This window comes from Triticum aestivum, chromosome 7A (assembly GCF_018294505.1).
Source record: "Triticum aestivum cultivar Chinese Spring chromosome 7A, IWGSC CS RefSeq v2.1, whole genome shotgun sequence".
In the NCBI taxonomy this organism is placed as follows: domain Eukaryota; kingdom Viridiplantae; phylum Streptophyta; class Magnoliopsida; order Poales; family Poaceae; genus Triticum; species Triticum aestivum.
In genome coordinates, this window is record NC_057812.1 from 723,258,851 (window position 1) to 723,330,939 (window position 72,089).

The window sequence follows — 72,089 nt, forward strand, 5'->3', positions numbered from 1 at the left end:
TGAATCTCACCCTAATCTCTACTTGTTAAATGTGAACTATTGTCTCTTAAATTTGGTCTTCCAAATTGCAAGTTAGACTGAAACTCAACCGATGTCGCCATACCTAACATCGTGTCTGCTAGCCTTCCGCTAGCTCTCACCTACCGTACGCGGTTACCTTTCCCTGGCTGGACATGTCAGCCATCACATGCATCACCGTAGCCTAATCACCGTGTTAATTGTCAATTATAGTCTGCTTAGCCGTCTTCATTTATATATATGCTACTCTGGCTGATCGAGTCACAGCCAGCTGGTACACGGGTCCGGTCTCATGTTGTTAAATGTGAAGTCTTGTCTGTTTCATCTTTTTAAGTATGTCTGAATTTGGACTTGTTCACCTAATATTTCTAACACGCAACTACAAAGGATATTTTAAATTCTCGCTATATTTTAGCGCTCACCTACTGTGGTTCTTTGGCTCGACCTGTGAGAAGTGCATGCATCATCCTTATCTCAATTAGTTAAATCTGTGGCCATGTTTGTTTAGTCTTTAATTGACATCTAATTTGTCCTTGGTTACCCACCTGATATCACCCGTACTTAATGCCTCTTTTGCCTCTATATCTCCATTCCTATGCAACCCCAAGCAGCTGCTGGTAGGTGGATCCAGTCTCATCTTCTTGTGCCTCTCCTATGTTTCTTGAGTATAGCTGAATCCCCGCAGATTGATCTTCCAGGTTAGTGCTTTTGGTTCTTACTTGTCAAATTCTTTTGATAACAACCAACTGGCCTTAATTCTTGCACGCCTTCTTCCGAATTCCACCTTTGACACTTCCAGATCTGAAAAACAGATGAAATACGACCTTTTTCTCTGCGGGGAGATGAAATGAAACACGACTTGTTAACTAGCTAGTTAATTATGGATCAAATATGTACTTGCATACTAACATGTAGACATATTCTGCTACAGTAATGCTATTAACATGGGACTCCCTTTTGGCTCTTGGGCTCAGATGAGCCCGGGGTGGAACAGGAAATCTGTTAAAATAGTAAACATGTTCAAAAAATTCTGAACTTTTTTGTGGTGAAAGATGCTTGAGTGTGTGATGTCCGTGCCAAATTTCAGCGCATTTGAACATCTATTTTATCTTTCTCCTTCTATTCCCGAGTCTAATTTTCATTTTATTTTCTTAAAATGCACTAAAATTTAAAATATTTTACTTATTTTTATGAACAGTACAAGGCAACAACTTTTTATTTTGCATGCATTACTAATGCTAACATCATATTTTTTGTTGTGTTCTTGGGAATAGATTTCTAGAAGATTTTGGGCCTTGGCTTTTTATAGTATTTTTCCCAGGACCTGCAACGCTCTTGTTTGCAGGTGTATAAGCTTTAACATGATGCACATAAAATAATCTTTTAGAATTCTTAAAATGCATAAGTTGATAGTGCATAGTGTGAAATTGATTGCACATCAGATACATCATACATGGATCGTGAGGTCCTGGAGCGTATACTTGATGGAAGAGAGAATCCGAGAAATCTATCACTCGCACTTTTGAAGGATGTCACAGAAAATTTCTCGGAGGATCGAGAAATCGGCCACGGTGGATTTGCAACTGTTTATAAGGTAACATTATTGTTTACCATAAATTAGGCATATGTCATATAGAGATCACTCTTGGAATTGGTATATTGACTTGAGCAGTGTTTGAGGTAGCACTGGTAGAAAAAGGGCATATAGTCCCGGTTCGTAAGGGCCTTTAGTACCAGTTCCTGAACCGGGACTAAAGGGTCGGTACTAATGCCCCGACCCTTTAGTCCCGGTTCAATCCAGAACCGGGACTGATGGGCCTCCACGTGGGCAGTGCGCAGAGCCCAGGCAGGAGACCCTTTGGTCCCGGTTGGTGGCACCAACCGGGACCAATAGGCATCCACGCGTCAGCATTTCTGTGACTGGGGTTTTTGTTTTTTTTGAAGGGGAGGGGTTGGGGGGTTTTGGGGGGTTAATTTAGGTGTTTCATATATTGTGTTAGCTAGCTATAATAAATAAAGAGAAGTGTCCTCTCTTATGTCCGTGCTTGGTCGACGCTACGTACTATACATACGTATAGAGAGGACTAGACACGCTAGCTAGCTAGTAAGCAATCGAAGGAAACAGAAGATCGTCATGAACATATATGCATACAGAGAGAAGTGATATCGACCACCTCTCCTTCTCCGAGAGATTGGTCGAACAACAAGTTCTCGTATATCTATCCGACACTACCGGCTACATATATACAATAATTATCTCTTACAAATATAATCATACGGACTCATGGTTCACATAGTATTCTCCGTCTTCAGCGATCACGTGGTCAAGAAAGAATGCCGCCAATTCCTCTTGAATTGCTCGCATGCGAGCTGGTGCTAGGAGTTCATCCCGCTTTCGAAACATCTAATTTGAAGAAGGGGGTCAATACATATATATATATATATAAATGAATGAAACTCAACACAAATGATGGTAATAAAATAAAATTGTGAATGTTGTTATTTACGTACTTCATATTGTTCGTCAGAGTACCCGCCCCGCTCACAGGTCGTGTGGCGGATGGACTCGCAGACGTAGTATCCACAAAAATCATTCCCTTGTTCCTGCCACAACCACTTTACAAGAAATAGAGGTCAATCAAACTGATAAGCAAGAATGCTAAATGGTATTGATGAAACTAGCGCTTGAATCACTAGCTAGGAGATGCGCGGAACATGCTACTATAGTACTTACTTTTAGGAGTCTAAATTCCAGCTCCTTCGGCAGTCCCGGAACTTTTCTGGTGAATTTTCTCCAAACCCTGCCGGACAAAGAAAACAATTACTTGATATCAGGAAATGGTGGATAATGATCGATTTAACATACTTCTTGAGGATTTCAGTCATGTCCGCATACTCCTGGGGATCTTTTCGTTTAGAGTCCAGGACAGTTAGTACTCCCCGCTCAAGCCTAATCTCTAGGAGAATATAATGATACCTGTGCACGCATGCATAACTCATCAATTACATTACTATAACCTGGACTAATATATAAGGGAAACCAAATATGCACAAGACAGTAACACTCACTTGAAGTTGCAAGGAAAGAGTATTATATCTTTGTTTTCATTTTTTTGAATGATCGTAGCAAGTTGTCCTCGGTATCTTCAGGACGATGTTGAACCTCAGTTGCATCTATGAGATATGTGTTAACGAACCCAATATCACCGATTTGTCTTTTCTTCAATTCGGCGATCTTCAATCTGCATAATATAGTGAGGATAATTATAAATACATGCAATGAAAGAGATGAGCTATATAGAGAGACTTAATGACAGAAGTAGTAGTACTTACAGACAGTAGCAGGTGACCGTTGTTTTATCGAGGGCCAATTGATTGAAAAACTGATAGAACTCCTCAAATGGAATAGGCAACAGTTCAATTCCAACGAGGTCATGCTCCGGTTTAACTCTCACATACAAAGTATTCCTCCCCTCAGACTCTCTGCAGATTTTCAAGTACCAATCATGTAATCTTCGCATCATCATTGTTAAAGATTTTTCATCTTTGACGAGAGGCTTCCCGTACTCGTATCTGTGTATCTGCACCTCCATGGGATCATAATGTACATCGTCGGGCAGGTAATCATCAACATTGCAATAACCGGGCACCATCCTCGGATCGACGATGTCGCTAGGCACCTTGAGCGGGGGGCACGATTGCTTCGCTTGTTCGCCGAGCTGGGCAATTTGTTTCCCAGCTGCTCGTCATTCTTTCAGCCTTTGATCACTGACTGTACTTCCCGACCGCTCCGCTTCGGCCCATGTCTTTGCAATAATGCGCTCATAGTTGCCTTTCGGCGGAGACTTGGATGGTTTTGCCAGGGCAGCCAGAGTGCGCTTCACTTTCACCGGATCTACCTTCTCCTCCGGAGGTGGATGTCTCTTTGCTTTCAACCCTTGAAACCAGTCATCCACTTCGGTTCGCGCGATCTTCGTGTTCTCCTCCGGGGTCCTCTCGTATGGTAACTTCTCTGGAGTCTTTAGAGAAGGACCGAATTTGTAAGTCCTCCCGCCTCTAGTTGTACTGCTAGACACCGACCGAGCAGACGGAGCGGTTGTCTTCTTTACTTGCTTAAGAGGCGGAGGAGAAGGACTACGATGCGCCGAAGCAGCTGGAGCGGCGGCAGGTCTCTTCCGCCCTTGCTGACGAGGCGGAGAAGGAGGAGGCTGGCTGCTCGGGCATGTCGGCGCAGGCGGAGAAGGAGGCGGAGTGCCGCCACGCGCCGGAGAAGGAGCCGGCCGAGGGCCCTGATCGTCACTCGCCGGAGGAGGAGGCGGTGGAGGAGGCGGAGTGCCCTGACTTGCCGGAGGAGGAGGAGGAGGTGGAGGCGTCCAGTTCGAAAGGTTGATGAGCTCCTTCCGCCATAGGCATGTACTCTTCAGAGCAGACCCCAGCCGAGTCTCCCCTTCACCGGTAGGGTGGTCAAGCTGGAGGTCCTCAAATCCCTCCGTTATTTCATCCACCATCACCCTAGCATATCCTTCTGGAATCGGCCGGCAGTGAAAAGTTCATCCACCATCACCCTAGCATAAGAAGAAGAAGAAGAAGAAGAAGAAGAAGAAGAAGAAGAAGAAGAAGAAGAAGAAGAAGAAGAAGAAGAAGAAGAAGAAGAATTCTTCTTCTCCTCTATTCCTTTCTTCTTCTCCTCTTCCTTTTCTTCCTCTCCTCTTCTTCTCCTTTTTCCTCTTCTTACTTTCCTTTTTCCTCTCCTAAATATATAAAACTTTTCTAAAAATGAAAGTAACCTAAAATGTACTAAATCAGAGAACATATATAGATAATCCTTTTCTAAATATTTAAACCTAACTTTTGCATATATGAACATATATACACAGAGAACATAAAAACATATATACATTTTTATACAAAAGAAAAATACAAAATACAAACATATATATAAATTTTTTTTTGAAAAGAAGCAATATACACAATACATATATGCATAATATACACAAAGAGGCAATATACACAAGCATATATAATATATAAAAAAACAGGGGAGGGGCGCCGGCCGGACCAACGGGCAGGGCGACGGCGACGGTGACGGGCGGGCTGCGGCGACGGTGACGGGTGGGGCGGGGCAACGGCGACGGGCGGGGCGAGGCGACGACGACGGGCGGGGCAGGGGCGACGACGACAGGTGGGGCAGGGGCGACGGTGCGGGAGACGCCGGCGACGCGGCGCGGGGCGATGGGGAGGGTGCCGGAGATGGCGCACGCAGCGACGAGGAGGAGGCCGGAAACGGCGCTAGCAGCGACGGGAACAAGGCCTGCGGCGGCACGGGGCGACGGCGACGGGGAGGGTGTCGGTTGGTGCCACGAACCGTGACCAATGCCCCCTTTAGTCCCGGTTGGTGCCACCAACCGGGACCAATGGCCTTGTGCTGCCCCGCGCCCAAAAGTTTAGTCCCACATCGCTAGCTGAAGGGCGCCGACACTTGTTTGTAAGCGCTGGTGTGCCTCCCCATTTGATCTCCTCTCTAATCACTAGTAGAAAACAGGGCTATGGTCCAGGCCGGCTTAGCCCATTAGTCCCGGTTCAGTGTAGAACCGGGAGCAATGTGGGCATTGGTCCCGGTTCGTGAGCCCAGGGGGCCGGCCGGGCCACGTGGGCCATCGGTCCCGGTTCGTTTGGACCTTTTGGTCCCGGTTGGTGGGACGAACCGGGACCAATGTGCCTCGCTCCTGGCCCACCACCATTGGTCCCGGTTGGTGGCTTGAACCGGGACCAAAGGCTTCCCTTTAGTCCCGGTTCATGTCATCAGCCGGGACCAATGAGGTGCCTATATATACCCCCTCGCGCAAGAGCAGAGCACAGTGCTCTGTTTTTTCTGGCCGAGGGGGAGAGGGCTTTGTGGTGCTCTAGCTCACCTCCTATGCACATGAGGTGTTCGATGGAATGCCCGAGCCACACTACTTAAGCTTTCTCCTCTCGAAGCTCGACCTCCAAGCTCCATTTTCCTCGAGATTTGTCTAGATTTAGCGGTCCGTCACGCCCCGTCCCCGTCTTCACCGCCATCGATCACCCGCGCCGATCTCATCACCGACACCACCGTGGTGAGCCTCTTGTTCTTATCTTCTTTCTGAAAGAAAAAATATTCTTACTTGTATGTTTAGATAGATACTTGTATCATTTTCTTACATTTATTATTTGCATCTTATATAGTGCGATGGTTTTGGTATCCGCCCCCGTCGGCCCTCGTCCTGTCTATGATTCGGATTTGGTATGTATATTATCTTTATAACTATTGGTTCATTTATTGTTTATGAAAATTATGCCGACCAACGTGACATAGATTTTATTTATCTAGGATGTATGTGAATCGGAAATGCCAACCGACCCTATTGTCGAGAGGTTAAATTTAGTTGAAGAAGAAAACAATTTGTTGAAGGAAAAAATATAAAAAATTGAGGAGGAGAAGATGATATTGGAGGTGCATGTTGCGGATGACGTCGATGATCACAAGATCAAGATGGATGCAATGCGCTTGAGGATTAGAAAGATTAGAAAATATGTCATTCATACCGAGGCTTGGTATCATTATGCCGTTGGATCAATTGTTACCTTGGTTGCGATTATGATCGCATTTGTTTTCGCATTGAAATGTTTTACATAGTTTCAATGTATGGTTTAATTAATTAGATGCTCTGGAGAGCTATATGTTGTTAGATGAGAACTATGTATGCACTTTGGTTTTAATGTGATGATGAACTTCTATTAATTTGGACACTTAATTATATATAATGCACGCAGATGAACCGGCAATGGATGTACGGTGACAGACACACCCCCGAGTACATTAAGGGCGTGCATGAGTTTCTCGATGCGGCTGAGGCAAACAAGCAGAATGGTTTTATGTGTTGTCCATGCACTGAATGTGGGAATACGAGGTCTTACTCTAACCGGAAAATCCTTCACTCCCACCTGCTTTACAAGGGTTTCATGCTACACTATAATGTTTGGACGAGGCATGGAGAAATAGGGGTTATGATGGAAGACGGCGAAGAAGAAGAGTACGATGACAACTATGTGCCCCCTGAATACGATGATGCTGCAACGGGGGGAGCTGGTGAAGATCAAGAGGAACCAGACGATGTGCCCAATGATGCTGCCACGGGTGAAGCTGCTGAAGATCAAGAGGAACCAGACGATGTGCCCGATGATGATGATCTCCGCCGGGTCATTGTCGATGCAAGGACGCAATGCATTAGTCAAAAGGAGAAGCTGAAGTTCGATCGCATGTTAGAGGATCACCAAAAAGGGTTATACCCCAATTGCGAAGATGGCAACACAAAGCTCGGTACCGTACTGGAATTGCTGCAGTGGAAGGCAGAGAATGCTGTGGCTGACAAAGGATTTGAGAAGCTACTGAAAATATTGAAGAAGAAGCTTCCAAAGGATAATGAATTGCCCGACAGTACATACGCAGCAAAAAAGGTCGTATGCCCTCTAGGATTGGAGGTGGAGAAGATACATGCATGCCCTAATGACTACATCCTCTACCGCGGTGCATACAACGATCTGAACACATGCCCGGTATGCGGTGCGTTGCGGTATAAGATCAGACGAGATGACCCTGGTGATGTTGACGGCGAGCCCCTCAGGAAGAGGGTTCCTGCGAAGGTGATGTGGTATGCTCCTATAATACCACGGTTCAAACGTCTGTTCAGAAACGAAGAGCATGCCAAGTTGATGCGATGGTACAGTGAGAACCGAATGAAAGATGGGAAGTTGAGAGCACCCGCTGACCGGTCGCAGTGGAGAAATATCGAGAGAAAGTACTGGGATGAGTTTGCAAAGGACCCAAGGAATGTATGGTTTGCTTTAAGCGCGGATGGCATTAATCCTTTCGGGGAGCAGAGCAGCAATCACAGCACCTGGCCCGTGACTCTATGTATGTATAACCTTCCTCCTTGGATGTGCATGAAGCGGAAGTTCATTATGATGCCAGTTCTCATCCAAGGCCCTAAGCAACTCGGCAACGAAATTGATGTGTACCTAAGGCCATTAGTTGAAGAACTTTTACAGCTGTGGAATGGAAACGGTGTACGTACGTGGGATGAGCACAGACAGGAGGAATTTAACCTTAAGGCGTTGCTGTTCGTGACCATCAACGATTGGCCCGCTCTCAGTAACCTTTCAGGACAGACAAACAAAGGATACCACGCATGCACGCATTGTTTAGATGACACTGAAAGTATATACCTGGACAAATGCAGGAAGAATGTGTACCTGGGCCATCGTCGATTTCTTCCGACCAACCATCAATGTCGAAAGAAAGGCAAGCATTTCAAAGGTGAGGCAGATCACCGGAAGAAGCCCGTCATGCGCACCGGTGATCACGTGCTTGCTATGGTCAATGATTTACACTACGTAATCTTTGGAAAGGGTCCCGGTGGACTAGCTGTTCCGAATGACGCTGAGGGACACGCACCCATGTGGAAGAAGAAATCTATATTTTGGGACCTACCCTACTGGAAAGACCTAGATGTCCGCTCCTCAATCGACGTGATGCACGTGACGAAGAACCTTTGCGTGAACCTGCTAGGCTTCTTGGGCGTGTATGAGAAGACAAAAGATACACCTGAGGCACGAGAGGACCTGCAACGTTTGCACGAAAAAGACGGCATGCCTCCGAAGCAGTATAAAGGTCCTGCCAGCTACGCTCTTACGAAAGAAGAGAAAGAAATCTTCTTTGAATGCCTGCTCAGTATGAAGGTCACGACTGGCTTCTCGTCGAATATAAAGGGAATAATAAATATGCCAGAGAAAAAGTTTTAGAACCTAAAGTCTCATGACTGCCACGTGATTATGACACAACTGCTTCCGGTTGCATTGAGGGGGCTTCTACCGGAAAACGTTCGATTAGCCATTGTGAAGCTATGTGCATTCCTCAATGCAATCTCTTAGAAGGTGATCGATCCAGAAATCGTACCAAGGCTAAGGAGTGATGTGGCGCAATGTCTTGTCAGTTTCGAGCTAGTGTTCCCACCATCCTTCTTCAATATCATGACGCACGTCCTAGTTTATCTAGTCGACAAGATTGTCATCCTGGGGCCCGTATTTCTACACAATATGTTCCCCTTTGAGAGGTTCATGGGAGTCCTAAAGAAATATGTCCGTAAACGCGCTAGGCTAGAAGGAAGCATCTTCATGGGCCATCAAATAGAGGATGTTATCTGGTTTTGTGTTGACTTCATTCCTGGCCTTAACAAGATAGGTCTCCCTAAATCACGGTATGAGGGGAGACTGACTGGAAAAGGCACTCTTGGAAGAGACTCAATAATATGCAAGGACGGATATTCTTGGTCTCAAGCACACTACACAGTTCTACAGAACTCTACCTTGGTGACCCCGTATGTCAATGAACACAAGAACAGTCTGCGCTCCAAACACCCGGAGCAGTGCGACGACTGGATTACATGTGAACACATCAGGACTTTCAGCAGTTGGTTGGAAACACGTCTCAGAGGTGACAACACTGTTTGTGATGAGTTGTACTTGTTGTACAGGGGACCATCTTTGACTGTATTGACTTACAAAGGATACGAGATAAATGGAAATACATTTTACACGATCGCCCAAGATCAAAAGAGCACCAACCAAAACAGCGGTGTCCGCTTTGATGCAGCAACCGAGAGCGGAAAGGACACATATTATGGTTACATAGTGGACATATGGGAACTTGACTACGGACCTGATTTTAAGGTCCCTTTGTTTAAGTGCAAATGGGTCAATCTGTGAGGAGGCGGGGTATAGGTAGACCCACGGTACGGAATGACAACAGTGGATTTGAAAAATCTTGGGTACACTGACGAACCGTTCGTCCTAGCCAATGATGTGGCACAGGTTATCTATGTGAAGGACATGTCTACCAAACCGAGAAAAAGAAAAGATAAGGAAGCGAATACATCATACGATGAGCCAAAGCACCACATAGTTCTTTCAAGAAAAAGGGACATCCTGGGAGTGGACGGCAAGACAGACATGTCTGAAGATTATGAAAAGTTTCATGAAATTCCTCCCTTCAATGTCAAGGCTGACCCAAGCATCCTGATAAACAATGAAGATTATCCATGGTTACGGCGCAATAAGCAAATGACACAAGCGAAGAAAAAGTGAAGACTTTCTCCCGCAATAAGCAAATGCTATGTGGGTGAAATTATGATACCATCCCAACTTTCAACTTTTTCAGAGTTCATTTGAAATGCTTTCATGTCTTATGGTTCGAAACTTTGATACTTCGAAAGTGATTGTCCATTTTGTACACGAAGTGCATCAAGTTTTTGTCGTAACCCTCTCTACTTTTTGGAACATGCTATGTGGGTGAAATGATGATACCATGCCAACTTTCAACCTTTTCAGAGTTCATTTTGAAATGCTTTCCAATTTCAGAGTCATTTAGCTCAAAGAATGAATTAATAGCAAACAAAATGAACTACAAAACTTTTATGAAAATAAAAACAATCAATTAAAATATTATGTTATGGTCAACTAAAATAAAACTATAATATTCTTCAATAGCAAAAAGAATATAATTTTTGTGACCTAAAATCGAACTATAAGTATTTAATTGTAAGTATAAATAAAAAATAAATAGCAAAGAAGAAAAAAATTTCTATTTTTATAGTAAAGTTATTCATAAACTAGTGATTCACACAAATTTTATAAAATTCCAATTTAAACTATTCAAAATTTTAAAACTAATGGCATTACCAGAAAGTTTATAATTTTTGTGACCTAAAAGCAAAAAGAAATCACTAAAAAACTATAAGTATTTAGTTGTAAGTATAAATAAAAAATAAATAGAAAAAAAATTCTATTTTTATAGTAAAGTTATTCATAAACTAGTGATTCACACAAATTTTTAAAAATTCAAATTTAAACTGTTCAAAATTTAAAACTAATGGCACTAACAGAAAGTTTATAATTTTTGTGACCTAAAAGCAAAAAGAAATCACTAAAAAACTATAAGTATTTAGTTTTAAGTAGAAATAAAAAAATAAAAAACCAAAAAAATGTAGAAATAAAAAAGGAAAAACAAAAAAAATGCCTCCTACTGGGCCTCCACGGCCTGAATACGACTAGAAACCCTACATGGGCCAGGATTCAGGCCCGCAGAAGGCCCAATAGGCCCACAGGCAGTAGCAAGTTTAGGCCCGAAAGCCTGCATTAGAGAGGAGCTCGAATGGGTAGGAACACCAGCGCTTATAAACCAGTGCCGGCGCCCTTCAACTAGCGATGTGGGACTAAACTTTTGGGCTCGGGGCAGCAAAGGCCATTGGTCCGGTTGGTGGCACCAACCGGGACTAAAGGGGGCATTGGTCCCGGTTCGTGGCACCAACCGTGACCAATGCCCCCCTTTAGTCCCGGTTGGTGCCACCAACCGGGACCAAAGGCCGCCGCTTCCCGCCCTTTGGGCTGCTGAAAATTGGCCTTTGGTCCCGGTTGGTGGCACCAACCGGGACTAAAGGGGGGCATTGGTCACGGTTTGTTTCACGAACCGGGACCAATGCTCTGGCTATATAAGCCAATACTTGTGAAATTCTCGATTCAGTTCGATCGATCTCCTCGTCCTCTCCTCCGACGACGCCGCCAGGCTGCTCCTCGTCCTCGTCGCCGCCGAGCCCTCCGTGAGCCCGCGCCGTCCTCGTCGCCGGCATCCCTGAGCCCGCCGCCCTCGTCCCCGTCGCCGCGTGCCTCCCCGAGCCCGCCTCCTTGTCCCCGGACGTCACCGCGTGCCGCCCGGCCCGAGGCTGCCGTCCCCGTCACCGCGTGCCGCCCCGAGCCCGCCGTCCTCGTCGCCGGACTCCAGCCATCGCCGCCCACCTCAATGTGAGGCCCCCTCTCAAGTGCCACTCTTGCGCCCGAGCGCCCTTGCTCCGCCCCTGCTCCATGGTCGCCGCCGGCCCCGATGCATTCAAGAGTAGAAGGAGAGGAGAAGTAGAGGAGAGGAGAAGTGGAGCAGCAGCAACGCGCTGTCCACTTTTCTGAATTTTTTGGAATTTCTGAATTTTTTGTCCATATAGAAGGTGTTTGATGAAATGCTAGATGGCTTTGGGCATTTTTGGAATTTAAAAAAAAATTGTGGTGAGGTACTGATGCAAGACAAAGGCGATGGCAAAATTTCAGAATTTTTGGAGAGGTTTAGAATAGGTTTTCAACAAGTTATTTGAATCCGATTCAAATTTCATTTGAATGAAATTTGAAAATTTTGAACTATGGATCAGAATATGCTAAATATGTCAAAAATGTTTTTTTATATGATGTTTTTTTTCATATATGTATTCATTTTTTTATTTAGGTTGTTAATTAGTAGATATCGATTTTAGGTTAGTGTAGAGGAAAAAGTAAAATAAGGAAAAGGAAGAAAAGAGGAAGAAGGAAGAAGAAGAAGAAGAAAAGGAAGGAGTGGAAAAAGGAAAATAAGAAGAGGAAGACTTCTTTTTTTTCTTCGATCTTCTCCTCTATTTTGTTCATGGATATATGCTAAAGAAACCGAGGGGGGTGATAGATGATGATGAGGGGTCGAGAGTGGGACGAGAGGTCGAGAGGTGTCGAGGGGAGAAAAAATATGTTATCAGGGACGAGGGTCATCGAGGGGTCGAGAGAGGGACGAGGGGTCGAGAGAACTAAATAAGAAGAAGAAGAGGAGAGGAAGACGAGGAGAAATAAATAAGAAGAAGAAAAAAGAAGAAAAAGAAGAGGAGAAGAAGAAAGGAATAGTGGAGAAGAAGAGAAAATAGAATATATTCTATTTTCTCTTCTTCTCCACTATTCCTTTCTTCTTCTCCTCTTTTTTTCTTCTTTTTTTCTTCGACACGTGGGGGGGGGGTCGAGAACGTCGGACATTCATGAGAGAGGCGAGGAAGAAGGGGAAGAAGAGGGAGAAGAAGAGGAGAGGAAGAAGAGGAAGTCTTCTCCTCTATTCTTTCTTCTCTTCTTTTTTCTTCTTCTTCTTCCTCTTTATTTTATCGGGAACGAGGGTCGTCGAGAGGGTCGCCGAGCGGTAGAGGAGAAACCCTAAATAGAAAGTATCGTCGGTGTGAGATACATGTACCGTCGGTGTCGGACACTACACCCACATCCCACAAGTGGCGCGGGCTTCGACGCCCACGTCACTTGTGGGACGTGGATGTAGTGTCCGACACCGAAGGCCACATGTATCTCACACCCACGATACTTGCTAGCTATTTAGGGTTTCCTCTACCGAAAAGAAGAGGAGAAATAAATAAGAAGAAGAAAAAAGAAGAAAAAGAAGAGGAGAAGAAGAAAGGAATAGTGGAGAAGAAGAGAAAATAGAATATATTCTATTTTCTCTTTTCTCCACTATTCCTTTCTTCTTCTCCTCTTTTTTTCTTCTTTTCTTCTTCTTCTTCTTCTTCTTCTTATTCTTATTAGCCGGAAGTAGAGAGAGGTTTCCTAGTGTCAAAGTATTGAAGAAATCCATGCCTTCATCATTAGCCGGAAGTAACCAGGGCATGTTGGTACGAAGTTCTGCAAAGTTGTTCTGGAATGGAGTCCCGGATAGAATAATCCGCCTTTTGGTACGAATTCAGCAAAGGCCTTCCAAATAGCGATATTCGGAAGGCTCTTGCTGAACTTTGTACCAAAAAGCGAATTATCCTATCTGGGACTCCGTTCCAGAACAACTTTGAAGAGCTTCGTACCATCATGCACATGTTACTTTCGCCTAATGATGAAGACATGGTTTTGTTGAATCCCTTGACACTAGGCAACCTCCCGACCCCTCGGCGATCCTATCGAACATGAGAGGAAGAAGAGGATAAAAAAGAAGAGGAAGAAGAAAAAAAAGAGGAGAAGAAAGAATAGAGGAGATCTTCTCCTCTATTCTTTCTTCTCCTCTTATTTTTCTTCTTCTTCCTCTTTTTTTATCGGGAACGAGGGTCGTCGAGGGACATAGATGTAGTGTCGTCGTTGTCGATATATACCCCCTCCCGATAGCTTACTATGATTAGGTAGCTAGTTCTACGTTTGGCACTAATATATCCATCTGTCATGTTTGAATAATAATTGCCATGTTGTAAATATTTGTAGAAACTATGGACACCGCCCTAGACGAAGCAACAAAAGAAGCGTTGTTGAGGGACATAATCGCAGAAGGAAGTGATGCCATCTCGTTGTTTCTCAACGAAACCGATGGTCTGGAAGGAGAGGGTGAACAAGCTGGCTACGGTGACCTAATGCCGGTGCAAGAAGAAGAACATGAGGACGGCTCCGGTGACCCAATGCCGGTGCAAGAAGGAGACCGTGATGACGGCTCCGGTGACCGAACCGAGTCCGGCCAGGTATATATATTAGTTAAGCCTATGCTGACTAGCTGATTGATGCATTCATTGTTTGGGTATGTACACATATTAATTAAGTCTTTGTTCTTTTTTCTAGCCCTCCGAATCGAGCACAACTTCGGTAAAGAGACGAGGCCCGAAGAAAAAGTTGAGCTCGGATGAAAAGTTTGAGATCATAGCAATCGCGCCCGACGGCCAACCTATTGAACCCCTCCGGACAAAGAGCGCATTTGTTGCTCAGTGCGGGGTTCTGGTTAGGGACAAGATCCCGATAAGCATCCAGCAATGGTTTAAGCCGGCTACAGAAGACCCTGAGGTGTCTTATGTCAATGATATGCAGAAAAATGATCTTTGGACTGAGCTGAAGTCAAATTTCACCCTACCGCCTGAGGATAATCCAGAGAACCCAGTTAAAGAGAAATTAATCAAGTCTTTTGCTCTGAAGAGGATGGCAGAACTATTCAGGAGGTGGAAGAAAGAGCTGAATAAGTTTGTCGAAAATAATGAGACACCAGAATTCAAGGGCAGATATGAGAAGATCAGAGATCACTGGCCCGCATTTGTGGCCCACAAGACATCAGAAAAGAGTAAGAAGATGTCGGCGACAAACAAGCAAAATGCTGCGAAGAAGAAGCTTCACCATCGCACGGGGTCAGGTGGCTACCTCGTAGCCCGGCCTAAGTGGTCCAAGACTGAGAATGATCTGGTTCATAAAGGGATCGAACCAGAGACAATTAACTGGCCAGACCGTTGCCGGACTTGGTTCTTCGGGGCTGGCGGAACACTGGACCCTGTAACAGGGAAGTGCATTTGGACGAACGATCAAATGGACATACCAGTCAGTAAGCTTAAGCAGTATATCGAAGCAGCGCAGGAAGGGACGTTCTTTCCAGACAGAGAGAACGACGAGCTCACAATGGCCCTCGGGAATCCTGAGCACCCTGGACGGACACGAGGCACGCCAGGCTCCATTCCGTGGAAGGTTGGGTTTCCGGACGCAGGCGGTTACAAATCCCATGAGAGGAGGAAAAAAGTGCAGCAGACCCAAATGCAGGCGCTGCAAGCAAGGGTAGACGCGATAGAGGAACGAGAAGCAAATCGCAGCAAACGTACTGCCGAAGCCTCCCCCGAAGCTACCCCGCCATCTCAGCGCAGAAGCAGCGTGGCTTCCACCGAGCTGCTTCAGCCGGAGCATGCCTTGACGGCTCCTGCCAGCTATCCCGTGGATGCTATAACGGAGTCTCAAAATTGCCACCTTATGACGCAATGGATGAATTTGAAGGTCAAGGCGGCTGTTGGCTCTGTTTATCCTACTGAACCCGGCGCAACTTTTCACTGCCGGCCGATTCCAGAAGGATATGCTAGGGTGATGGTGGATGAGATAACGGAGGGATTTGAGGACCTCCAGCTTGACCACCCTACCGGTGAAGGGGAGACTCGGCTGGGGTCTGCTCTGAAGACTCCATGCCTATGGCGGAAGGAGCTCATCAACCTTCCGAACTGGACGCCACCGCCTCCTCCTCCTCCTCCGGCGAGTCAGGGCACTCCGCCTCCACCGCCTCCTCCTCCGGCGAGTGACGATCAGGGCCCTCGGCCGGCTCCTTCTCCGGCGCGTGGCGGCACTCCGCCTCCTTCTCCGCCTGCGCCGACGCGCCCGAGCAGCCAGCCTCCTCCTTCTCCGCCTCGTCAGCAAGGGCGGAAGAGACCTGCCGCCGCTCCAGCTGCTCCGGTGCGTCGTAGTCCTTCTCCTCCGCCTCTTAAGCAAGTAAAGAAGACAACCACTACGTCTGCTCGGTCGGCGTCTAGCAGTACAACCAGAGGCGGGAGGACATACAGATTCGGTCCTTCTCTGAAGACTCCAGAGAAGTTACCATATGAGAGGACCCAGGAGGAGAACGCCGAGATCGCGCGAGAAGAAGTGAAGAAATTCTTTGAAGGGGTGAAAGCAAAGAAACATCCACCTCCGGAGGAGAAGGTAGATCGGGTGAAAGTGAAGCGCACTCTGGCTGCCCTGACAAAACCACCGAAGTCTGATCCGCCGAAAGGAAACTATGACCGCATTATTGGAAAGGAATTTGCCGAAGCGGAGCGGTCGGGATGTACTGTCAGTGATCAAAGGCTGAAAGAACGACGAGCTGGGAAACAAATTGCCCAGCTCGGCGAACAAGCGAAGCAATCGTGCCCCCCGCTCAAGGTGCCTAGCCACAACGTCGATAATGATCCGAGGATGGTGCCCGGTTATAGCAATCTTGCAGATTACCTGCCCGACGAAGTACATTATGAACCCATGGAGGTGCAGATACAAAGATACGAGTACGGGAAGCCTCTCGTCAAAGATGAAAGATCTCTATCAACGATGATGCGAAGATTGCATGATTGGTACTTGAAAATCTGCAGAGACTCTGGGGGGAGGAGTACTTTGTATGTGAAAGTTAAAAAGGAGCATGACCTCGTTGGAATTGATCTGTTGCCTGTTCCATTTGAGGAGTTCTATCAGTTTTTCAATCAATTGGCCCTCGATAAAACAACGGTCGCCTGCTACTGTCTGTAAGTAGTACTACTTCTGTCATTAAGTTTCTCTATATAGCTTAGCTCTTTCATTGCATGTATTTATAATCATCCTCACTATATTATGCAGATTGAAGATCGCCGAATTGAAGAAAAGACAAGTCGGTGATATTGGGTTCATTAACACATATCTCATAGATGCAACTCAGGTTAAACTTCATGCCGCAGCTACCGAGGCCAGCTTGCTACGATCGTTCGTAATAAATCAAAACAAAGATATAATACTCTTTCCTTACAACTTCAGGTGAGTGTTACTGTCTTGTGCGTATTCGGTTTCCCTTATATATTAGTCAAGGTTATAGTAATGTAATTCATGAGTTATGCATGTGTGTGCAGTTTCCACTATATTCTCCTAGAGATTAAGCTTGAGCAGGGAGTAGTAACCGTCTTGGACTCTAAACGAAAAGATCCCAAGGAGTATGCGGACATGACTGAAATCCTCAAGAAGTAAGTTAAATCGATCATTATCCACCATATCAGCAACTTTGTTCATTTCCTGATATCAAGTAATTGTTTTCTTTGTCCGGCAGGGTTTGGAGAAAATTCACCAAAACAGTTCCGGGACTGCCGAAGGAGCTGGAATTTAGACACCCGAAAGTAAGTACTATAGTAGCATGTTCCGCGCATCTCCTAGTGATTCAAGCGCTAGTTTCATCAATACCATTTAGCATTCTTGCTTATCAGTTTGATTGACCTCTATTTCTTGTAAAGTGGTTGTGGCAGGAACAAGGGAATGATTTCTGTGGATACTACATCTGCGAGTCCATCCGCCACACGACCTGTGAGCGGGGCGGGTACTCTAACGAACAATATGAAGTACGTAAATAACAACATTCACAATTTTATTTTATTACCATCATTTGTGTTGAGTTTCATTCATTTATATATATATATATATGTATTGACCCCCTTCTTCAAATTAGATGTTTCGGAAGCGGGATGAACTCCTAGCACCAGCTCGCATGCGAGCAATTCAAGAGGAATTGGCGGCATTCTTTCTTGACCACGTGATCCCTGAAGACGGAGAATTCTATGTGGACCCTGAGTCCGTATGATTATATTTGTAAGAGATAATTATTGTATATATGTAGCCGGTAGTGTCAGATAGATATACGAGAACTTGTTGTTCGACCAATCTCTCGGAGAAGGAGAGGTGGTCGATATCACTTCTCTCTGTATATGCATATATGTTCATGACGATCTTCTGTTTCCTTCGTTTGCTTACTAGCTAGCTAGCGTGTCTAGTCCTCTCTATATACGTATGTATAGTACGTAGCGTCAACCAAGCACGGACATAAGAGAGGACACTTCTCTCTATTAATTATAACTAGCTAACACAATATATGAAACACCTAAATTAACCCCCCAAAACCCCCAACCCCCCCCCCTTTCAAAAAAAAACAAAAACCCCAGCCACAGAAGTGCTGACGCGTGGATGCCTATTGGTCCCGGTTGGTGCCACCAACCGGGACCAAAGGGTCTCCTGACTGGGCTCTGCGCACTGCCCACGTGGAGGGCCTTTAGTCCCGGTTATGGATTGAACCGGGACTAAAGGGGGGAGGTATTAGTACCAACACTTTAGTCCTTGTTCCGGAACCGGGACTAAAGGCCCTTACGACCCGGGACTATAGGCCCTTTTTCTACCAGTGAATGCAGGCTTTCGGGCCTAAACTTGCTACTGCCTGTGGGCCTATTGGGCCTTCTGCAGGCCTGAATCCTGGCCCATGTAGGGTTTCTAGTCGTATTCAGGCCGTGGAGGCCCAGTAGGTGGCATTTTTTTGGTTTTTTCTTTTTTATTTCTACATTTTATTGGTTTTTTATTTTTTATTTCTACTTAAAACTAAATACTTACAGTTTTTTAGTGATTTTTTTTGCTTTTAGGTCACAAAAATTATAAACTTTCTGTTAGTGCCATTAGTTTTAAAGTTTGAATAGTTTAAATTTGAATTTTTAAAAATTTGTGTGAATCACTAGTTTATGAATAACTTTACTATAAAAATAGAATTTGTTTTCTATTTATTTTTTATTTATACTTACAACTAAATACTTATAGTTTTTTAGTGATTTCTTTTTGATTTTAGGTCACAAAAATTATAAACTTTCTGTTAGTGCCATTAGTTTTAAAATTTTGAATACTTTAAATTTGTATTTTTTAAAATTTGTGTGAATCAGTAGTTTATGAATAACTTTACTATAAAAATAGAATTTTTTTTTATTTTTTGCTATTTATTTTTTATTTATACTTACAACTAAATACTTATAGTTTGATTTTAGGTCACAAAAATTATATTCTTTTTGCTATTGAAGAATATTATAGTTTTCTTTTAGTTGATCATAACATAATATTTTAATTGATTGTTTTTATTTTCATAAAAGTTTTGTAGTTCATTCTGTTTGCTATTAATTCATTCTTTGAGCTAAATGACTCTGAAATTGGAAAGCATTTAAAAATGAACTCTAAAAAGGTTGAAAGTTGGCATGGTATCATCATTTCACCCACATAGCATGTTCCAAAAAGTAGAGAGGGTTACGACAAAAACTTGATGCACTTCGTATACAAAATGGACAATCACTTCCGGTGATCTGCCTCGCCTTTGAAATGCTTGCCTTTCTTTCGACATTGATGATTGGTCGGAAGAAATCGACGATGGCCCAGGTACACATTCTTCCTGCATTTGTCCAAGTATATACTTTCAGTGTCATCTAAACAGTGCGTGCATGCGTGGTATCCTTTGTTTGTCTGTCCTGAAAGGTTACTGAGAGCGGGCCAATCGTTTATGGTCACGAACAGCAACGCCTTAAGGTTAAATTCCTCCTGTCTGTGCTCATCCCACGTACGTACACCGTTTCCATTCCAAAGCTGTAAAAGTTCTTCAACTAATGGCCTTAGGTACACATCAATGTCGTTGCCGGGTTGCTTAGGGCCTTGGATTAGAACTGGCATCATAATGAACTTCCGCTTCATGCACATCCAAGGAGGAAGGTTATACATACATAGAGTCACGGGCCAGGTGCTGTGATTGCTGCTCTGCTCCCCGAAAGGATTAATGCCATCCGCGCTTAAAGCAAACCATACATTCCTTGGGTCCTTTGCAAACTCATCCCAGTACTTTCTCTCGATTTTTCTCCACTGCGACCCGTCAGTGGGTGCTCTCAACTTCCCATCTTTTTTTTGGTTCTCACTGTGCCATCGCATCAACTTGGCATGCTCTTCATTTTTGAACAGACGTTTCAACCGTGGTATTATAGGAGCATACCAAATCACCTTCGCAGGAACCCTCTTCTTGGGGGGCTCGCCGTCAACATCACCAGGGTCATCTCGTCTGATCTTATACCGCAATGCACCGCATACCGGGCATGCGTTCAGATCCTTGTATGCACCGCGGTAGAGGATGCAGTCATTAGGGCATGCATGTATCTTCTCCACCTCCAATCCTAGAGGGCATATGACCTTCTTTGCTGCGTATGTACTGTCGGGCAATTCGTTATCCTTTGGAAGCTTCTTCTTCAATATTTTTAGTAGCTTCTCAAATCCTTTGTCAGCCACAGCATTCTCTGCCTTCCACTGCAGCAATTCCAGTACGGTACCGAGCTTTGTGTTGCCATCTTCGCAATTGGGGTATAACCCTTTTTGGTGATCCTCTAACATGCGATCGAACTTCAGCTTCTCCTTTTGACTAATGCATTGCGTCCTTGCATCGACAATGACCCGGCGGAGATCATCATCATCGGTCACATCATCTGGTTCCTCTTGATCTTCAGCAGCTTCAACCGTGGCAGCATCATTGGGCACATCGTCTGGTTCCTCTTGATCTTCACCAGCTCCCCCCGTTGCAGCATCACCGTATTCAGGGGGCACATAGTTGTCATCGTACTCTTCTTCTTCATCGTCTTCCATCATAACCCCTATTTCTCCGTGCCTCGTCCAAACATTATAGTGTGGCATGAAACCATTGTAAAGCAGGTGGGAGTGAAGGATTTTCCGGTTAGAGTAAGACCTCGTATTCCCACATTCAGTGCATGGACAACACATAAAACCATTCTGCTTGTTTGCCTCAGCCGCATCGAGAAACTCATGCACGCCCTTAATGTACTCGCGGGTGTGTCTGTCACCGTACATCCATTGCCGGTTCATCTACGTGCATTATATATAATTAAGTGTCCAAATTAATAGAAGTTCATCATCACATTAAAACCAAAGTGCATACATAGTTCTCATCTAACAACATATAGCTCTTCAGAGCATCTAATTAATTAAACCATACATTGAAACTATGTAAAACATTTCAATGCGAAAATAAATGCGATCATAATCACAACCAAGGTAACAATTGATCCAATGGCATAATGATACCAAGCCTCGGTATGAATGGCATATTTTCTAATCTTTCTAATCTTCAAGCGCATTGCATCCATCTTGATCTTGTGATCATCGACGACATCCGCAACATGCAACTCCAATATCATCTTCTCCTCCTCAATTTTTTTATTTTTTCCTTCAACAAATTGTTTTCTTCTTCAACTAAATTTAACCTCTCGACAATAGGGTCGGTTGGCATTTCCGATTCACATACATCCTAGATAAATAAAATCTATGTCACGTTGGTCGGCATAATTTTCATAAACAATAAATGAACCAATAGTTGTAAAGATAATATACATACCACATCCGAATCATAGACAGAACGAGGGCCGGCGGGGGCGGATACCAAAACCATCGCACTATATAAGATGCAATAATAAATGTAAGAAAATGATACAAGTATCTATCTAAACATACAAGTAAGAATATTTTTCCTTTCAGAAAGAAGATAAGAACAAGAGGCTCACCACGGTGGTGTCGGTGATGAGATCGGCGCGGGTGATCGACAGCGGTGAAGACGGGGACGGGGTGTGACAGACCGCTAAATCTAGACAAATCTCGAGGAAAATGGAGCTTGGAGGTCGAGCTTCGAGAGGAGAAAGCTTAAGTAGTGTGGCTCGGGCATTCCATCGAACACCTCATGTGCATAGGAGGTGAGCTAGAGCACCACAAAGCCCTCTCCCCCTCGGCCAGAAAAAACAGAGCACTGTGCTCTGCTCTTGCGCGAGGGGGTATATATAGGCACCTCATTGGTCCCGGTTGGTGGAATGAACCGGGACTAAAGGGGAGCCTTTGGTCCCGGTTCAAGCCACCAACCGGGACCAATGGTGGTGGGCCAGGAGCGAGGCCCATTGGTCCCGGTTCGTCCCACCAACCGGGACCAAAAGGTCCAGATGAACCGGGACCAATGGCCCACGTGGCCTGGCCGGCCCCCTGGGCTCATGAACCGGGACCAATGCCCACATTGGTTCCGGTTCTAGACTGAACCGGGACTAATGGGCTGACCCAGCCTGGACCGAAGCCCTGTTTTCTACTAGTGTAGCCAAACTTTGTTGATGCTCGATGTTGCAACCTAGTAAGAACATTCTCTAAAAAAACCTAGTAAAAATATCACTATATACAGATGTTACATACCTGTTCAAGATACCACTTGATTTTTATTAAAGAGCATACCTGGTGCTGAAAGCTCCCACACAAGCTGGGATATGGGAAAGGGCATTTCCCTTCCCTTAAAGAAAAGAAGACACCACTTTATTTTTATGGTATATATTCCTATATATTGAAGCCAGTCAATCAGGCAGATACTTTCTGTGGTATATTACGAAATTTGGTTTGTAGGATAGAGAATTAACAGCCGCTGGCAGAAGTTGCTCACGTCTTGTTGATATCACCCCCATCTATTCATTCACCCCCACCCCACGCTGGCGACAGGTGAACCCTAGCCCCCTTCTCCTCCAGCTCCTCTCCCCACCCTCTTCCCATGCCGCCGCCGCCCGCGCGGTGCTGCCGGCGGCGGGCTGGTCTTTCCCCGGGCGCGGGGGCTCCTCCTGGCGGTGGTGTGGCTCGGCCGACGGAGGTCTGGCTCACTGGGGTGGTTCCCGCGGGCCTCAGGTGCCTTAGGTGTAGCCGTTGGCTGCGGGGTGGCGCGGTAGTGCGGGGGCTCGGCCGGCGGCGCCTGCTAGGCCCAGATTTGTGCCCTTGGAGACCCATCTGGGCTCGGGCAGGCTGGCGGCTCTCTGCCCGGTGGCGAGGCTCCCTGGAGTTTGAGTTGGGGTGGCAGCGGTCTCTGGGCAGTGGCAGCGTTGGCACCTGGTGTGCTGCAGCGTGGCGGGGGACTTTGCGGGCCCATCTGGGCCACCGGTGGCCTGGGTGCGGTCGGGCCGGTGGTGGCCTAGTTTGTCCCAGATGCCGCGTCCGGTCAGATTCTGCCTCGGCGGTGGAGATAGTCCCCTCCAGCTCGGCTTCTTTGCTGGTGCCCCCGGGTATATTGTTCCCTTTTTCCTCCTTTTGGCCTCGTGCCAATGGCCTCAGGTTGGCGATGAGGTGGATTCCAGGACCGTGGTGGTGCACGTTGGTGGGCGGTTGGTTTGGTGGAGCACTCGGATCGTTCGGGGTGGCGAGGGTTGGGGGTCGGGAGAAATCCCTGTTGGCTCGTTCGGCACCGATTTGGTGATGCCTGTGGGCACCGTCGTTCCTTCCTAAAGGGCTTCAGGTATAACCCCCTCCTCACTGCCCTTCGCATACTGGGGGAAACCCTAGGACCACTAGTAGAAAACAGGGCTTTGGTCACAGCTCAATATACACATTAGTCCCGGTTGCATTACGAACCGGGACTAATGTGAGCATTAGTCTCGGTTCGAGCGGCTAAAGGCACAAGTCCCGGTTCAAATGAAACACTTAGTCCCGGTTTGAGACACGAACCGGGACTAAAGGGCATCGCACCCATTGGTGCCGGTTCGTGTCTCAAACCGGGACTAAAGATAGTCCCGGTTCGTGTCTCAAACCAGGACTAAAGATAGTCCAGGTTCGTGTCTCAAACCGGGACTAAAGGGGTTCGTGTATCAAACTCTACCCCCACCCCCCCCCCCCGTTTTGCAATATTTAAGAATCCTCAAATTGTAAAAGGAAAAAAGATATGCTCAAATTTATGTTTTTTGAATTTTGGTTAAATCTGGTCAAACCGTGGTCAAACAATTTATTCAAGAAATATTAGTGTTACTAAATAATTATGCAAGAATATTAGTGTTACTAAATAATTATTTTAGTTTTTTGAAATTTGGTCAAACTGTGATCAAACTATGGCCAAACTATTTATTCAAGAAATATTAGGGTTACTACATAATTATTGTTTTTTAGAATAATAGTTTCAAACTCAAACAGTGAAACGTGTGACTTCATGGTCAAACTAAACTTTAATAGGATTGACATCTTACTATTGTCAGGAAAACAACAAGTGCAGACTTGGAAACGAGGGGGAATAGAACCCGTAAGTTAAGCATGCTCAGGCTAGAGTAGTGAGAGGATGGGTGACCGGCCGGGAAGTAAGATGATTTGGAATGATGAGAGGTGATTGGAGATTAGAGGTTAAATTGAGCAGTGATGAGGGGTGATTAGAGATTAAATTGTGAAATAATTCAGAAATTTGAAAATCAAGAAAAAATTATTTAAAAAATCATAAAATTTCCTTTTGTCCCGGTTGGTGTTACCAACCGGGACTAAAGGTGGAACTCCAGACAGCGGCCACGTGGAGGGCCTTTAGTCCCGATTCATATAAGAACCGGGACTAAGGGGGGGGGGGGCTTTAGTACTGACCCTTTAGTCCCGGTTCCAGAACCGGGACTAAAGGCCCTCTAGAACCGGGACTAAAGGGCCTTTTTCTACTAGTGGACTTGTCCGGGCGGCAGCGGCGTCATCGTCACTTTCCTTCTTGAAGTTGTTGCTCGGTCAACGCTTTGGTGTTCTTGGAGTGTGGTGGGAAATCTTGGGGGGGGGGGAGCAGTTGCCGGTCTTCTTTGTTTCGTCAAGCTGCCGGTGTCGGCATTTGTTTTTCTTTCTCTCTTTTGGGCATGGTTGTGGTGCGGCCCCCTGTGGTTGCTTTATAATATAAAGCAGGGGGAACCCTTTATTGTCATTTCTAGGATAGAGACACTGTGTTGGATGAACACATGTATTAGTTGGGAAAATGTGTGCCTCCTTAAGTTGACTAGGGAGTCTCATATTTTTCTCATCATTTGCCTCCTTAATTTTACTAGGAGTTTCATATTTTTCGTAGCATGTGCGAATGATCGAGCTGAGTGTAATTTGTTTCCATTGAGTTTGAATACTTTGCGCCCTGTCGGGAAAAAAAATGTCCACTAAGTGTTGTATACCGAACTTTCAGTACTATCTTCCACGCACTACATCTTCAAATTCAGCTAAATACTTTTTAAATGCTTACGAGAGAAGTTAAACAGGGAGTGCTCTCTAATGGGAACATTGCGGTAAAAAGGATAAAAAGCAGTCATTCAATCAAGGAGACGTCATTTTATCATGAAGTTGACAGCCTGTTGAACATTGAACATGAAAATGACATACGATTTCTTGGCTTCTGTGCTAGCACAGATCAGATAGCAATAAAAGTTCGAGGATCTAAAGAGCATATTTACGCCGAGGTACGAGAAAGACTACTCTGTTTTGAGTATATCAACAACGGAAGCCTGAGAAAATATATTACGGGTATGTCATTTGTGGATGTGATACAACTCTTTTGTTGTTGTTGAAAAGATACAACTCTTATCTTTACCTATTTGTCCGTTTCCTTTTTAACTTCCGTTTGACGTGTTTTACCCACAGTTAAGAAATGAGATATACTGGAAAACAATGTCAAGGGTCACTAATTGTGCAATCTAGCATGCATCAATTGAATGTTTGAAACTTTCGTGGCTGAATGCTACTTTTCCATTATGCAGATGAATTAAGGGGACTTGAATGGAAAACACGTTATGAAATAATTAGAGGCATTTGTGAAGGTTTTTTGTACCATCTGCACCACGAAAAGAAAATATATCATATGGATATGAAACCGGAGAATATACTGCTAGATAATGATATGGTTCCGAAAATCACTGATTTTGGTTTATCGAGACTCGATGAAAAGTCACAAACCATGAGTGAAGTCAGTCTTGGATCACTGTAAGCCATGCATCAAAATATCAGACTTCCCTGACATTTACTCTCACATTTTCTGATGTTATAATGCATTGAAATACTGGCCTTTTATGTAGAGGATACTTTGCTCCAGAATACCTATTGCAGGGGAAAATATCATTCAAATCAGACATGTACAGTTTGGGAGTTATAATTATTGAACTAGTGACAGGACAAAAGGTGATCCCCAAGAATAAAAACAATGTGAGTGGTTTTTATCTCACCCTGCATGCAAGCTCTACTTAGAATTGTCCTAACTGTCTACCTGCCATATTTGTTTCTATTTTAATAATCGTACTTAATTTGAATTTTATAGTATTGTATGGCATATGTACATAACCAGTTAAATAATACATATTGGACGAGAAGTACAAGCCATGTGATGGTCTTTCTCAAACAATATACACAAAGACATGAAAGTAAGCTCTTTACAAATTGTGATATTGACTTACACATTAGTTGTATGACGATCTCGGAAATTGATTCTGATAGATGATAGCATCATGGGATGGCTCTAAACGTTTATATTTCAGCCATGTGGACCCCAACTCACCTGCCATGTCTTTTCCTAACTTCCCGGACTTTCTAAATCATGTCTAATATACCACTCTAGTTTATTTATATGTGACATTCACGGGTTTAGGAAATACCCACACACACATGCTTGTTTTCCTCCTAGAGAACACAAGTTGTGAGCGTTGTTTATTTTGTTATGAAACCGCATCAAGAGGGTAAGGAGCTCCTGCACATTCATATATAAGGAAGACTGACCCGGTTTAGAAAGAAAGGTAGGCCCAAAACCATATACTCCCTCCGTTCCTAAATATAAGTCTTTTTAGAGATTCCAACAAGTGACTACATACGGAGCAAAGTGAGTGAATCTACACTCTAAAATATGTCTAAATACATTCGTATGTTGTAGTTCATTTAAAATGTCTAAAAAGACTTATATTTAGGAACGGAGGAAGTAGAATGTGGTTGATTAAAGGACGACCATGCAAAACCCTCACAAACGAGACAAACCCCGTAGCTAAACTAGGCCATGAGCGTCACCCAGCCAGCCCAGTCCCCGCGGCCGCCGTGCTCGCCTCCCCGTCATTTAATTGCAGAACGCATGAGGTGATTAGAGAGAGAGAGACTAGTAGGTTAGATGGCTGGGTGTGGGTGGCATTGGCTACTGACTTGGCATGTCCAGTCAGCTTTGACTCTGGTCAAAACCGTTTGACCAGCCCAAAACCAAGACAAGGGTTGTGTTTTGAACCATGTGGCAGGTTTAGGGTGTAATTCGAATAGTTTTGGAGTTGAGGGTTGTAAATCAAACTGGATGGTTAGTTGGAGGTTGAAATGTGGACTTTTCTCTCTCTGCGAAATACAAACACTAGCAACCCAACGTCCCCAGCTTTTGCTGAGTCGTTCATGCCCTCTTGAAGTTAGACAACGCCATCACTGGTCCAAGCTGATCTCCACCGCCGAAGTTGATTGTCATCTGCAGTGAGTTGTGAGCGAGTTCTTTTACAGTGCCTTCAAGAAAACAACACACATGCACAATTGTTCCTGAAATAGGCTTTCCCTTCGCTTTATAAAGAAAGCCACCATATCGTCCATACAACAAGTTCAAGTGCTCTAAAATAAAATATTCTGCTGGGGTATCAACACAAACACACCCAAGAGAATCACAAGATAAATAAGAAAAAGGACCACCAAGTGGCTGAAGCCTCAGGGGACCTGCCGTGAGGCAAGTCGATGAGAAGCAACATTCATCACATCCACCATGAGGCCCAGCCGATCGTGATCTCACTGTCTAGATAACGGGTGCCAATGTCTAGACAAACGGGTGACTGTGTTTTGCAAAAATGCAAGGAATTTGAAGATTGAGTTAGAGGCCCGCCTATGGCGCTGGTCTCTCTACCGATGAGTGGATCGTGCACTGCGCCCTTGAAGCCTCCTTTATGGAGATCTTCAAGGGTGAGGAGCTCTTCTGGCAGCGTAGGGGGGGGGGGTGTTGCAGAATTGGCTCCTGAAAGGGGACGCTTATACCGGCTATTTCTAGGCAATGCCTGGCATTGGAAATGCACCCTCCCTTGTTTGTGGGGGTGGAAATGTCCTCCTTGAGCAGCCAAGAAATTTTACATCCCCCATCTACCCCCCTTCTTTAAGGAGCTCTTCACACGGTACCCCGTTATGGGGTTTCCTTGTCAAATGACTATTGGCTAGTGGCGGCCAAAGTTTCCGCGATTGAGAATGGGGAGCTGACACTACCATTATTGCCGGAGGAGGTGGGTAGAGCAGTTTTAGCCTTGAAGGCTATTTCAGAGACTAGCCCCATTGGCCTGTCAGTGGCCTTTTTCCAGAAAATCTGGCCACAACTTCAGCCTGTGATCATGCCCATGTTCCATAAATTCTATATTGGGACTCTTGACATGGCGCGCATGAACTTTGGTGTAATTACATTGATCACAAAAATAGTTGGTGCCATTGTCAAAACCGACAGACCTCGGGTAGGGGGCCTGAGTTGCTTGATTGGATCAATGGTAACAAGAGAAAGAACACACGACGTTTACCCAGGTTCAGTCCCTCTCTATGAAAGTAAAACCCTATGTCCTGCTCTTGCTTATAATATGAATGTATCAAAGTACATAGTTGATCTACCTCGAGATTGTGAGTTGTGGCCTAAACTCTAGGGGTATGATGATGACGAATTTATGGATGATCTCTACGGACTAAACCCTGTAGATTATGTAGGCACTAGGGGTACCTAGGGTTACATATGGTCGGTTCCCATCTAAGGTTTTGCATGCCAAATCTAATTAGATATGCTTGAAGTACATGGCAAGTCCTCGGTCGCCGCATAATGAAGGCCTCTAGAGTCTCCCTCCTTGATGGGCTGGTGGACCGGCCCATACATCAGTCCAGCTGGGCTAGGACCCCCTAGTCGAGGACGTTGTCAGTTTGGGTGACGGATATTCGACCCTTTAGGCTGATTACGATGATTAATGCCCTAGCTAATTTTTGCCAAGGTATGTGCAACACGCTTTGCACGGGTGGTAGAGCGACTCTCACACCCTTAGCAGTTTGCATTCCCGAAGGGTTGTTGTATGTCTGATGGGATACTGGTCTTTCATGAGATACTCCATGACGTTAGGAGAAGCCACCATAAAGGCATCTTCCTCAAGCTTGATTTCCAAAAGGAATACGCCCACCTTGATTGCTCCTTCTTCCACTTGGTGCTTGAGCGAAGGGGGTTCGATGACCGGTAGTGCTCATGGATCATCAAGTTAGTCCAAAGTCCGGTGTAGCAATACGATGATCATTATTAACGGGGAGATGGGCCCCTTCTCTAGCTCGTCGTGGGGGGTGAGGTACATGGACCCTATTTCCCCTCTCCTCTTCAACCTTGTGGTCGATGCCCTGGCGGCCATTTTGGACAAAGCTAGAATGGCCTGGCACATCTCGGGGGTGGTTGGGCATCTTATTCTTGGGGGTGGAGTCATGCATCTTCTGTATGTGGATGATACCATGATTATGGTGGAGGGCTCGGATCTTGACATCGTCAATCTCAAGTTCCTCCTCTATTTTGAAGCCATGTGGTGGTTTTAGGGTACTCTAAGGCCAAGTAGCGGGGGATAGTGGACTAATTGAATTGCATATTGTCCACATTCCCCATTGCATACCTGAGTATGCCGCTATCTGACTCGAGGGTTTCGTGGAATGAGTTGAACTGCTTATGGAGCGGGTCGCGTCTAGGGCGGAACCTTGGTGCGGTAATTTTAAATCCAAAGCGAGTAAAACCGTCCTGATTGATTCCATCCTCTATAGAGTCCCCATGTATATGATGGGGTTGTATATCCTACCGGAAAGGGTGCATAGCTTGTTTGATAAAGACCTCTTCTGATTCTTCTGGCAGGCGATGGATAGCCGACAAAAATACCATATCACTACTAAGGAAAAGCCTAGCAGCAGCGCGGGTTTTAGGCCTATCAGTAGCACGGGACGATGCGCTACTGATAAGGCGCTACAGCTAACGTGTAGCCGTAGCGCCTGTCGTCCCACGCTACTGCTATACATGGATAGCAGTAGAGCGCTTTGGTGAAGAGCGCTGCTGATAATATCTGCAGCGCTTTTTACAGGGAGGCGCTACTGATAAGGCGGCGCTACTGCTAACTTTGTTCCCCTCGCTACTACTAGTTTTATTAGTTTTTTTCTGCATATTTATTTTGTATTTGAATAGGCTTTATACAATAATCTTTAGCATATCATACACATACAAATGTAATCATAGCATATACATACAACTAGTCTCATCAAATCATGTCATCATCATAATCATCATCCAACACAAAGTGGTCTCTCGTCATCATCTCGAAAATAGCGATACAGGTCTCGATTACTTGCAACTACATCATCATCCATCTAAACAATGATATACGCGAGAAGAGCTATCACTTTGAGTGAGAGCGGAACTATGCAGTACATGAGTTCGTATCCCTCTCTCGCATTAGCATGAACCTAAACTAACTACTGCCTGTCGCTCAGAAACCAGAAACCGGTACACATGGGCCTGACACTCCGGCCACTCGTCGTATATATACTCCTGACGTAGCACTTCTTCGCCATCAATGATCTATGCACCTGCATCGTCACATGAGTCGATGATATGCAACATATCTAGTTGAGCAACAGAAAGAGACAGACTTGGCAAAAATAGAAGCAACATATCATACGCATAAATAACAAAGTTGATCGTACCCAAAATGCCCTAACTAGAGTGATCGTCGCTAGTCGAGGAGGACGGTTTAATTACGTCACAAATAAAGTTTCGTCGTGCATAACTCAAAGTTTCGTCATAGAGAAAGTATGAACTAAACGAACACATTGTCATATACCGACAATCACTCCAACATGTCGTGCCATCCATCCAAGTCAGGGAGATAGTCCCCGAGCCTAGTGAAAGGCTTCAGGTCAAGACGCTGAGAGGCTACTCGTGTTCGGACGTCTTCCCGCGACATTTGTCCATCTTCGTAGAACATCCCTGTTTTTCCGACGACCTCCTTCATGATGATTTGGGCAAGTTCGCGCTGGATGTGATAGAACTCAGCTCGAAGTCGATGATCCTCGATATCTCCTACGTTCTTTGCCCATTGCAGAATATGGGCATCGCCGGATGTAGGTGACATGCAAAGGTTCTGGTGATCCCGTCTGTACTCCAGCATGTGGTGTAGGACATAGAATCCATCATTAAGAGAATCACTCGGTTGCTGGATGCAGCAGAAGTCGGTCTTATGGCCGAAGGCGAGCCTCCCGCCCCTTCTCTTCTTGTCCTGGACCTCTCCACCCCGTGGTTCATAGTAAAACGTAGCACTGTCGAGAACATCCTTGATGTGGGTGTAATCCTTTTTGTTAATGTTCTTGGACGAGAACAAGTAAAGAGCATGGGAGTATCAGGGGTAGAGGATGATGAGGACGGCGCGCCCGCTGCTGCGCAAAATAAATACACCTCAAATTAATTAGCCTCCACCGTGCAAATGAATGATTGAAATCGAAGGAAGGAAATCCGCGCGGATGACTTACAGGGGATGATATCGCCTCCTTGTCCTTATTGGCGAGCATGAAATTGACGATGTATTCCGTCGCGTATTCATGGTGCTTTGCACAGACTTCCAAGAAGCCCTCATGCATGAAGTACGAGTCAACGACACAGATATGAGGTATCTGCTCAACCCCGATGATGTAGTTCATGTGCAAGGCATAAAGGCAGACGAACATAAAATCCAGCTTCTTCACGTGAAACATGTCAAATATGTAATCGAATCGAAGGAAGAACTTATCGGCGGGGAAGAAGTCGACGTACGACGATTGCCGCGGAATGTTAACCACGTAGAGTGGGTATCCTGGATCTTTCGAGGCGATGACGCCTTTCTCTATCCGCAGCACATCGTCATGAAGTCTCCTTAGATCGCCGAATCTGGCCCCTAGCGCTGCTGCAGGTAGGATTGGTTGACTGGGGATATGCAATTTATCCGCATCGGGGATATCTGTACGGTCTTGAACCCGAGGCTGCTGAGGTGGCTGGATCATAGAATCAGCTTTCTTGCCTTTCCTCGGTCTCTTCCTAGGATTCTTTACCAGAAGGTCGTCTATAATACGTTGAGCCTCCCGAGGTGGCAATTCAGGCACCGACTCATGACGCTCAAACACTGAGTAAGCACCAGTATAGACATACTGTTGAGTGCCATCCTCATCCTCGTCCTCGTCCTCATCCATGGCGACATCATCAGCGACTAATGGAGCCTCTTCCTTACCCCATCCGCTATCACCCAACCCGACACCCGACGCTAATTGGGTAGGTGGGGTGTTGATGTTCATACCTTGCTGAGGCTGCGTGCTCGTGGGTGTGCTCCCGACCGCCTCCAAACGAAGCAGACTCTTTGGCCACAACAGGACCCACCCATTGCAACAATAACCAAGCTGCCGCGGGGTCTCGTCGCCATCCCCCCTAGTACCAGAGGAGGCAAATTCTCGTGGCCCAGTTTGACACTGGCCATGGAAACCTTGAAGACGTTCGGGGGGATCGGCCGGCTGTGGAACAATGGTTCTTTCGGCTTCATTATCGTTGCCTTCCCCACGTCCACCTTCTGGTCGCTGATGATGTACAATATGGTGCACGGGGTTTTGTCGGCCTGCAAAGAAAAGTCTGCGACGTGCGACATCCGAAAAGCAATGAAAACGGGAGATTATACATTTATTGAAGGGGGCCGGTGTGACAGATACCGTGAGGGTGTCGAGCTCAGCCAAAGACGAAGCACCGCCGAGCACGTCCGGTGTGGGAGCCAGTGCGGGAGCAGGTGCTGGTTCAGCGCTAGTCGAGCTGCTCCCCAAGAAGTCAGCAAGGGAAAAGTCCGCTGCATTTTTTTCTGGATTTTGCCAGGTCCAATTGAAAACGGCCGAAACCAAGGAAGTAGACATATCTACAACCATCTGTTTTTGCGGCAGCTACAACTATTGCGACTGTCTGAGATGATTTCTTCTCAACCGCAATCTCAACCTTCTTGTTGATGTTTTCTTCGGTTAACCTCCGTCTTTCCTTTCTCTCCTCCGTGGTCTCACTGTAGTACTTCTTCCATGTGGCGCCGTCTCAGACACCGTGCACGCGTCCATATGACGGTCGAGTATCCACCGGGAGTTGTTTCAATATGTTCAACGCCTGGTTGAATGAAGTGTCCCACTTGGGCCTCGCCAACGCCTTAGACGGCGAGTCGCTCTCGGCCACAATCCACTGCTGCTCTCTCTGCAAAAGGCACAAGGATCGTTTACAAATATGCATGACTAACGTGTAGTCGAATTGATCAGAAACTAAAATTACCAGCAGTCTCATGAACTCCGTCGTGAGCATGTTCGTCTCGAAAACCTTCTTCACTGGGTCCCAACGGTGCCGGGCCCTGAGGACGTCAGGCTCCCGCGGGACGGTGAACTCCGCTATGGGGTCTAGGATGCCCCGACTCGCGGCTTCCGCGTCCTCCTTGGCCCATATGGACCTCTTCCCGCCGTAACCACGGCTTTTGAGGTGGTGGCACCTACTGTTCCTCTGTTGAAAGCCCTTCATGTACTTCGACTTTTTTTGGCATCTTCAGCCTCGCAAGCCGCCTTGAATATTTCAAATTGCTCTGTCGTGATTGTCGGATTATCCTTTACAATCTCGGAGTAGGGTTCCTTTTTGACGATCTTTGCTTTCACCCTTGTTTTCCAGGCGGCCAACGCGTTGCTAAACTTGGACATGGCGTGTTTGTTTATCTTCTTCATTGCCGGGTCCTTATCAGGATCTTTATAATCCTTTTCATTTCGGCCCAGGAACAAGAATATCTGGTGCAGCTTCTTTAGGAGGGAGGGCCTCATATTATCTGTAGTTTCTCATCGTTGATGGTGGCGGTTGTCCGTACGATGCAGCCTATTTGATTGCCATAGCACGCGCGCGCTTGCTCGGGCACGATTGGCTCAAAATTGCCGTCGTCCACCGACGTGACCACCAGTCTAGTAGTCCTGAGTTTCTTAGGAAGTCGTTGCCTCTTTGCTTTCGGTTCTATACCGGCTCCGCTCCCCGAGGCAGTCTCAGCGCCGGTCTCGATGCCAGTCTGAATCTCAGCGCCGGTCTCAGTCTCAGCACCGGTCTGCGTGTCGGTCTCAGTCCCCGATGCGACGACTGGTGGCCCCAGCAACAACATCGGTTGATCGTCGGCAAGGCTCAAAAATTCTTCTGCCGCCAGGTAGACGTCGTCGCAATAACCAGAACCCTGTCCTTCATCGTTGCTAGCCATGTTTCCTACGATTAAATCTAGTCAATTAATTCTAGACCTAATAAAATGAATAATGACATAAAAAAGGCCTATGTTTTGCAGGAACGTTGACTCCTTTCCGGTACAGCCAATCCCGGGCACTCGATATGTCCTAATTTGTAGCACAAGTCATGCCGAAATTCACGGAAAATTTCGGCATGACCTTTGTTAAAAAGTGAACAAATCGAGAACCTGAAATTTGCCGGAATGGAAATGAATCAACATTCCGGCAAAACATAGGCCACTCAGCTTCATTCCCTGGAAATAACAAAAGGCCACTTTGGCACAATTGAAACATGGGCAAACACAATTGAGGAATTTGCATATATCCTGACCACTTCAAATTTGCATGTCCTAGCGTTTGACACTTCAAGAAATTCTACACAAATCTCATGCTCTCTCAAACTCAATTCAAAAACCAAATATAGATTATATTTAGTTAACTACTGAACTTAACTTTACTCTAAACTAAACCCTACTGCCCTAATTAACATCTAGTTAAACAAACTCAATTCAAAAACTAAACCCTACTGAACTAATTAACATCTACATTATCTACTACTTAACATCTATTATTACCCTAACTAAAAAGCATCAACATTATCTACTACTTAACATTAACATCTATTAACTAAAAATGATAGGTGGGGGGCTTACAGAGAGGGGAGAGACGGTGGCGGGGAGGTGCTCGGCAACGGAGGTAGGGGCGGCGAGGGTGGGCTCAGGATCGGGACATGGTGGTCCTGGCGGGCTCGGGGGCGGTGAGGTCGAGGGAGGCGACGGTGAGGTCGAGGGCGGCCCAAGAGGCGGCGGCAGTGAGGCTGGGCGGCCTCGGGCGGCGGCCGTGAGGATGAGCGCGGTGTCGACGCCTGCAGGAGACGGCGGCTAAGTGGGGGCGATGGCGAAGTGGGGCGAGGAATCGATTTGCGGGAGAAGTGGTGGCCGGGGGGAAACCGTTTTTGGTTAAGTCGAAAGTAACGGTAGCGTGTTACAAAAAATGCGCTATAGCTAAGTTAGCTATAGCGCGTTTCAGAGAATGTGCTACTGCTACGTCTTCATCATTTTTTCCCTTTTTCATTTATTTTTCTTTACATTTTATATTTTTCCTTTCTCCTTTTTCTATTTCTTTCATTTTCATTTACTGTTCTATTCGTTTTTTATTTTATTTTATTTTCATTAGCAGTAGCGCTTTACGCATAAACGCGCTGCTATAATATATTAACGGTAGCGCGATTTTTGGAAGATCGCTACTACTATGTGTAGCCCATCGGCTAAGTGATTGGAATTTTAGTAGTAGCGAGTTTTCGGTGAGAAGCGCTACTGATATATGTCCATCTGCAGCGCGCTTATTTTGCATGACAGCAGTAGCGTGCTTTTTTAACAAGCGCTACTGCTAAAGTTTTGTATATAACGTTTTTCCTAGTAGTGTATGGTAAAGATGGCTGACATCTGCATGCCAAAGGATCTGGGAGGGATCAACATTCTTGTGTCACGATGCATGAACGTGGCCCTTATGCCGCACTCGGTATGGAGGATCATTCGTGGAGGGAGGGGGTTTATGGTTCCAGCTTACCAATGCAAAGTACTTGCCGGGCGTTGCATATGTTCCCGTATGGAGGGATCCCAGATTAAGAGGTCCATCCAGCGGATCAAGAAGGAAATTCGCCTGGGGTTATCCTTCTCGGCAATGGAGAGTGGACCCTATTCTGGCTTGGCCTGCGGATAGATGGAACCTCATTATGTGTGGGTTTTCCAAACTTGTTTGCCACCTGCTCCGATCCGATGGTGTTAGTCTCCATGACTTCCCATAATGACCATTGGAACATCCTGTTCCGATGGTCATTTGGAAAGGCGGAGTCCATAGAGTGGGCCAGTTTGCGAGCTGCCCTCTCGCTGGTGCTGGCGAATTATCTGTCGGCTAGGCATATCATGCCCTGTGTCGTAGGCTGGCTATTGCTTGAACCCCTCCCCGTTCTGTAAAGAGCCCTTACGCTTGAAGATTAAAAATTTTGTTTGGAAATTATTGTGGAATCACCTCCCGTGAACGAAGGTGATCAAAAGACGTGGCCTGAGGAATGGGATGTGCCTGTGTCCTAGAGACTTGGACCCACATCCTCTTCTCTTGATTGGCGACAAGAGTTTTTTGGAGTTTTGTCCGTGAGGCTTTGGACTTGGCCGGATTCCATCTAACCCATGCCAGCTAGACTAGGAGGAGGAGACGCTTCTTCTAGCTGGTGTTTGCGGCGTTAGCGTGGACTTTATGGACGACACATGCACATTTATTGTCGGTATTGACCAGCATCAAAAGTTATAATTTCGCCATGAACCGCACATGACCACCCCGCCGAACCTTGGGGAGGGGGGGGCTCTAGCCAAAGCATTATCCATTTCCAACTCAACATCTGACATCTCCAACATGGGATACAACGACGGGAAGGGGAGCCCCCCCCCCCCCCCCCACCCGCCGCCGCTACTGCCCAAGTCTCCATCTACATGGTCGGTGGGTGAGCTTTGATGGAGAAGCATGGTCGCAGCGAGACGGCCCCTGGGCTCCTCCACTATCTCCTACCCCAGATCCGACATCTCCGACATGGTTGTCCAAAACGGTTGTGACAATGCAGGGGATGACGGCGACGATGGTGATGTCCACGAGCTGCAAATGCTACTCATCCCCGTGGACCGGCGTCCACACATTGAAGGTGTTTCAGTTAACTACCCTAGCTTATGCAGAAGCCGTGTGTATGCTTATTGTGTTTATATTCTCTTGATGGTCCATTTGAGATAAGAAAATCCATGCCTTGTCGAAAAAGCTACTGGGCAAAAAACTACGATTCCAGGAGCGACACAGGCTGGGTGCCACGTGGTTTTTTTTTTTACTTAACCACCAATGACCGGTGTGTTTACGCCGTCGATGATGAAAGCAGTCTCCTCTGAAGTTTAATCACTTGTGGGCGCAAAAAAACATTAGTGGAGAGGTTTAGGTGCCCAGAAGTGATTTAGTATAGTTAGTGTTAGGATAACATTATCTCTAATGCAGTTTCGTAAGTGTTAAGTAAATTAGTGTTTGAGTTCTAGCACTTGTGGTAGTACATGTCCAACAAGTATTCTTGGAGGTGTGGATGCTAAGCAAATGTCGTATTAAAGTTAGTTTGTCATGCATGGTCGCACAAAGTTGATCCATGCCGATGTGTCCGTTTGTAGAGCTTAGGAATTGTAGCATCGCATGCATTTGGTTTGCCGGCGTCTAGAGTCTGGCCATGTTTAGTTAGCCGAGTTCGAGTGATATAGCTGTCGATCAGGTTGGCGTGTATGTATGTGTACACTAAACCATATTGTGCTTTGGACCAGATTGTAACATGTGGGAATACTTTTGGGCAATAAAGTGAAAAAGGGGTGCAACATGCGCCGTTGGCTATAATGTTTGTGTGTGCATGTGTTTGTTATCTTTGATGTGATCAATAAACCACCAGAGATAGGGTCAAACTGCTGCCAACCTGCAGAACCGAGCCATAACTCCGTGCAATAGTAATGGTGTACAAACCAACCGGATCTGAGCAAAACGAGCAACCATCACCTCTCAACCATGAAGGTCAACCTTTGTTGATGGCTACCACCACCACCGCAACAACTATGGCCTTAGCCTCCATCTGATGTTCTTTTTTTTAAATGGACACTCGGGGGGGGGGGGGGGGGGGGGGGGGGGGGGGAGGTCTCCACACCTGAATATATTTCAAAGTGGCCTTAATGTCATCAGATTGATCCAGTTTATAAAGGAAACCGGACAAAAACCGTACAAGAGAGGGTAGAACAAGAAGAGAAAGAACAAAATGGACGCCGAATACAAGGCACACCTAGCTAGAAGACCAAGGACAACACCACAAAAAGGCACAATATAGATGAGGGGAGTCATCAAAGGATCACAATACCAAGAATTAGCAAGCGGCCTAACGCACCACACCGTCGTGCGTACAGAATACCACGGCGCAACATAGGAGTACCCACAATCAAGGAGTGACAAGCACGAACCTTGACTGGGAGCTCCGCCATGAAAATTCACGAACGTTTAGCAGGTTGGGGAGGCATCTTGCATCATCATTGAACAAAGATGAATTAAGACAACGCCAAGAACATGAAGCTCGCAGCACCACAACAGCAGCCATGGGAGGTCTTGAGCAAGCACAACAACAAGGGCGACACCGACACCACCATACCACCGTTGAATCATCCGGCCGCACCATCGCCACCAACATTCCGCAGCAAGCACCACCTACACATCAACCAAGAGGACCCCAAGATGATGCCTTCGAGAAGGACCACGACACCAGTGCACCGCCATCATCCGCACCGGGAGTACCTGGGCTAGGGGTTTCCCTCGAGGTCTCAACTTCCATCGTCATCTGACCAAGCAAGGTGAGCTTTGAACATTGGTCGTCTGGTCGCCACCCAACAACACACCGCAAAGGGGAGAGGTGTGGTACATGAACAAGGTGGTCCAGAGAGGAACACACACCGCTAACCCGACTTCCGATGGAAGGATCAAAACCACTCGAAGGAGTGGCCGAGACTAGATGACGCTGACACAGGAATCTACCAAGTCGATGCCTTCAGGAAGGAATGCGACACAAAGCACGCCGCCATAGACTGATCCGGGTGGACCAAGAACAAGGGTTTCCCCTGGTGCCTCGACGGGGAAGTTACTGTGACAGTGATGCCTCCAAGGAGGTACGCGGCACCCTCGGGCGTCGCCATCGCTGGCTCCAACCGGAGGGGCTTTCGCCCAAGTGAACAAGCCACCTTCGAGAAGCACCGATAGACCGTGATTTGCTGCTCCCTGCTCCCGCCACCTACTACACAAACACATAGCCGCCACCAGCCACCAAGCAGCAAGTCAGTACTTGAGCCGGGAAGGCTGCCACCCCAACCCGATGCCCAGCAGAACAAGCAGCGAGTCCAAACTCGCACAGCCCACCGCCCCCAACTGCCATAGCTGCCCAGCCGACGCGTGAGGATCAGGTTTGGACGCGGCAGCCAGGATCTGGAGCTCGACGCCGCCGGCCGGAGCACGCCTAGCTTGCGGTGGCGCTGCAACCGCCAAGTCACGCAACAGAGGAGCCGAACCCCCAGCCCACCACCTCCATCCGCGTCGGACGCCGCCCGCGAGGGCCCAGATCTGGCCTGAACGGGCACCCACGAGCGCAACCGAGCACCCGCAACGGCGCGCCAACCGCCGCAACCACGCACCGCAATGCGCATCGAAGACCACCTCCGCCGCCACAAGCGAGCACGCTGCCCTAGAGCTGAGCGCTGGGCAGCAGCCAGTCACCCGTTAGTTCCCCATCTCGCGAGCAAACATTAGCCGAAAAGAGCATGCCCCTGAAGGAAATATGCCCTAGAGGCAATAATAAAGTTATTATTTATTTCCTTATATCATGATAAAAGTTTATTATTCATGCCAGAATTGTATTAACCGGAAACATAATACATGTGTGAATACATAGACAAACAGAGTGTCACTACTATGCCTCTACTTGACTAGCTCATTAATCAAAGATGGTTATGTTTCCTAACCATGGACAAAGAGTTGTCATTTGATTAACGGGATCACATCATTAGTTGAATGATCTGATTGACATGACCCATTCCATTAGCTTAGCACCCAATCGTTTAGTATGTTGCTATTGCTTTCTTCATGACTTATACATGTTCCTATGACTATGAGATTATACAACTCCCGTTTGCCGGAGGAACACTTTGTGTGCTACCAAACGTCACAACGTAACTGGGTGATTATAAAGGAGCTCTACAGGTGTCTCCAAAGGTACATGTTGGGTTGGCGTATTTTGAGATTAGGATTTGTCACTCCGATTGTCGGAGAGGTATCTCTGGGCCCTCTCGGTAATGCACATCACTGAAGCCTTGCAAGCATTGCAACTAAGGAGTTAGTTGCGGGATGATGCATTACAGAACGAGTAAAAAGACTTGCCGGTAACGAGGTTGAACTAGGTATGGGATACCGACGATCGAATCTCGGGCAAGTAACATACCGATGACAAAGGGAACAACGTATGTTGTTATGCGGTCTGACCGATAAGAGATCTTCGTAGAATATGTAGGAACCAATATGAGCATCCAGGTTCCGCTATTGGTTATTGACCGGAGACGTGTCTCGGTCATGTCTACATTGTTCTCGAACCCGTAGGGTCCGCACGCTTAAGGTTACGATGACAGTTATATTATGAGTTTATGCATTTTGATGTACCGAAGTTTGTTCGGAGACCCGGATGTGATCACGGACATGACGAGGAGTCTCGAAATGGTCGAGACATAAAGATTGATATATTGGAAGCCTATATTTGGATATCAGAAGTGTTCCGGGTGAAATCGGGATTTTACCGGAAAACCGGGAGGTTACCGGAACCCCCCGGGAGGTACATGGGCCTTAATGGGCCTTAGTGGAAGAAGAGGAGAGGCGGCCAGGGCTGGGCTGCGCGCCCCTGCCCCCCTAGTCCGAATAGGACAAGGAGAGAGGGGGCCGGCGCACCCCTCCTTCTCTCTCTCTCTGTTCCCACCTCGCGAATCCTATTCCAACTAGGATTGGGGGGGAAGTCCTACTCCCGGAGGGAGTAGGACTCCTCTTAGCGCGCCCTATGATGGCCGGCCGGCCTCCCCCTCTTGAACCTTTATATACGGAGGCAGGGGCACCCCTAGAGACACAAGTTGATCCACGTGATCATATTCTTAAGCGTGTGCGGTGCCCCCTTCCACCATAATCCTCGATAATATTGCAGAGGTGCTTAGGCAAAGCCCTGCAACAGTAGTACATCAAGAACGTCCCCACGCCATCGTGCTGACGGAACTCTTCCCCGACACTTTGCTGGATCGGAGTCCGGGGATCGTCATCGAGCTGAACGTGTGCTAGAACTCGGAGGTGCCATAGATTCGGTGCTTGATCGATCGGGCCGTGGAGACGTACGACTACATCAACCAAACGCTTCCGTTGTCGATCTACAAGGGTATGTAGATCACACTCTCCCCTCTCGTTGCTATGCATCACCATGATCTTGCGTGTGTGTAGGAATTTTTTTGAAATTACTACGTTCCCTAACAGTGGCATCCGAGTCAGGTTTTATATGTTGATGTTATATGCACGAGTAGAACACAAGTGAGTTGTGGGCGATATAAGTCATACTGCTTACCAGCATGTCATACTTTGGTTCGGCGGTATTGTTGGACGAAGCGGCCCGGACCGACATTACGCGTACACTTACGCGAGACCGGTTCTCCCGACATGCTTTGCACATAGGTGGCTTGCGGGTGACAGTTTCTCCAACTTTAGTTGAACCGAGTGTGGCTACGCCCGGTCCTTGCGAAGGTTAAAACAGCACCAACTTGACAAACTATCGTTGTGGTTTTGATGCGTATTGGTTCTTGCTTAAGCCCGTAGCAGCCACGTAAAACTTGCAACAACAAAGTAGAGGACGTATAACTTGTTTTTCCAGGGCATGTTGTGATGTGATATGGTCAAGACATGATGCTAAATTTTATTGTACGAGATGATCATGTTTTGTAACCGAGTTATCGGCAACTGGCAGGAGCCATATGGTTGTCGCTTTATTGTATGCAATGCAATCGCGCTGTAATGCTTTACTTTATCACTAAGCGGTAGCGATAGTCATGGAAGCATAAGATTGGCGAGACGACAATGATGCTACGATGGAGATCAAGGTGTCGCGCCGGTGACGATGGTGATCATGACGGTGCTTCGGAGATGGAGATCACAGGCACAAGATGATGATGGCCATATCATATCACTTATAGTGATTGCATGTGATGTTTATCTTTTATGCATCTTATCTTGCTTTGATTGACGGTAGCATTATAAGATGATCTCTCACTAAATTATCAAGATAAAAGTGTTCTCCCTGAGTATGCACCGTTGCCAAAGTTCGTCGTGCCCAGACACCACGTGATGATCGGGTGTGATAAGCTCTACGTCCACCTACAACAGGTGCAAGCCAGTTTTGCACACGCAGAATACTCAGGTTAAACTTGACGAGCCTAGCATATGCAGATATGGCCTCGGAACACTGAGATCGAAAGATCGAGCGTGAATCATATAGTAGATATGATCAACATAGAGATGTTCACCATTGAAAACTACTCCATTTCACGTGATGATCGGTTATGGTTTAGTTGATTCGGATCACGTGATCACTTAGAGGAATAGAGGGATGTCTATCTAAGTGGGAGTTCTTTAAGTAATTTGATTAATTGAACTTAAATTTATCATGAACTTAGTACCTGATAGTATCTTGCTTATGTATGTTTGATTGTAGATAGATGGCCCGTGTTGTTGTTCCGTTGAATTTTAATGCGTTCCTTGAGAAAGCAAAGTTGAAATATGATGGTAGCAATTACACGGACTGGGTCCATAACTTGAGGATTATCCCCATTGCTTCCCAGAAGAATTACGTCCTGGAAGCACCGCTGGGTGCCAGGCCTGCTGCTGGAGCAACACCAGATGTTATGAACGTCTGGCAGAGCAAAGCTGATGACTACTCGATAGTTCAGTGTGCCATGCTTTACGGCTTAGAATCGGGACTTCAACGACGTTTTGAACGTCATGGAGCATATGAGATGTTCCAGGAGTTGAAGTTAATATTTCAAGCAAATGCCCGGATTGAGAGATATGAAGTCTCCAATAAGTTCTATAGCTGCAAGATGGAGGAGAACAATTCTGTCAGTGAGCATATACTCAAAATGTCTGGGTATAATAATCACTTGATTCAGATGAGAGTTAATCTTCCAGATGATTGCGTCATTGACAGAATTCTCCAATCACTGCCACCAAGCTACAAGAGCTTCGTGATGAACTATAATATGCAAGGGATGAATAAGACTATTCACGAGCTCTTCGCAATGCTGAAAGCTGCGGAGGTAGAAATCAAAAAGGAGCATCAAGTGTTGATGGTCAACAAGACCACTAGTTTCAAGAAAAAGGGCAAAGGGAAGAAGAAGGGGAACTTCAAGAAGAACAGCAAGCAAGTTGCTGCTCAAGAGAAGAAACCCAAGTCTGGACCTAAGACTGAAACTAAGTGCTTCTACTGCAAGCAGACTGGTCACTGGAAGCGGAACTGCCCCAAGTATTTGGAGGATAAGAAGGATGGCAAGGTGAACAAAGGTATATGTGATATACATGTTATTGATGTGTACCTTACTAGAGCTTGCAGTAGCACCTGGATATTTGATACTGGTTCTGTTGCTAATATTTGCAACTCGAAACAGGGACTACGGATTAAGCGAACACCTGCAAAGGACGAGGTAAGGATGCGCGTAGGAAATGGTTCCAAAGTCGATGTGATCGCGGTCGGCACGCTACCTCTACATCTACCTTCGGGATTAGTATTAGACCTAAATAATTGTTATTTGGTGCCAGCGTTGAGCATGAACATTATATCTGAATCTTGTTTAATGCGAGACGGTTATTCATTTAAATCAGAGAATAATGGTTGTTCTATTTATATGAGTAATATCTTTTATGGTCATGCACCTTTAAAGAGTGGTCTATTTTTGATGAATCTCGATAGTAGTAACACACATATTCATAATGTTGAAGCCAAAAGATGCAGAGTTGATAATGATAGTGCAACTTATTTGTGGCACTGCCGTTTAGGTCATATCGGTATAAAGCGCATGAAGAAACTCCATACTGATGGACTTTTGGAACCACTTGATTATGAATCACTTGGTACTTGCGAACCGTGCCTCATGGGCAAGATGACTAAAACACCGTTCTCCGGTACTATGGAGAGAGCAACAGATTTGTTGGAAATCATACATACAGATGTATGTGGTCCGATGAATATTGAGGCTCGTGGCGGATATCATTATTTTCTCATCTTCACAGATGACTTAAGCAGATATGGGTATATCTACTTAATGAAACATAAGTCTAAAACATTTAAAAAGTTCAAAAACTTTTAGAGTGAAGTTGAAAATCATCGTAACAAGAAAATAAAGTTTCTACGATCTGATCGTGGAGAAGAATATTTGAGTTACGAGTTTGGTGTACATTTGAAACAATGCGGAATAGTTTCGTAACTCACGCCACCCGGAACACCACAGCGTAATGGTGTGTCCGAACGTCGTAATCGTACTTTACTAGATATGGTGCGATCTATGATGTCTCTTACTGATTTACCGCTATCGTTTTGGGGTTATGCTTTAGAGACGGCCGCATTCACGTTAAATAGGGCACCATCAAAATCCGTTGAGACGACGCCTTATGAACTATGGTTTGGCAAGAAACCAAAGTTGTCGTTTCTTAAAGTTTGGGGCTGCGATGCTTATGTGAAAAAGCTTCAACCTGATAAGCTCGAACCCAAATCGGAGAAATGTATCTTCATAGGATACCCAAAGGAGACAGTTGGGTACACCTTCTATCACAGATCCGAAGGCAAGACATTCGTTACTAAGAATGGATTCTTTCTAGAGAAGGAGTTTCTCTCGAAAGAAGAGAGTGGGAGGAAAGTAGAACTTGACGAGGTAACTGTACCTGCTCCCTTATTGGAAAGTAGTACATCATAGAAACATGTTTCTACGACACCTACACCAATTAGTGAGGAAGCTAATGATAATGATCATGAAACTTCAGAACAAGATACTACTGAACCTCATAGATCAACCAGAGTAAGATCCGCGCCAGAGTGGTACAGTAATCCTGTTCTGGAAGTCATGCTACTAGATCATGATGAACCTACGAACTATGAAGAAGCGATGGTGAGCCCAGATTCCGCAAAATGGCTTGAAGCCATGAAATCTGAGATGGGATCCATGTATGAGAACAAAGTATGGACTTTGGTTGACTTGTCCAATGATCGGCAAGCAATTGAGAATAAATGGATCTTCAAGAAGAAGACTGACGTTGACGGTAATATTACTGTCTACAAAGCTCGACTTGTCGCAAAAGGTTTTCGGCAAGTTCAAGGAATTGACTATGATGAGACCTTCTCACCCGTAGCGATGCTTAAGTCTGTCCGAATCATGTTAGCAATTGCCGCATTTTATGATTATGAAATTTGGCAGATGGATGTCAAAACTATATTCCTGAATGGATTTCTGGAAGAAGAGTTGTATATGATGCAACCGGAAGGTTTTGTCGATCCAAAGGGAGCTAACAAAGTGTGCGAGCTCCAGCGATCCATTTATGGACTGGTGCAAGCCTCTCGGAGTTGGAATAAACGCTTTGATAGTGTGATCAAAGCATTTGGTTTTATACAGACTTTCGAAGAAGCCTGTATTTACAAGAAAGTGAATGGGAGCTCTGTAGCATTTCTGATATTATATGTGGATGACATATTACTGATTGGAAATGATATAGAATTTCTGGATAGCATAAAGGGATACTTGAATAAGAGTTTTTCAATGAAAGACCTCGGTGAAGCTGCTTACATATTAGGCATAAAGATCTATAGAGATAGATCAAGACGCTTAATTGGACTTTCACAAAGCACATACCTTGACAAGATTTTGAAGAAGTTCAAAATGGATCAAGCAAAGAAAGGGTTCTTGCCTGTGTTACAAGGTGTGAAGTTGAGTCAGACTCAATGCCCGACCACTGCAGAAGATAAAGAGAAAATGAAAGATGTTCCCTATGCTTCAGCCATAGGCTCTATCATGTATGCAATGCTGTGTACCAGACCTGATGTGTGCCTTGCTATAAGTCTACCAGGGAGGTACCAAAGTAATCCAGGAGTGGATGACTGGACAACGGTCAAGAACATCCTGAAGTACCTGAAAAGGACTAAGGATATGTTTCTCGTATATGGAGGTGACAAAGAGCTCATCGTAAACGGTTACATTGATGCAAGCTTTGACACTGATCCGGACGATTCTAAATCACAAACCAGATACGTGTTTACATTAAACGGTGGAGCTGTCAGTTAGTGCAGTTCTAAACAAAGCGTCGTGGCGGGATCTACATGTGAAGCGGAGTACATAGCTGCTTCGGAAGCAGCAAACGAAGGAGTCTGGATGAAGGAGTTCATATCCGATCTAGGTGTCATACCTAGTGCATCGGGTCCAATGAAAATCTTTTGTGACAATAATGGTGCAATTGCCTTGGCGAAGGAATCCAGATTTCACAAGAGAACTAAACACATCAAGAGACGCTTCAATTCCATCCGGGATCTAGTCCAGGTGGGAGATATAGAGATTTGCAAGATACATACGAATCTGAATGTAGCAGACCCGTTGACTAAGCCTCTTCCATGAGCAAAACATGATCAGCACCAAGGCTCCATGGGTGTTAGAATCATTACTGTATAATCTAGATTATTGACTCTAGTGCAAGTGGGAGACTGAAGGAAATATGCCCTAGAGGCAATAATAAAGTTATTATTTATTTCCTTATATCATGATAAAAGTTTATTATTCATGCTAGAATTGTATTAACCGGAAACATAATACATGTGTGAATACATAGACAAACAGAGTGTCACTACTATGCCTCTACTTGACTAGCTCGTTAATCAAAGATGGTTATGTTTCCTAACCATGGACAAAGAGTTGTCATTTGATTAACGGGATCACATCATTAGTTGAATGATCTGATTGACATGACCCATTCCATTAGCTTAGCACCCGATCGTTTAGTATGTTGCTATTGCTTTCTTCATGACTTATACATGTTCCTATGACTATGAAATTATGCAACTCCCGTTTGCCGGAGGAACACTTTGTGTGCTACCAAATGTCACAACATAACTGGGTGATTATAAAGGAGCTCTACAGGTGTCTTCAAAGGTACATGTTGGGTTGGCGTATTTCGAGATTAGGATTTGTCACTCCGATTGTCGGAGAGGTATCTCTGGGCCCTCTCGGTAATGCACATCACTGAAGCCTTGCAAGCATTGCAACTAATGAGTTAGTTGCGGGATGATGCATTACAGAACGAGTAAAGAGACTTGCCGGTAACGAGGTTGAACTAGGTATGGGATACCGACGATCGAATCTCGGGCAAGTAACATACCGATGACAAAGGGAACAACGTATGTTGTTATGCGGTCGGACCGATAAAAGATCTTCATAGAATATGTAGGAACCAATATGAGCATCCAGGTTCCGCTATTGGTTATTGACCGGAGACGTGTCTCGGTCATGTCTACATTGTTCTCGAACCCGTAGGGTCCGCACGCTTAAGGTTACGATGACAGTTATATTATGAGTTTATGCATTTTGATGTACCGAAGTTTGTTCAGAGTCCCAGATGTGATCACGGACATGACGAGGAGTCTTGAAATGGTCGAGACATAAAGAATGATATATTGGAAGCCTATATTTGGATATCGGAAGTGTTCCGGGTGAAATCGGGATTTTACCGGAAAACCGGGAGGTTACCGGAACCCCCCAGGAGGTACATGGGCCTTAATGGGCCTTAGTGGAAGAAGAGGAGAGGCGGCCAGGGCTGGGCCGCGCGCCCCTCCCCCCTAGTCCGAATAGGACAAGGAGAGAGGGGGCCGGCGCCCCCCTCCTTCTCTCTCTCTCTCTGTTCCCACCTCGCGAATCCTATTCCAACTAGGATTGGGGGGGGGGGGGAAGTCCTACTCCCGGAGGCAGTAGGACTCCTCCTGGCGCGCCGTATGATGGCCGGCCGGCCTCCCCCTCTTGAACCTTTATATACGGAGGCAGGGGCACCCCTAGAGACACAAGTTGATCCACGTGATCATATTCTTAAGCGTGTGCGGTGCCCCCTTCCACCATAATCCTCGATAATATTGTAGCAGTGCTTTGGCGAAGCCCTGCGACAGTAGTACATCAAGAACGTCACCACGCCGTCGTGCTGACGGAACTCTTCCCCGACACTTTGCTGGATCGGAGTCCGGGGATCGTCATCGAGGTGAACGTGTGCCAGAACTCGGAGGTGCCGTAGTTTCGGTGCTTGATCGGTCGGGCCGTGGAGACGTACGACTACGTCAACCAAACGCTTCCGTTGTCGATCTACAAGGGTACGTAGATCACACTCTCCCATCTCGTTGCTATGCATCGCCATGATCTTGCGTGTGCGTAGGAATTTTTTTGAAATTACTACGTTCCCCAACAGCCCCGCCGCTGCCGGCTCCGCGCAAGCTTTGCCTGCCGGAGGCCATGAGCGACGACGAGGGGGAGAAGGAGGTGGGTGGGGAGAGGTTGCGGGTTCGCCGCCGGTGTCGCCTGTGGGGGGAGGAAGCTATTACATCATGCACCCTTCCGGTGAGGAGTAGGAGCCTAGGTGGAGTTGTCGTCCTTCGAAGCTGGGACTGCCAAGGTCAAGGACAGGGAGCTCCAACGTGTCCAGCTCGGCTATTCGGACGTCGTAGGTGAAGATCTTGCCACTACCATGTGTCAGCCAGTGGACGAGGCCACCATGGAGGACGACGGCATCGAAATGCATGTTGACACACAATACCGTGATTAAATCCTCGTGAGAGATGACGGCTCCCTAGGTTTTCGTCGATGCTGTGAAGGTCTGGAGTATGATGCCGTGTGGAGTGTTGTCGTTGGAACTGAATGATGTGTTGAGGCCACCAACGAATAGCAAGAAGGAGCAGCTGATGCTCTCTGCAGCCGTGAGCAAGACGCATATGTGAGAACTCATGCTATTGTAAGGGTGGCCTGATGGCTCCGAGAGGAAGGTGCTTTGACCGGTGATGAGGTCATAAACGCACAGGTCAGGGTTGTGCTAACATGGCGGCGACGACATAGAAGAATGACATCGTCGCAGGACGCCAGGCAGTAGTAATCCCCAAGGATGCCACCTACGTGACGAGACATGAGGGATGACAAATGGTCGTCAGTAAACAACACAGTGTCGGGTGTGCCCGGGTGCACCAAAGAGAGGAGCATGTCAAAGAAGGACAGGTCGAGGATGTTTGGAGGCTGGCGAGGATGCACTGCGGCATGATCTCATGCTGGCTGACACGATGTATGAAGGACAGGTCGAGGATGTCACGTCAAAGAAGTTTGCATAAGGCCAACTTCACCCCACGACCCCAAACGGACGTCCGGTTTGGCCGGATTTTGTTCCTTTGGGGCGGCAATGAGTTCGGCCATGTCCGCCTCTCTCCGTTGGGTCGTGGATGCGCCCAGCGCGCGGCCACAAACCAAATCATGTCCGTGTTGGACGTGATAAAAAATAGAAAAACTAAAATAAAATGACTTAGAAAGTAAATAAACGCAGTTAAAAAAACTTAAAACATAAGTTAAGGGGTCATGGCCACAAAACGGCCCAGTTTCACGGTTCACTTAATGGCCCAGTGCCATAATTATCATAAAAACAAAATAAAAAACACCGCCCGCACGCTCCTGCCGCGCCCGTCGATGCCGTGGTCGTGGCCGTCTTCAGTGGCCGCCGGTGTCGTCGTCGTCGCTGACGAGGTCGACGTAGTCTGGCAGCGTCCAGAGGTGGGCCGGCAGTCCGTGGTGCACGGGGGCGGCGGGCTGGAAGGTGGCAGGTGCCTGCACCACCTCCTCCCATGGCGAGGCGTCCCTCTCCGGTGACCGCGGCGGCGTGGGGCACCAGTTCACGCCCCCCTACGACGTCCGCCATCTCCGGAGCCGTGCACGACCAGCTCCAGCGCTGGCCCACCAGGCCCGGGTGGAACCCGGCCACCAGCGGCTCCTCCATCACCTCCTCCTTCACCACCATCTCCAGCTCGGAGATGGGCGACGTTGCCGGCCACGGAGAGGGCCGTCATCTCCTCGAGGCCCTCCCATTGGCACTCATCGTGCGTGCGCATTGAGTCCTCCATGACACGTGCCATGAGACGGGCCTCCTCCTCCGCTGTCATGCGAGGAGGTGGAGGTGGTGACGGAGACGGGGAAGGCGACGACATGGGCGTGAGGCCGCGCACCCACATACGCCCGCGCATCTCCCGACGTGGCGGCCGCGGCCTTAGCACCGTGCCGGCGAAGTAGGACGTGCGCCGCACGTCATGCTCGTCCTGGAGCCACGTGTCCCAGAGCACGGAGTCGGGGGCGTACCTCTCATCGTAGTAGAGGTCGTCGGGAGGAGGAGGCGGCGGCGCTCGATCTCATCGCGGCACGCACGACCGCTCATTGGCACCGGTGGGATCGGGACCCTGTCGGCGGAGAGGTGCCAATTGTTGAGGAGGTGGACGTCGCTCCACGGAACCGGCGTCCTCGTCTCCCAGTAGCGCCGGCATACGTTGGCGTTGAGGTACTGCCGGTCGTGCTCGCCGGCAGCCCTAGGGGCGATGGTGAAGGGGGCAGGCGCGGGGACCCGACGGGAGGTGCGCGGCGGTGATGCGGGCTCCTCCTTCTTCACGGAGCCGCGGCGGCGTTCCGAGGAGTAGCCGGCCTCGCGGCCGTGCTTCCCCTTGCGGCCGTGCTTCCCCTTGCGGCCGTAGTTCCATAGCCCCATGGCTGCGGCCGGCCAACGAGTTCGAGGAAGGGGAGCGGCTAGGGTTTGGGGAGTGTCGGGTTTCAAGGGGGCAGAGAGGGGTCGGAGTGGGAAGTATGGACGACGACCGGTCCATGGCTTCCCATTTAAGAAGGACGACGACCGTTCGCTGGGCGGATGACAGATGGGGCCACCCGCGCGTGCACATTGATGTTGGGGGATGGGAGGTAGGTGGTCGCCTGCCACGCGGCCCCGACGCGTCCGTTCAATGTCCGCCGCGACCCAAACCCGGCACATGTTTGCGCTCGAAATGGGTCGGCCCGGACACAAAACAAACCGGATGGGTTCAGACCGTCGCGCACTGGGCCGTCTGATTTGTCCTTTTTACCCCAAATGAACGAGGCCGAACAGGATGGGGTCGCACGATGGAATTAGCCTAACGCAGAGCAGCGAACTAGGGTGCGGATGTCCGAGCACACCGTGATCTCAAGCAAGAGACCCGCTGGGAGTGCCAACTGGATCCCCGCCGGCCTGCCCGTCATGCCGTGCATGTCCTTTATCAAAAAAATTAATTTGCTGCGGTGAATCAAATTTAATTTTTTTGATAAAGGACATTTCATTTAATAATCAAACTTAATTTTTTTTCATAAAGGACATTTCATTTAATAATCAAACTTAATTTTTTTTGATAAATGACATTTCATTTAATTGATATATAGAGGTGATACAGTCGCATCGAAACTAAACTTGATGGATCATGCACAGTTGGTGTCTTTATTCTGGATCAACCATCATCTTTTGAAAAGTCACCATGCATGTCTGGCGTCTAGTCTACCCTGGACCGTCTATTTATGAGAGTTTTGCACCGAAATGCTCTTTTCAGAACGGAGATACTACGGTTTTGGCACCTGCATCATTCTTTTAGATAAAAGAACAACATTCCAGCGCTACATTGAAAGACTATATACATCCACATTTGCACCAGCCTCTATATATGTAAAGAGAGTAATTTCCACAATAAATCAAAAACTCCCAGAGTTTTTATATATAAACCAACAGTATCCAAAAGCTGGGATCAATACCCACACATTCATTACGTGCTATCGTGCGAGCGCCTCATCTAACTTTGTGTACAGGAGAGAGATGCGTCCAAGCTGGCTTTGTCGTATGTGTCATTCTTCCATTAGTTGAAATTATTGGTTAAACATTTTGAATTATTCTATATATGTCATCTTGATGGAATGGCAGGAACTTAGGAGATGGAGGCATAGATAGAGGAAAGCAGGGAAGGAAACACAGCTGGTTTACCAACAAGTAGCAAAGTGCATCGAAATTGGGTTACTCTGCAAGGATACTGACCCATCCAAACGACCTTTTATATGGGATATCATGGATGATATCAGACAAACGGAAGGTGTTAACGGATCAATCAGAAATGACTCTAAACATAAGTTTGGACAGGCAAGCTCTTATGCTCCCTCATACATATTAGTTTGCTATGGACTACTCTCCGAGACCGGCTAAATGGCTCCCGAGCTCATCTGCTCCTGCCTGTGTATAGTAAAAAAAAAATACTAGGAAAATAAAAAAAAACTGATTTTTTTTTGGAATGGAAGATGTTTGAGTGCATGAGGTTCCCTCCAATTTTCAGCATGTTAGGACATCTGAGTAGCTCTCAGCAAAAAAAATAGGTATGTGAAAAAGGTTATTGTTCGAACCGATTTTTTTTTCTGAGAGCCACTCAGATGTCCTAACGCATTGAAATTTGCACAGATCTCACGCACTCAAACATCTTCCATGCAATTATTTGTTGTTTTTTTTGGACTTTTTTTTATTGTAGTGTTCACCGTGATCAGATGAGCTCGGATGTAGAAATGGATATTCGCTACTCCCCATCTATCTTGTCCTTATGTTATACACAATGGTGGAGCTACAGTCCAACCAGCCTGGGGAGCTGCCTGGGATCTGGCGTGGATCCTCAATTCAATCCACTGCAGAAAATGAAGAACTAATGAATATTTTCAATGAGAAAATCGGCAAGAAGCCTTCGTGCTTTGCCATGGCTCTATCACCGAGTTGGCTCCTTCACTAGTTATGCAATACATATATCATTTGTCCAAAAAAAATAGGGATAAGTATATTTTTCGTCCTCGAACTCTTCCGAGAGTTTAGAAATCGTCCCTCAACTCAAAACCGGGTAGTTTTCGTCCCTCAATGATCAAAACCGGATAGTTTTCGTCCATCAACTATCAAAACCAGATAGTTTTCGTCCCTCACGCCGCTTTGGACGGTTTTCGTCCGAATGAACAGTAAACCGATGAACAGTAAAAATTTAAGAAAGAAAAAAGTCAAAAATCTGAAAATTTGTGGGATCAAAGTTCCTCGGGTGCGCAAGGTGTGTGTGAAATTTGTTGTGCTATTTAGACATTCCAGGAGCTCGTGACAAAGGAAAAACCATAAATATGTACGTTAGTGAACAGTAAATTCGAAAAAAATAGAAAAAAAATTCAAAAAAGTATGAAAATTGTTGACATACAAGATGCTCGCGTGCTCAATGTGCCTGCAAAATTTCACGATGTTTGGACATTGTGGGAGCTCGTGGCAAAAAAAACAAAAATTGGCTGGGAAAGAAACTTTGAAAAAGTGCACTATTTTATTTTTTTTGCTAGAACTCCTCCTATGTCATTTCAGCACAAAAATATGCAAGCACCTTACACACCCAAGCATCTTTGATGCCAAAAAATTTCATATTTTTTTGCTATTTCTTTTATTTACTGTTCACCAACGTACATATTTACAATTTTTTCTTTGTCATGAGCACCTGGAATGTCCAAACAATATGAAAATTTGCATGCACCTTGCACACCCGAGGAATTTTGATCCCACAAATTTTCAGATTTTTTGACTTTTTTTTTGCTATTTTTTGAATTTACTATTTGCAAGTTTACTGTACATGATGGATGAAAACCGCCCGAAACAGCGTGAGGGACGAAAACTATCCGGTTTTGATAGTTGAGGGACGAAAACTATCCGATTTTAAGTTGAGGGATGATTTCTAAACTCTCAGAAGAGTTCGAGGACGAAAAATATACTTATCCCAAAAAAATATAACATATTTGTTCTGCTCTTTGTTTGCAGATAATCGCTTACTCGGAGGATGACGATATGCTTGGAATTGAGCCGCTCGAACTACATTTTCCTTTTCAACTTAGCAAACAGATGTCATGCGCCATTCAGCTAACCAATGAGACAGGCTCTTACATTGCCTTCAACATCGAACATATGAACCCCCTGTCATACTGTGCACAGCCGCGGAAAGACTTTATGCCACCACGATCCAAGTGTAATGTCAAAATAACAAGGCAACCGCAGGCCGAGGCACCAAGAGATTGTACCAGCGAATTCACTGTTTGGAGCACCAAAGTGAATGATTGCCTTTCAGTTGAGGATATAACTGCCAACATGTTCAATAATGAGTCGGTCAACATAGTTGATGACGTGAATTTGGATGTTGTTTTTGACGCCGGTGAGGAAATCAATGTGGCGAGTTTTCTAAGAATACTAACTTGCAATACTTTGTCTATTCAATTAGTGCCCAGTGCAAATGATCTTTATTGTAGTTAGAGTGCGAAACTGATAGATGTCCAGAGCAAAATATATTTACGAATGTTTTGTAGCAGAACTGAACGTTGTCATTTTGTGAATGAAATTACAGAGAGATCGCTTTCTTCAACCAATAAAAGATGTCCAAATCAAACATATTTTAAATTATATTAATACGGTGTACCGCAATATAATCAGCAGATTAGGTTGGCTTGCAAATCTTTTCCTTTTTATTTTCATATAGTATTGAATCGACAACAAAAAATAACTGTTGTTGAGAAGTCAGAATTTTGTTTGTTGACAAGTCTCACCAATTGTGTCACTGTGCGTGTGTGTGCATCAGCACGTGATACAGCCACCGAAACGAAGGCGAGATCGGTAAACCAAAAAAGAGAACTTAGTTGCAAAAGCTATGTCTAGTCAATATTCGGCTAGTACAAATGAAACTTGTAATGAATAATGGTGCAAGTAAGAGTAGCGGCATGGCAGAAATTAAATTAATACAAATGTCGGAAAGGGCAACGATGGCGTAAGAGATCCAATATTTCGCGTAAACAATCTTTCGCTAAGCCCGGATAAGTGAACTATTGGTTACAAGGGGGTTTTCATCTTTGTTTGACCAAAACTGTACATACCATATAATACAACAGAAAGAAAACGTTCAATTGTACTCCTATATGATTGGCTCTGATTGTGAATATGACTCCACTACTCATCTGTCTGCTTGTATATGACTTACAAAGCTACGTCTATTTGATTTGTGTTTAGCACAAATAATAGTTTATTGTATAGTTGATTCCTGGATAATTAAAAAAAAACATGTCGCTTCAAGTCATTTTTTCCAACTGATTTCAATACCTCAATATAATCAACAGTCCTGTTATGTAGGTGGCCTCAGCCATTTAGGGCTCTTCCCCCCTAGTCCGGACACCTACCGCATGGAGCTTTATCCCCATGTTCTGTAGGTGGCCTCAGCCATTTAGCCGAGCAATGTGCATGAGCCCACCAGTTCCATTCGCACCAAGTCGAACGCACGACGAGACAGATTTAGGGCTCACCAACCAGCAGCTCCATCCATGCTCCGTACACTCTGGTCGACATTCATCATCCAGCACCATCCACACCATGTCGAGCGCAAGTATAGCACACGTGACAAACGTGCACAGGCCGTCTGCCGATAATCTTGGAGATGTTGCGGACTGGGGACCACGACATTGCTGTTGGCGCCGAGCCGGGCGAGCGACTTGACCATGGGCGTCCGGGTACCCCCAATCGACGCGCGCGAGCACGGGGATGTTGGCAATGGCGAGCGTCATGTTGGCCATGGTCTCCACGTAGTGCATCCTGGTCTACCCGGGCCACCAGGCCACACTATGGCGGCCTCTTTGTCAGTGTCCACGAATTTGGCCGACATGCCGCACAAGCGTGGTAGAAAGCACAGCGACGCAAATTCGGATGGAGGTGGCCGCCCATGCCGACGCGCTGGAGGTGGCGCAATAGGCGTCCTCGCATCCTCAGTGCCCTCAGCGCCGTCATCTGGAAAAAGTACATGTCGCCGCCCTGCAAAGAGCTGCTGCATCGTGTCCTGCTTAATCACCATGAAGGTCGCGGACGGCTCGACGGACGGCTTGAAAGCCATGCTGGCCGAACTCGTGCCAACTCCCACCGCCAATGACGTGCCTCTCACCTCGCAGTGCTTCCTCCGGCGGGTGGTACATCGATGCTACGCGCTGCTAGTAAAGTTCAAAGCGGCGACGGCGTGCATTGCTATCGAGCCGCTGCTGCTGCCAGGCATGCAGGCACTTGCATAGGCAGTCCTACTGATGCCAGCGCTGCTAGTGGCTCGTGCGGGTCAGGTGCTACGTGTCAGTAAAAACAAAAGAGTGTTCCTTCCAGTTTACTCTATTGTGTAAGATAGATGGTTCGAGATTATCAAGGTAGAAAGAGATCCCATCTTAATTCATTTATGAGGCTATTTGCGTTATGGCATTGTGGCAAAAGAGTGTTCCTTCTAATTCACTCTATTGTGCATGATAGAAGATTCGAGATGACCAAGGTAGGAAGAGATCCCAACTTAATTCGTTTATGAGTGTAATTGCGTTGTGGCAATGGAATAATGTTGCTTCCCTGACGAGTTGAATTGTACTGATGCTTCCTTTTGTCTGCCATCTTTGATGCATTGACGACGTAGCAGACAATCCAACATTTACTACAGGTATTAGTTTAGGGGTTTTCATTTTCTTCTCTTCCCAAGATCATCCATCTTGGTGGTGGTTTCTCTAGTGTTGACAGGAATGTTCTTTGGTCAGATTAAAGATGATGCAGCTGGACTGATCGATTGCATAGATGCAGATCAGACAGAGCCCTTGTAAGCAGTGTATAGATAATATGGGCATTTGAATATTTAATCTTCCTTTTCAAGACACTGAATTGGATGTGATTATCATTATTCCTGCTCTAATACCTCAATATAATACAGGATTATAACCGGTCACCGATTTGGTATTGTTCAGATTTGGAACTCTGACACGCAGGCAAGTTACCTCTATTACTTCTTCTGCTAGTATTTTGGATAAAGAAAGAAAATAATGGCCGCTTGCCCTTTGCATCACAAAGATGATCATGACCCAAGTATTTACAGTTCGTAAGTACATATACAGATTTTGTTGATTTCCAAATATAGGAGGAAAAGTCTTATGTTTGGTGATGGTCGATGGAAGCTGTTCCATAATGTTGAAGTTTTTGCCCACAGCCAAGAAAACACCACACCGTATTGGCAAATGTTTTTCCCCACTTTTTCCGTCGTAGTATTTCAATTCCATTACAAAGATTAAATGTAAAGGGTCATCACCAAAAGCTCAATTTTTGTTGGCCAGTATACCAATCTTTTGTTTACACTTTACACTGGACCAGTATGAATGACTCATTTATGTTTACTGGCAGAAAGTAATCGCTACGATTAAGGTCTCTCAGAAACCAGGTAAGCTCTCTGACTTCTTTGTTAACATAAATTTCTTCTGCAGTTGTACAATGATATGCTAATCAGACTATTTCCCTCACTGCAGTATGTACTGTTAAATTTATTGCACGAATGCGGTGGCTTATGGCTCTGTCAGTTGACTGCTTCGTCCATGTCTAAAAGTATGAAAAGGAATTGGAAGAAGTCACGAGTTTCCAAGTTCACGATAGTGGCAATGCCTTATGTTCAATAGACGTTCATCCGACCAAGCCCTATGTGCTGGCAGGATGTGGTAGGCACATAAAGCTTTGGAACTGGTACCAGGGCTGGAACTGCCTAAAGACATTTGAAGAACAGTCGAGAGCTATTACTGAACTAAAATTTAATCCAGAGGACACCAACAGTTTTGCAAGTACTTCATGGGATAATACAGTAAAGGTTTTGCTTTCTCTCTCCATTATTCTTTGCTTAGTAAACTTTGATGCAGTGATGAAGATGGAGTACGTTTCATTTTGTACTATACCTTGACTGGAAGCTCTTATGGTTGGTGTTCAGGTTTGGAGTCTTGACTCTCCCAAATCCAAGTATACTCTGTCTGGGCATTTGTCTTGCGTGCACTGCCTGGATTTCTTCACCTGTGATGGTCAACAGTATTTGATTAGTGGCTCTCGTGACAAGACTGCCAAGGTCGGGTATTATGCTGGAAAGTACATGGATACAACATGTATCTAGCATTGCTAATATATGAGTGCCTTTTTTTTTTTTTTTGCAAAACAGATATGGGACTTGCAGAAGGAGGAGTGCGTTCATACACTCGAACATGAATCTGCAGTCATTTTCGTCCGTTCACATGCCAATCTTCCAGTTCTAGTTACAGGTACATGGGATTGTGCTGTTCATGTATGGAGCTCCACTGATTTCAGGTAATCACTCACACAACCCTTATGTCCTTATGAGACACGCGCACACCCCTTATGTCCTTATGAGACACACGCACACCCCTTCAGAACATGACCTATACATCACATTGCACATATATCATATGCCGGCTAGCCTCTACACATGGTAAATTAGTGTGTCCATATTTCCCAGGCTCAAGACAATACTTCAGCTTGGGCCGGGAAGTGGTGTTGCTGGTTTCGCATGTTTGATGGGGTCAGGAAGGTAATCATGTTTTCCCCTTCTTATTGATTTTTGTACTACCACTTCGTTGCCTGCTTAGTTATATTGATGATGTGGTCCTTTACATTATTTTCGTCTCTTACGACGCTAGACTTGTAAAGCGCTCCTCTTTCATCTCTTAGGTTTGCAGTTGCTCATGAGAAAGGAGTCTCAATAATTCAAATTCCTGATGAAGAAGAGCAAAGTGGATGTAGCAATGGCAGCAATGAGAACTCAATATCAGTTACAGATTAGGAAATCCAAAGCCAGTCGGGGACTGCTAGTGATTTTTATTAAAATGGTACATATACCACATCTACGCAGTTGACTATCCAAAGCCAGTAGGGGACTGCCTGTTTTACACTTTTTTTCGTCTTCTGTAAAGACATGAAAAAATGAGTGTTCGACCAGATTCAAAACCAGCATCTGTACGCTTAATATAACCACAATAACCAACTGGACTGCTTTCTTATTATGTCTAGTTATCTTCTTTTTTCTTCTTCAATTATAACACTAAGCAACGAGAGCTTGTTTGGTTTTTGTTTGTCCGCTTTTTTCTCTATATTTTTCTGTTTCCTTTTCTTCTCTTCATTCTCTTTTATTTTTTAAAATTTTCGAACTATTATCAAACTTGTAAGCACTTACTTCACATTTTCCTAAATTCATGAACTTTGTCTTCAAAACCCACGAATGCTTGGGCCGGCCCAACAGGCGCCTGACGGGAGCGATGCGGTCGCCAGTAGTGCCAAGGCCTAAGTTTTTGTCTTTTCTTGTTTTGTTAATTCATTTTTCTCATCTTCAACTTTATTATTCCTTTGGGACCTGTTCAAAAAAATTTAATATTGTTTGGAATAACCACAAAATGTTCCTATTTTCAAATATTGTTTATAATTTTTTTAAATGTTTTGGTATTTAAAAATATGTGTCCTTTTTTGTTCATAAATTTAAGAAGCATTTTCATTGTAAAATATTTGACAATTTTTTAAAAGTATTTTTTTGCCATTTGTGTTCATTATCAATTTTTTTGGAACTTCTTAACAATTTTGGAAAAAGTGTTCAAGTTTGTAAAATTTTCATACACAATTTAATATTACTATCTTTTTGATAAGCTTTGAGAAATGGTTAGGATATAAGAAAATGTTCGTTGATTGATAATGTGAAAATTGCAAGTAATAGAAACATTGAAATTAGGAAAAACTAAATGCTTGAAACTGATAGTTTTTTAAGACTATGGATAAATGATCTCAACTTCTTGCAGCAGCCTTGCACGGACATATGACGCATCCATGGCAGGCTTGAACAAATTCTGACATTGTGCAAGTTGTGTCATGTCCAGCCATTTATCGGACATTTTTCATCAAGAAAACATCATAAAATGAAAGAAATGTAGAAAACTCGAACAACTTGGCATGATGCCTGAATTGGTCATAAAAGCAGGTGGATTTGTTTTTTGGCCCATTTGACGGATTTCAAAAATTAATATGCTTTTAAAACGGATCCTTCTAGCCTACTCAAACACCCTTCACTGAACATGATCTAATTTTGAACATTTTTTAAAAGACCCCCACTTCTGCACGCAGGTAGGCACCCATCACGTCCATCACGCACATACTTAGCGCCTCTACCGTGCGTCAGCCTAATCTTCTGTAAAGTTCTACACCCAAAATAATCTGCAGTGAAATTGTTGACCTTTAACCCATCACGCATATATACTTAGCGTCTCTACCGTGCATGAGCCTAATCTTATGTAAAGTTCTACCCCAGTAAATAATTTACCCTGTATCAGAGCCTTGCTCCGGTGCTCCCCCCCCCCCCCCCCCCCCCCCCCAATAACTCAATTTTCTAGGGGTATTCTTGACCCCCGCCATATATTCTTTTCTCCGGCACGCCGCTGCCCATATCCAAGCCTTGTATAACCCGTATAACCCATACATATGTATACGGTGAAATCCTAAAAAAAAGGATGACACGACCCCACGACCAGGTACGACCTGCCGACGGCCGGTCCATCGATCACGCAGCTCCATCATTCACGCAGCTCCTCCATCATTCTGTTGAGGTTCTGTAGGAATATCAGCGGCGGCGATCTCATTGTCGGCGATCTCGTCCGAGAGCGCGCGTGGCACCATCGTGAACCTCCAGCGCTCGCAGGTATCGCATCCCGTTTGCCCACATTTGTCTCGCTCACGGCAGCATCAAACGAACTGCCGCCATTTTCGTCTTAGTGGTTAACCTAGCGGGGCGGGTAACCTAGCTTTCCCGCGGTCCAGGCCATTGCAGATCTTGTTCTGGTAGCGCTGCTCGTCATGATATACAAAGTGATCACACGGGCTAAATTGGCTTTCTTCTTTCTAGGGTTAACCTAGCATCGGCTGCCGTCGGTTGTGTGCACGACGGCTCCGTTATTTGATGCAGCGGCTTACCTACGTATCCGGTGATCCAAACTGATCATGACTGGTGCCGTGGGCTAGGTATCCGGTGGCGCATGTTATCACGGGTAGCGCCGCTTCTCGCGATCGAAAGCGATCACATACTGGTGCCGTGGGCATCTTTCTTACTAGGGTTGACGTACCTTAACGCCGATGACCGGTGTGGAGAGGGGGAGGATCCATGGGTGGTCAGAGGTCGTTGGCGTCGGTTGTGTGCACGATCTGAACGCCCTCGGTTGGGGCGCTCTCTGGTTGGGGTAGTTTATTTAACATCTGTGATCGTGTGCTAGGTGTTGTATATTTCAATATTGATAATGTTTGCACATGTGGTGATACATATTATTTGTTGTAGGAAATGGCGGACCATGAGTTAACTGATATGATGTATGACATGGAGTTTGGAGAACTGATAAAAGACTGGATAGAAGATTGGTAGATGATGAAAATTCATATTGTGGATATAGGTCAAAGAATGGGGACGAATTGGAAGATCTTAATGTGAGTGGCATTATCATGTTGTAATTTTTTGGTGGCATCCAACAAGATTATATTTTTGTGTTGAAAATTTATAGATGGATGAGCATGGTGATGGTCAAGAAAACAACTCTGAGATCTCGAATGAAGATTACATTAGTCAGGTATGGAAGTGGAATTTTTTGTTGGCATGCAAAATGAATTTATCCTGGAATATTATATGATAAGTACTTATGTATTTGTGTTATATTTTTCAGCTCATTTCTGAATATCATAATGCGTACGACTATTACGGTGAATCCGACGCGGAGACATGCCTTGATGATGAACCATTAGCTACACCTGATTCTGGGGAGTCGCAGTCATCGGTCATCATGAGTGAGGTATGTATGTAATCAATGTTGTATGGAAGTAATGTTATACCATAGAAAACTGTTTTCATGGCTATGTTATGATTGTGTAGGTGACAGAAGATGAGGGGAAAAAGAATGTCGAAGATACTGCCAGTGCAGATGATAAGAGGGATATGTTCATGGATAATACAAATGACTTTTATGTCTCACGATGCTGCGTATGATTTCTACAACAGCTATACTAGAGATAATGGTTTCAGCATTAGAAAGAATAAGGTCAGGTATAGCAAAACCGAGTCACATCATATACGTTATAGGCGGTTTGTTTATTCCAGACAAGGAAAACGTGACAGCAGGTTGCTAACCGACGAAGGACATAGCCGTAGGCTCATACCTGAGACACGCTGCCAGTGCGAAGCGCACTTGACCGTGAAGCTTGAACAAAAGTGTGGGGTTTGGTATGTTGAAAGTTTTGAGGTCAAGCATAGCCATATCTTGGCAGGACCGGACGAGGTACCTTTTCTTTGGTCCCACAGAAAGCTGAGATAATGTCCATGGGAGCTGCAGGGATTAGAATTCACGACATGATGGATTCCTTCATCAGAAAACATGTATGGTATGGTGGTGTTGGTTTCACCAGGTGTGAAATATACAACCTTTGCGCCGGGGAGAAGAGGAAGCTGCTTTCAAAAGGTGATGCTGCCACAGCCATAGGCATCATGGCCAGTAGGAAACAGAGGGATCCTAGCTTCTTTTTCGAGTACAAGCTAGATAAGGAAGGACATATGAATAGGATGTTCTGGTGTGACTCCCAGTCTAGTCATGACTATGAGGACTTCGACGACGTGCTTGTATTTGACAACACATACAAGATGAACCGCTATGGTATGCCATTCATACCTTTTGTTGGTCTTAACAATCACCGGAAGACCACTATTGTTTCTTGTGCCATAGTTTTAGACGAGACCGAAGAGACACATGTGTAGCTGCTGCAGACTTTTTTGAGGTCCATGTGTGAAAAGATGCCGAAGACTGTTATCATGGAGGCCGACGTTGCGATGATCAAGGCAATTCGCTAAGTCTTGCCAAACGTGTGGCACCGTATATCTACGTGGCACATAGAAAAAAAATATAAAGGTTCACCTCAGTCACAAGACCTTGAAGGAGTTTTGAACTCTTCTGTACTACAACACGTCCGCGACCACGTTTGAGGAGAGATGGCACGCGTTTTCCAAAAGATGGCAGTCAGAAAAAACACTAACATGGTTGAGACGGATGTATAAGAAGAGGAGACTGTGGGCCGCGACTTATCTGACAGAGGGGTTTTAGCTTGGCATGAAAAGCAACCAGAGGAGTGATTGTGCACTATGAAAATGTCGTTGTACGTATCCGTGAGAACGAGGCACGAGATGACCCTGGTGAATATATCTGAAATACCAAAGTGTTTAGTTCTTGTGTGGTTCACGAAAGACACAAGGTTGGGACTGCCCGCGAGGCGCACAAGCGATCTGTTGGGATTTGGATGGACTAGGGCAGCTGAAAGAATGAACTATAGCCAGGTCAGTGTGTTGGCTTCAGAAGCTATGCATGCGGCATGCAAACACGCAGCTTTGTGGGATCAGTTACAGGAGAGTTTGAAGGCTGTGATAGCTAAGAGCCATGAGTATGATCAGCTAAAGGAAAATTTGAGTAAGAAAACGGCTGATCTCAGTAGGTGTGCAATTGAATATGTAGACGATGGTGAAGGCGACATAGTTGAAGTTCAAGATCCTATTAAAGTATCAACAAAGGTGCAACTAAGGTAGATAAGAACCGCCCTATGTCGAAAAATGGCAGGCCACTTTCGTACGACGAGATCAGAAACATGTGCGGCGCATGCAAATTGCTAGGGCACACTAAACGCAGCAGGAAATGCAAACTAAATAAGAAGTAGTTTTTGTACGCATTGTAGGTTATAATTGTTTTTAACTTGTCATTCATTAACTTTTCCTGTTATCATGTGCAGAAGCGTGATGGGCGAAGAAGAGTAGAACACTTGTTAGAGTTAAGTACGAATGAATCCAGTGATCTAATAGTGAGGTGTTTACAATATGTTACTGCATACATGATATATACTCTTGCAAGAGGCCATGACCTTGACATAGCGCTTGTAGCATGTATGGACTAAACAGGAGGCGGCCACTAGGGACTTTAATCATGGAAAATGGATAGCATTTTAGCCATTGTACTAATGGCATCTTTTGTGTTGTCCACTCGAGTTATATTATATTAGAAAACTAGACGATACCCCGCACGTTGTTGCGGGAACGTTTTGCAATATATTCATGGAGAAATGGTTACGTGGAACATGTATATGTTGTTGCGGGAATCTTTTTTTTTTGCATTTGTGGTGGACCTTTCTCCATGCATGTTGAATGATGAGGTGACAAACTTGCATGTTAAGAGAAATAGGTTAGTGTGGGTTATTTGTTTAGATATAGAAGATGTAATTATGTGTGGTAATAATTAATTTTTTTTCACTCCTCTGATTCACCACCATTTAGATGTATAAGATACTAGATCACTTGGGTCAGGATAGACTTGGTACCGAAAAACCCATCATTTTCCCCGCATAAAGAAAAGAAAAACCCACCATTTTATGGCTTGTTGTGTAACTCGGGGCGTTTGTCGCGATGACGTGGGGGGGGGGGGGGGCGACGGGTGCCGTTAGACAGCGCGACACACGGCCGCTCCCATTGCCGAGCCCATTTAATAATTTTTATTTTGATTATAGCCCGTTTAAATGGGCCGCGCTGGCCACCTGGTCGGGGCGGTTCTTCCCTCGCGATCTCCACGCGCGTTCTGTCTATCCATTGCGACCGCCTCCACCATCACCATCGATCCACGTCTTGCCACATCTCTCTTATGCTTGCATTAGAATACTTCTGCTGTTATTCTGATAATTCCTATTCTGATGCATAGCCTGTTTTGTTCGTCTGCTATTGGTACCTTACCTGCTATCCCATATGCTTAGTGTAGAAATGCTATGATACTTCAGCTAGCCCTTCACCCTTGTTCGTTGCCATGTTTGTTATCAGACTGTGATCATTCAGGGGATTGATCGTGGAAATGTTACCTTACTGCAGTGCTTTAAACTGATAAGTCGGGCCGGCCCCATGGGTGCCCGTGAGAGAATAACATTAAAGACGGGTCGGCTCCAAGAGCACCCGCAAGGATATTGTGGCGGAACGACAGGGCAGGCATAGACTGTCTAGAAGAGAGGTGGGCCTGGTTCCTGATCGGATTCGCGTGTTACTAAGTCGAAGCGACATGGATCCTGTTCGTCTTTGCGAGTTACTAAATATGCTTAACGAATTTGGATATTTGATCTGAGTTGACTATGTGCCTATGCGCACTACCACCACGTGGGATAATGGTTATGGGACTGTATACATAGTATGTTTCTTTGAAAGCTCTTCAGTCGTCACAGCTCAAGGATGCGGGCTGATTGCTGGGAATGGGCTGGTTACGTCACTGTGTATTGAGTGTCGCGCCTGGACCCCGGCTAGTCTCGCAACATGCAGGAGTGCAAAGGGCGACGGCCCAAGACCCCTTCACACTTAGGATTTAGACTGGCGTGCTGACCTCTCTGCTGAGTCTAGGTAGGATGCTGCCTCGTGTCGATCAGCCGAGGCCGAGTATTACTCAGCAAGTATGTCTGGCCAGAGTTAATCGAGTGTGTTGGGTAATAGTAGTGCATTCCTGCAGGGAAGTAATCTATTTGAATAGCCGTGTCCACGGTAACAGGACGCTCGGAGTTGTATATTGATCCATGACAACTACGAATTGATACTGCTATAATACTAAATGAATATTAAGGCTCCTAGATCGCTTTCTCGATGGGAGTCGAGGAAGGATCTCTGGGCTTGCTACTATACACCACGATATATATGTACTAATCTACACTCTACTAATGCTGCAAGAATTGCTTCAAGATGCTAGTCTTCGATAGGCATTTCTGCAGTTTAGTCCACAGATACAGCCCCACTCATTTGATACTGATGCATATTTAGTTTAGTTCTGATGTAAGTCTTGCGAGTACTTTGGATGAGTACTCATGGTTGTTTTGCTACTTCTTTTTCCCCATACCCGATTGATTCAATCAGACCACGGAGCCCCAGAGCCAGACGCCACTTCAAGAGACTACTACCAGCAGTCCCTCGGAGGCACCTACTACTACGTTGAGCCTGCCAACCAGGAGTAGTTCGGAGGCCCCACGCAGGAGGCCTTCGCCTTTCGATCAGTACCATTGTCTGTGTAGCCTTCTTAAGGCAAAACTTGGACTATGTCTGTACTCAGATATTACGGTTTGTGTGACTTATGTATTTGGGTCCTCGTGACCCTTGGTTTGTAATATGATGATTTATGTTTAAATTTGTGTCTAGATTTGTGTTGTGATACTTTCCCTTGAGTCTCTGATCTCGAGCGTGCACATATGCGTTTATGATTAGTGCACGATCGAGCGGGGGCATCACACTAGATTTATGCATTGAATGCATTGGACGCTTCACCTCTTGAGGGAATAAAAAACATTTCAGTTGTTCGTGACTTCCAAGATGTCTTGCCAGAAGAACTTCGAGGAGTTCCCCCTATTAGAGCTATCGACTTGTTATCCACTTGATACTAGACACTACTTGTAACGCCCTCGATGCGGCTATATCTCCCACATGTCGAAGCACGACTTAGAGGCATAACCGCATTGAAAGCAATGTCGCAAGTGAGGTAATCTTCACACAACCCATGTAATACATAAGGGAAAGAGATACATAGTTGGCTTACAATCGCCACTTCACACAATTACATGAATAAAGCATTACATCATCCAAACACTCATGGTCCGACTACGGTACCAAAATAAAAGAAGAACCCCAAATGCGACACGGTCCCTGATCGACCCCAACTGGGCTCCACTACTGATCAACTAGCATGGAACAACACAAAGGACAAAATCTTCAACGAGCTCCTCCCTGAGCTTGGTTGCGTCACCTGGAATGGCATCATCGGCACCTGCAAGCTAGTTTTGGAAGTATCTGTGAGCCACGGGGACTCAGCAATCTCGCACCCTCGCGATCAAGACTATTTAAGCTTATGGGTAAGGTAAAGGTATGAGGTGGAGCTGCAGCAAGCGACTAGCATATATGGTGGCTAACCTGTTCGCAAAAGAGAGCGAGAAGAGAAGGCAAAGCACGAACGAAGAACTATGATCAAGAAGTGATCCTATAACAACCTACGTCAAGCATAACTCCAACACCGTGTTCACTTCCCGGACTCCGCTGGAAAGAGACCATCACGGTTACACACACAGTTGATGCATTTTAATTAAGGTCAACTTCAGGTTTTCTACAACCGGACGTTAACAAATTCCCATCTGCCCATAACCGCGGGCACGACTTTCGAAAGTTCAAATCCCTGCGGGGGTGTCCCAACTTAGCCCATGACAATCTCTCACGGTCAACGAAGGATATTCCTTCTAGCGGGAAGACCCGATCAGACTCGGAATCCCGGTTACAAGACATTTCGACAAGGTAAAACTAAACCAGCAACACCGCCCGAATGTGCCGACAAATCCCGATAGGAGCTGCACATATCTCTTTCTCAGGGCACACTCAGATTGTCTTAGGTACGGGTAGGCCAGCCCAGAGTTGCCCCTGGTGGCCACCGGCAGCTGACAGGTTGGACCAACACTCAGAGGAGCACTGGCCCGGGGGGGTTAAAATAATGATGACCCTTGAGTCAGCAGAACCCAAGGAAAAAAAGGCTAGGTGGCGAATGGTAAAACCAATGTTGGGCATTGCTGGAGGACTTTTATTCAAGGCGAACTGTCAAGGGGTTCCCATTATTACCCAACCGCGTAAGGAACGCAAAATCCGGGAACATAACACCGATATGACGGAAACTAGGGCGGCAAGAGTGGAACAAAACACCAGGCATAAGGCCGAGCCTTCCACCCTTTACCAAGTATATAGATGCATTAATTAAATAAGATATATATTGTGATATCCCAACAAGTAAACATGTTCCAACAAGGAACAACATCTCCATGTTCCAACAAGGAACAAACTTCAATCTTCACCTGCAACTAACAACGCTATAAGAGGGGCTGAGCAAAGCGGTAACATAGCCAAACAACGGTTTGCTAGGACGAGGTAGGTTAGAGGCTTGGTTCAACAATATGGGTGGCATGATAAGCAAGTGGTAGGTATCGCAGCATAGGCATAGCAAAAGAGCGAGCATGTAGCAAGCAAAGATAGAAGTGATTTTGAGGGTATGGTCATCTTGCCTGAAATCCCGCAAGGAAGAAGAACGAGTCCATGAAGAAGACAAACGGACGTAGTCGAACGAAATCCTCACAAACGCAACATTCTCGGAACCAACCCGAAGAAGCAACACCGGAAAGAAGCACACAACATAGTAAACAACCACGACATGAACATGGCATGATGCGCAACCAAGTATGATGCATGTCGGGTTTAATGAGGCATGGCATGGCAACATGCACAAACAATACTACAAGTTAAATGGAGCTCAATATGCATCGGGATGCATATTGACAAAACACCACATGACGTATTTAGTTCGATCTTGTTTATGTACCCAACAATATTAAATGTTGTTAAACATGGCAAGAGGGTGAAGCAAATGAAAACTACCTATCTAGGCAAGTTTAAATGGGGCCGGAAGCAACGAACAACAATTCCGGTAAATCCCCATATGAATATATTAGGTTTGGTGCTGTTCTGCCCTAAAAATAATTTTAGAGTTATTAAACATGAAAAACAAGTGCACCAAGTTAAACTAGGCATTTATCTACCCCATTTACATACAAAGTTTATTAAGTTCGGAGCTACGGTTAATTAGTTATGAATTAAAGCATTTTAACATGGCATAGGAGCAAATTTAATCAAACAACATTTTAAAAAATTCAAACATAGATGAAAGTTGGATATTATGAATCTATACAAAATTCTAAGCAAGTTTCATATATAATTTATTTAGATCCGATGCACGGTTGTGAAGTTATAAAATGCATGAAGTATGATGGTTTTTCTGCAAAACTGTTGTTTCTGGAATAAAAGAGAAATTCGCCAGACGGAAAAAAACATGCATTGGGCTGAATATGGCTGAGCGCAGGATATTATTCAGTGCCCAGGGCGTCACATAAGAAAGCAGGGATGGGCTGGCTTGTGCTCACCTCGCGGGTCTTGGGCCAGCGGATCTGGGGTGTGGGTGGTTGGCTCGGGTGAGATCCCGATGGGGATTTGAGTGTGGCGGCGGCAGGGACAAGAGATTTTAGGGTTTAGACAAGTTGGTTTATATAGGTAGGTTGGATAGCTTAGGGGCAAAACGGATTCTCCGATCAAAATCAAACGGTCGAGAATAAATAGGTTAGGGAGCCCAATTACGAAAAGGAGATGTTTTGTAGACGTTAGGGGATGATCCGGACCCAACGGTGACGACTGCTCGGGTCGGGTCCGGGACAACTTTTTGGACGCGCGCGCGAGGAGTGCCGCGGGCTGACGAGAGAGGTTAGGTTGGGCCTGGCGGTAGGTTGTGGGCTGTGTAGACGGTCTCGAGCTGAGAGAAGAGAAGAGAGGGAGGCCCAGCGACTGTTTCCGGAGACCGAAAACGTCCGACGTTAGACCGGCTACTATTGCCGCTATATTTATCCGTTGGGGCATCAAACGGACTCCGAATGCGATGCAACTTGGCAGGCGGTCTACTGACAACAAAACAACACCGTATGCCAGCTTTCAACCCATTCCGAGAACATTTTCCGGACACTTATAAAATAATATTTCGGACATGTCGCGGGCGCGTGCAAGTGTGTCTGGGCTCAGAACGGACAACGGAAGGAACTGGGAGAACCCGGACGGATGCAAGTTTTAAAACATGATGATGCAATGCACATGATGACATGATAAGATGCAACACGCAAGCAAATGACATGGCAACAACAACGAATAAATGGAAGACACCTGGGGCAACGGTCTCGGGGCGTCACAACACTCCACCACTATGAGAGGATCTCGTCCCGAGATCTAGGATGGCACTGGAGGGAAAACAGAAGAGAAAGAGAAGAGGTAAAACTAAGTTGCTCCTTTGACAAACGAGTGAAACAAAAGAACCTTGAAAAGGTTAAGCCATATCGAGAAAAGAATACAACAGAGATAAATGAAGTTGAAAGCACTCCATTAGCAAAGAGGAAACAAAGAAGAACAACTTTGGGCAGCACTCCGATTGAAAAGAGATGCAAGACTAGATAAGTATAAAGAACTTTAAAAGGGGCACGACACTCTGGTTAAATGGATAAACCAAGAAAAGAACACGATACTGACAAAACGAAAAGATGGGTTGAAGAGAGCAACATCACAATGCCTCCGGAACGAAAGAATAGAAGATAGGTAATTGAGAGAAAAGAATGGAGAAGAAAATGCCAAGTTCTGTCACAAAAGAGCTTGACAAGGCATCTTTTAGGAGAAGGGTCGAACGGAATTGTTGGAAAACCAACTGTAGGATCGGAAGTATGTCTAGAGGGGGGGTGATTAGACTACTTGACCAAATGAAAACTTAACCTTTTCCCAATTTTAGTTCTTGGCAGATTTTAGGAATTTTAGGACAAGTCAAGCAATCATCACACAATTCAAGCAAGCATGCAAAGAGTATATTGGCAGCGGAAAGTAAAGCATGCAACTTGCAAGAATGTAAAGGGAAGGGTTTGGAGAATTCAAACGCAATTGGAGACACGGATGTTTTTCCCGTGGTTCGGATAGGTGGTGCTATCCTACATCCACGTTGATGGAGACTTCAACCCACGAAGGGTAACAGTTGCGTGAGTCCACGGAGGGCTCCACCCACGAAGGGTCCAGGAAGAAGCAACCTTGCCTATCCCACCATGGCCATCGCCCACGAAGGACTTGCCTCACTAGCGGTAGATCTTCACGAAGTAGGCGATCTCCTTGCCCTTACAAACTCCTTGGTTCAACTCCACAATCTTGTCGGAGGCTCCCAAGTGACACCTAGCCAATCTAGGAGACACCACTCTCCAAGAAGTAACAAATGGTGTGTAGGTAATGAACTCCTTGCTCTTGTGCTTCAAATGATAGTCTCCCCAACACTCAACTCTCTCTCATAGGATTTGGATCTGGTGGAAAGAAGGTTTGAGTGGAAAGCAACTTGGGGAAGGCTAGAGATCAAGATTCATATGGTAGGAATGGAATATCTTGGCCTCAACACAAGGGTAGGTGGTTCTCTCTCAGAACATATGAGTTGGAAGTGTAGATGTGTTCTAATGGCTCTCTCCCTGAATGAAGAGGAGGTGGAGGGGTATTTATAGCCTCCACACAAAATCCAACCGTTACACACAATTTACCGATCTCGGTGGGACCGAATCAAAAAAACTCGGTCGGACCGAAATAGTAAACCTAGTGACCGTTAGTGATTTTCGGTGGGACCGACATGCAACTCGGTAGGACCGATATGGTTAGGGTTAGGGCATAACGTAATCTCGGTGAGACCGATTACACAAACTCGGTGAGACCGATTTTGGTAATAAGCTAACCAGAGAGTTGGTCAGACAAACTCGGTGGGACCGATTTTCTCTTTCGGTGAGACCGAAAATTTACAAAAAGGAAACAGAGAGTTTACATTTCAATCTCGGTGGGACCGATCCGCTCTTTCGGTGAGACCGAAAAGTTACGAAAGGGAAACATAGAGTTTGCAATCCCATCTCGGTGAGACCGAGATCCCTATCGGTAGAACCGAAATGCTAGGGTTTGGCAGTGGCTTATGACAAGTGAAACTCGGTGGCGCTGGATTGAAAGAATCGGTAAGACCGAGTTTGGCTTAGGGTTTAGGTCAAATGTGGATATGGGAAAGTAGTTGAGGGTTTTGGAGCATATCACTAAGCACATGAAGCAAGAGGCTCATTAAGCAACACCTAATCCCTCCTTGATAGTATTGGCTTTTCCTAAAGACTCAATGTGATCTTGGATCACTAAAATATAAAATGAAGAGTCTTGAGCTTTTGAGCTTGAGCCAATCCTTTGTCCTTAGCATTTTGAGGGTTCCACTTTCACCATCCATGCCATGCCAATCATTGAGCTTTCCTAAAATAATTATCTTGGAATGGCATTAGCTCAATGAGCTATATGTTGTTATGAATTACCAAAACCACCTAGGGATAGTTGCACTTTCAATCTCCCCCTTTTTGGTAATTGATGACAACATATAGATCAAAGCTTCGAAAAATGATAATAAGCATGAAGTATATCGTCGCTTTGAGAAGTATGTGATAAGTAAGAGCTCCCCCTAAATTTGTGCATATTTAAGATTTGCTTTGGACTGCAAATGCACAAAGAG

At 45.7% G+C, this 72,089-nt stretch overlaps 1 pseudogene; it reads left to right on the plus strand.

Annotated features, from left to right (window-relative positions):
- Positions 1-590: 590 nt before the first annotated feature.
- Positions 591-54,336, plus strand: LOC123153883 (putative receptor-like protein kinase At4g00960; annotated as a pseudogene).
- The last annotated feature ends 17,753 nt before the right edge of the window (positions 54,337-72,089 follow it).